This window comes from Agelaius tricolor, unplaced genomic scaffold (genome assembly GCF_023055355.1).
Source record: "Agelaius tricolor isolate 1412-34295 unplaced genomic scaffold, bAgeTri1.0.p SCAF_8, whole genome shotgun sequence".
Lineage (NCBI taxonomy): Eukaryota > Metazoa > Chordata > Aves > Passeriformes > Icteridae > Agelaius > Agelaius tricolor.
The window spans coordinates 20,972,866-21,044,055 of NW_027269268.1; the positions used below are offsets into that span (position 1 = coordinate 20,972,866).

The window sequence follows — 71,190 nt, forward strand, 5'->3', positions numbered from 1 at the left end:
CCTGGGAAAATGTTTTTATTTTAGACATAGGATTCAATCTCTTGATAGAATATTTTAGAACCGTTTGTATTTGTTTGCTGTCTTATCAGTCGATGGTACTTTGGCTTTCGGGCATCCACAACTCACATGCGCTGCTGCCTGGAGCGCTGTAACCCAAGGCTGTGATCACATCTTAAATTCGTCTGCACTTCTCTCACATCGTCCGCTTTGGAGTCACAAGGGGCCCGTCTTGCCTCTTCCCCCGAGCTTGCAGGGCTGAGGAGCGGGGAGCGCCGGGGTGAGGGATGCGGGATGGACCGAGGGATGCGCTTGCTCGGGAGCGTGGGCTGAGGGGGAAAGGCTTCAGCCGTGGAGAGGAGCCCGGTCCTTCCAGCCGGGCGCGCTGCCGGTAGCACCGCCGTCCTGCTCCTATAGAAATAGCTGCTGTGAGTGCGGCGACAGCGTGCGGGCAGGGATGGCTGGATGTGCCGATGGAGCAGCTCAGCCGGAGCTGGCTTAGACCCAGTGCCCCCGGAGGCGCCACTGCGCATCTCCGTTCGCCGCGGCGGCGGCACCGGCGCTGCGTCGCGGGTCGCTCTCCTCCCGCACGGGCTTTTCGGTGGCACGGGCCGGGCAGGGGGATCGAGGCCCCGCTGCCCCGCGGCCGGGCCGCTCCCGGGGCCGCCGCCACCGTCACCGTCACCTGCCGCGGCCCCGCCCGGGCGCGCCTGCGCTGCCCCGCCCCGCGCTCCGGCGGCGCGGCCGGGCCGGGCGCGATGGGAGGAAGCGGCGGCGGCGGCGGCACCGGACCGGGCTGCGCCGCGTGCTCCCGCGGGCACCGAGGTGAGCGGGGCGCGGGGACCCCCGGGCCGGGCGGGGGCTCCGCTGTGCCGGGAGGCGCGGCCGGGCAGTGCGGGGGTGTCGCCGCCATCCTGCGGGGGTCCTTCGCTGCCTCCCCGAGGCGTAGGAGGGGGGAGCGCTCACGGGGAGAAGATGGACTCGCCTTCCCGCGGGACCCCGGGCCCGGCCGGCCCCTGGCACGGCGGGAGGGCCGCTGCCGCCGCTCCGCTCGCACGGCGCTGTCCCGGGCGCTGTCCCCGGCGCTGTCCCGGCTTTCTCCGGCGGGGCGAGCGCTGCCCCCGCCACGTCCTGCGGGGACAGTGGGGTCGGGGCGCTACCACCGGGCCAGGGCGCGTTTCGGGCGGCGGGGTCCGGCGGAGCTGGAGGGCAGCGGGAGCGGTGTTATCCCGGGTGCAGCCGAGCCGCCAGCGCCCTCCGCGGTGCCCCGTGGCCTGCGGCGTCTGTGGAAGGGAATTACGGAGTAAGGATCTGTCGCGGCCCCTCGGGTGGTCCCGGGGGCATGGCCCCCACAGGGCACCGCAGCCTGGCACCTGGTCCGGGCGGAGAACACAGCGGTGCGGCTGGGGCTCCTCCCGTGGGAGCCTTTTTCTGCAGCACCTGGGAGCCCGAACAGAAAATAGCCGGGGTCGAGCCCCCCGGACAAGCCCCGTCAGGTCCCGGCCCGGCCCGGCCCGGCCCGTCCGGCTGGCAGGGACGCGGTGCCGCACAGCGCTTTTGTGGGATGCACTGAGCCGGGAAGTGCAGAGTCGCTGAATAGCGTGAGCTGCGTGTTCCTTGTTACCAGCAGATTTTGGCTGGATCAGGGGATGGTTATTGGCGTTTGCAGCTCCTCTGTCTGCAGTCAGAAACTAGTTGCTCCCTTTGCCTTTTGTAGGGTTGTTCTTGAGACACAGACACCCAAATGCTGTGGTTGGGCTCGGCGTTGTTCTCATGAGAACTTGGAGGGCGCCTGATACAGTAACGTGGGCAGGGGAGAGCATAAGGTGTGAGATAAAGAAAATCAGTCGTATCTTGCAGTATGAATTATGAAATGCACTTCAGTGCGTTGTGCACCTCACCTGTTAATTTGTGTATGCAAACACAATCTGTGTCTGTCTTAGTGGCAACTGCCTTTTTTGCAAGAAACAAATTACTTTAGAGTGCTTTTCTTACCTGGGGAGAAAGTTGTCTCCACCCTCTAACTTTTAAAATTACATTTCCAAGTTAGATTAGCTTGGCTAAAACAATGAATGAGACAAAGAAATAAAATATTTCTTTTATGCCAAATATGGACACAATTAAAACGTGCAGTAAAGATGTTACTTTAGAGCTTTGGTGCTTCTCCGGCTGTTTTGGATAACAAACATGCAACAATGAGGTATAATTGCAACATCTTAAACGTTTGTTCTTTGGTTCATTTTTTTTCCCTTTAATCCTTTGAAAAGTGTGGAGAGGCTCCTTAGGAGTTAAAATTTTGCTTGGCTTCTATTACGCATCCTGGTCTCAGCGTGTCTTGGTAATCTGTAGCTCACAGTTGGAACGGCTGCCTTGTTCCCCACCTCCTCTTGCTGTACTTCCTGCTCAGAGGCACCTGCTGATACCAGCAGGCAGCCCAGAACCTGTCCTGGCTGCCAGCTTCTCTCCTCTCCCACCCACGGTGGTGGTGGGAGCCTCTGCTGGGAAGAGCTTTGAGCTGCTCCTCCGAAGAGGCAGCATGAGAAGGGAATTTTGACCAGTCTCCTGGTATCTGGTAACTCGAGACTGCCATCCTCTCGCAAGCAGGTGACCTCTCTCACCTGGATCGTGCTTATCTGTCAGAAAACAAAGCTGAATGCCAGCCTTTATGCTGTGCCTTTCCTTTTGTGCCTTCCTTCCAAATGCTGATTCCTCCCCTTTCCTGGTTCTGGCTGTTACCTCATCTAAAGCAGTACGGGGCTCATTGGATTGAAAACAGTTTTTCCTGTTCTATCTATCTTTACATCTAGGTTGGGATGTTTTCTTCCCCGTGCCTTCTCCCCTCCTTTCACTAGGAGTGTCTCTTGTCTAGCGCAGGAGCGCTCAGGTCTGAGATCAGTCATTTTCCACTCCTGTGTGTTAGTGCTGGGACTCTGATGATTCATCTCCTACAACTCTGTTCCATTAGGATTTGATCCTGTTTTTCCTAAAGCACATGGATTTATTGAAAGTCTCAAAATGAGGTTCTTGACTGTTGCCTGGGGCATGGTCGGTCAGTCTGTCTGTGTCTGTTTTTAAACTTTTTTTGGTGAATGTGTGGGAACCCAAGTTAGAAAATAATAATGTTGAATACTGCTTTGTATGATGGTGGAAAACTAGCTAATACATTTTTCATTTTTAAATAAGTAGTAGGGAGGAAAAGTGTTTTTCCTATTTCTTTAGTATTTCTTTAAATTAATGCAACACTTAATTGCTTTGAGTGGTTAATCTCCTTCCACCACCTTGCACCTGCTTTTTTATGCCTCTCTGCTTCTATGATCATGAATTTGGGAGGAGAGGCGTGAACATGCAGAGCCCTGTAATAGCAGCTGGGTATTAATGCTGACTTAAATTTGAAACACTCTATCCTGATCCACTTTCTTTGTAGCTTCTCTCCTTTTTACCATGCCATTAAAATATTTTTCATCACGCCTGTGATTTAAACCTCATACAGGCTTTTTATATATGTTTTCTATTCTTGTAAACGCACGGACAATGTAAGGTATGGGAACGGAAAATCTGAAGCAGGAGAGAGGAGCTCATTGCTACCTGAGCACGGTTTTGAGAAGAAAAGGTACAGTGGATGATTTTGTGTTGTTTTCCATTGATTTCGGTGAAGCTGTGAGTGTCTGAGTCCTTGCAGACCAAGAGAGAATTTACCCTAAGGCTTTTTTCTGTGACTTGGGTCTGTTTGTTCTTGTACGGCCTAGTGATGGATCTCTGGCAAAAATAGTGAAGTTTTTTCATCACTATTATACAATGTCAAATTGATCTGGGTTGCTATTAGCTCCGTGTGAACCCTGCTGAGGAGGCATACCACTAAGTCAGTGCCAAATTTCTGATTTGATGTTGTTCTTGTGCCAGGGCATTACTTGAGCTTTTTCTGGTGAGGTTTCCTGAGACTGAGTTTTCCTCAGGGGCCTGTTTGTCTCCTATCTAAGTTTGCATTGTGTGCCATCTTTGAATTTTCAGGTTTTTTTCTTGTAAATTCCCAAATTTTTTTTTTTTTTGAGATAGCTTCCAAATTTCCATAAAATCATGAGATTCCTCATTGGTATGTATTTGAAACACTTTAGTTTTTCTCTGAGACTTATGAATTAAATCTGTTTCAATAGATTGAATTTGTTAAAAGTGTGGGGTTTGTGGAACTCGTGCTTTTACCTGAAGGTTTGCTGCTAATAACAGCATTTTTATTTAGACGCTAACAGTATAAAAAAAGTGCTAAAACCCACTGTGATTCCTGTTGTTTTATGAGATAATCCAGAGGTTAAAACTTCCCAAAGTATTTAAAGCTTTGCATATGTGCAATGCTTAGGATGTGTAGGGTCCTGTTCCACCTACCAGCTTCTCTGTCCTTTCTCTCTCTCTGTTATTGAACTGGCACTGTTAACCTGGATGCTGAAGTAAATTATCAAGGACAGCTTGATCAAACTGTGGTCTTTCTTCTCTGTGTGTATTTTGGGAGATAGTGCAGCCAAACCAATAATACTTTTAAGTTCATGCTCAGCGAACACAGAGACTTAAGGGACTGTACACTATTTTTGCCCTTATTTACGTTTATGTGAAAAATAAAAAGGCAAAAAAAGTAGTACACTAGGCTAGACTGTTTAAATTATCAGCAAATTTTTAGCTATTTTTATGCAGTTTGGGTTTGAACCATGGTTTAGAAGATTCAAACAGGGTCTGTTTGATGCAGTCAGTACCATAGTTAGTACTGTGTGCAGTCAGCTTTAAAAGCATACCTGAAATTAACAGTGGAATAATATTTTTTTAATAATTTGACATAACTATATTCTTTTACAAAATTGCACTGAATGGAGATTAATAGGTAGTTTTGATACCCACTGTGGGTGATTTAGAGGTATTCTTGTGTTTAAATATGTTCTTGAAATCTAGGCACCTGAAGCTGTTTGAAATCTTGGTGTGGATAAACATTAAACTACTGTCCCATGAAAGGCTTTTGAGTCACTAAATTTCCCTTCTGGATTGAAAACTTGATAGCTGTTGTGCCTTTGGTGTCTTTTCAGCGCGAGGGACAGTGTCCAGTGTCTGTGATCTGAGTGTCCCTGTTGTCCTTTGTCGCAGGTTGCGGAGATGGTGCAGTCCCCTCTTGTGCTGCCGCTGCTGGCAGATAGGGTTTGAGAGGGCGTGATCCCCGCGGCTGCTGCGCCAACTGTTCCATGCTCCAAACCCATCCAAGGAAGTAACACTCTCCCCTTCGGGGAGGCTGTAAAATGCATGTTATGAATTGTCTCTCCTTGGTCAATGATAAAGAAAATGGGGCAATTCCAGTTGCGACGGGATTAATGAGTGAGGATACGACGACGGCGCCTCAACTTTCTCAGCCTGCAGCATCGTCGCCCCCCGCGCCATGTCCCCTCACAGGGGCTCCCCCAGCCCCTCCGCTCCCCCCGGGAATGCCACCCCCTCCACCACCCCCTCCTCCACTGCCTGGCCCCAGCATACCCCTGCCTCCACAGCTGGTCAATGGGCACGACAGCCATGGCAAAAAAAAACGAATGCGGAGTTTTTTCTGGAAAACCATCCCTGAGGAACAAGTCCGTGGTAAAAACAATATCTGGACAATTGCTGCACGACCACAGTATCAAATTGATACGAAGACAATTGAGGAACTTTTTGGGCAGCAGGAGGAAGCCAAACCCCAGGACTCCCGAAGCCGATCTTTAAAATCTTCGTTTAAAGAGACTAAAGAGGAGGTAAGAATTAAAGTAAAACCTCTTTTTTTACATAATGCTGTAGGAGTGGATGTGAATTCTGCCTCGCCTTTTTCTCTTTCTCTGTCATGTTTCATCCTTACGGCAAATTTGTCTTGATTCAAAGGAGAGGGGAATGATGGGAAACATAAACTCTTTGTTCTTAGTGGCACATATTTGTTTTTCAAAGAGCTAACTGTGTTTTATTATTTTTACTTGCTAAGTGCTGTGATTTGATCACCTGTTAAAATAAATATGAATAAGCAGAGGGAGCTGAAAGCATCTGTATTTACTCATGTTGGATAGCCCTTGAGTTTCCAGTGTGGAACACAATTGTATTGTCTCTTCAACTCCTGCTCTGTGTCTGTGATGCAGGCAAGATGTTGCACATGCAAACATGTACCAGGCAGGGGAGAAGAGGGTCCTGTTTGCAAGGGTTAATGCTGTATTTGCCCACAGTATCCTGGAGACATCAGGAAGGGAAGTGCCAGTATGGCAGCAAGGATACAGAACATAATATAGTGATTAAGGGTATTTGTTATTTGATAAATTTAAAGTTTCCACTTTCGTAAACATGACTTTTCTGCTAAGAAAAACTTTACTTCATCCTCCCTGCTTTTTCTGGACATGAAGATAACCTTCCAGGAAAGTCCCAAGATTGCTGCTGATTTCTGTTCAGGTGGCGAGTACTCTCAGGTTCAGACACTCTCCAGGGAAGTGATAAGTAGCTTTTCTAGTTCTTAAATCCTCATTTATAGACAGCCTCTTTGTGAAGCCTGAATTGAATTGTCTCAAGTGATCTTTCTCTAAAGTAATTGGAGGGCTGAAATGCAGATTTAATCACTAGTGTGTGTCTACATACATGTTGGCTTGTAAACAAAATACAGAGGGCATGCTGTTAAGAGATGTAACAATGCATCAATTTTTAGTGAGAAAATAGGGACATGAAGTTGCTGATATCTTGCAGGATTCAGGAGATGTCAAAATAAGATCAGAAGGGACAAGATGAGAAACCAATGCACTGATAGTATGCATGTTGTACATAGTGAAATTTAAGGTTTAAGATGGCATGTGTATCGTAGGCTCTGAAACCTGATGTTGGGAGGTAGTAATTGGGGCCATCATCAGAGGTAGTCATTAACATGTTCAGGCTATGTTCATCTTTGAATCAGGAGTGTAGTGAGTGCACTTCCTGTGCTGAGAACAGACGTACAGAGTTCTGGCCTCCTGCATTTCCTCAGAGGCTCCCCCTTTCAGGACTGCTGTGTGATAAAGATCTAGTTCTAGTAAATATTACAATAAGTTTCATAAACTGAATGTGGCCCATAGTGTGCAGTAGGTAGGTCAGAGAAAACCCCAGTGTGCTCTAGAACTCGTGCAGTGGTAGAGATTAAAATCAGAGACCTGCCAAACAAGGGATTCTCCAAGATACAATGCCTTGGAAACAAAACCCTGCCTTGCTGAAAGTTATGGTTTTCCTGCATCTGTCTGGAGCTGATATGGTGGTGCAGTGCATTGGCACTGCTTGATGCCTGTGCACCCTGGCTCAGGGCTCCCATGGTGACTCTGCACGTGGCAGGTGGTGAGGCAGCAGGACTGGCTCTGAGTGATGCCACTTAAGTGACAAAATGTTCCACTGGCTCGCTAAGCTTTGTCAGGCATGCTGCAGCAGTGTGTCAGTGGTGAGCAATTTCTCATGTGCTAATGGACTTTGCAGTCCTATCTGCTTAGCAAGGAGGGAAGGAGATAATCCTGAGGAGCCGTGTGTTACTGGAAATACAGATGGGCAGCAGCTCACATGCCTCATCTGCTGCAGGCCTGGTTCAGCAGGGGCTGGGGATGGGAGCACAGGCCTGGTTTGTGACTCCATGGATTGTCAGCCGCCTTTGATTCTTTCAGCATGGATGGCTATCCTCAGCTCACTCTGGTAAAACCAACAGAGGCTGACAGGAGCTGGGATGTGAGGAATCTGTGTGACCTGGTGGAGAGTGTGCTGGTGTGGGGCTGAAGGAGCTCTAGTTCTGCTTTTGGCTGTTTCATAAACCGGCAGGGCCAGGTGGACCAGACATTTTGAGTTTCAGTACCTCTGTTCCTTTTGTGTATGACACAGTTGATTTTAGTGCTTTATGGTCCAGCAAAGAAAAATGTTCTTAGAAGTTTACATAGTGGAATTAGCCTAGTTGGCATCATATATCAGCAATGAATTTTCAAGACAACTTCAAGTGCATAAACTCAACTTTTACTTAGATCCAAATCTGAAAAAAGCAGCATGTGTCCGAAGTGCTGTACAGAAGGGCAAGGCAGGAGAGTGCTCTGTTGTCCCTATGGCCTCCCTTTTGGTGCAAGGTGTAGCTTCAGTGGAAGGGGTGAAGAGTTACTCTTCAGCCAGTGTTGAGGGCACTGCCCTACAGACTGTGGAGGAGATTTGGGGTTTCATACCTTTGCCAGAGATCACTGTTGATTATGAAATTATGAGCAATTTTGGTAAGAGTTCTATGCATGTAGGAGCTTACAACACTGCATGTCCTTTGAATTCCTCACTCCACAGAGAATTCATATGTAACGTCATCATTATAACAGAAGTCCCTTCTGAGGCTTGAGTCAAACTCCTACAGCAAATGCTTTCCTTTTTGTAAACAAGCCCTCACCAAACCCTTAGGAGATTAATTAAAATGTTTCCTTGACTAAAGGCTTAATTTGCCCTATGGTTCCATGTAATTTGAGGCTCTGAAAAATAGGGGGTGCAAGGTTAAGTTTACACGCCAATTTACTTTCCCCATCCTTCAGTGGTGTCCCAGTGTGGCACAGCAGGCACTCAGCCAGGCTGTAGTTAGCCTGGCAGCAGAGTGGGCAGAACAGCTTCTTGTCAGCCAGAGGAACTGCTCTTGCTTTCTCCTTCCAACCGTGCCTCTGCTCCTGTCTCTCACCTCACCCCACCTGTCCGCTGCCTCTGGACAGATATTGGATCATGTAATACACATATTACACCCTCTGTAAACGTATTTAAGTAAACAGCTCAGCAGAGTGCTGTGGGGCTCTTAGTTTGTTTTCTACTGGAGCAGTTTCTGCTCTTTGTGTGAGGTTTAATGACTTTGAGGAAGGATGCAGTGAATTCCAGAACCTGTGCAAAGGGACCATGGGAGGAGGAGAGAGAAGGAAGATGGAAGGAGTGAACAGGATGTCTCTTGCCCCCTCTCCTAGATGCGCCTTATCTGTTTTCCCTGTGCTGGCTCTGATGCTTGTTCCACCTTCTTGAGAGCTGATTCAACCTGTTAATCCAGAGAAGAGCTATCAGCAAGAACCAAATGAGATGAGTACCAGTGCCTGCCTAAGGGAAAAAGCAGGCTAGGAACGTGACATGCAAGGATGACACAGAGTGGGGCAGCCCTTTAGTAAGCTGCTAGGTTCACTCTGCTGCATCGTGACTGCGGGCATGGAGTGATGGTTGCTATGTTGTAATGTGAAGTGGAGGCTGAAGCAGGATGTTATTTATATGCTTCCTAACCTTCAGCACCCAGCCTGAGCCACCAGGCTGTTCCATGCTTGCTGTAATTTGTAAACTCTGTCCCACCATGTGAAATCCCATTATTCTTGGGCAAAGAAAACCTACAAAGTTTTGTTTTACTGATCTGTTATAAATCCACTTAGTTGTGTTTCTCTTCCTCATTGATGATTTCATGTCAAGAAACTCCTGTTGCATCTCTCCAGTCACTACAAAGTCAGTTTTGATGTGGGTCTTTTTGTGTCTCCAAGAACACTCCTCTGAATCTTTCGTATTGATTGCGAATTCGTGTTGGGATTACTCTTACCATCCACACAACTTCACCATGGTACTCAGGCTAATTTTCCCCTTCTCATAGCGCCTTGATAACTGTGGTGAATTAACATTTGTCAAATTGAGACCTGTGTGATCTGTGCCTGCTGCAGCGTTTGGAAATATGCTGGGTTGAATACTCTGATGATGAGAAGTGGAATAATGAGTGAATTGCTGTCCTTGGTTTAGAGATTGCACTGTTTATAAAGTAGTTGTGGGAAGTGATGGCAAGTGACTTGTGATGTTTTACATGGGCTTGCAAAGTACAGGTATGGAGGTGGTGGAAAGTATCTGAGAGAGTTGTAGTATTTCCAGTTTCAGAGAGTAGAGGATGAGAATGGAGAAAGCTCTCCTGAATTTATCTAAAGTAAATCATAATAAACCATATGAGAGGTGGTTTTTTTGCTATGGAGAATCCCAGTGGGACTAGGAATGCCTGTTCCCAGTTCTCAATTATAGTCCAGTGTAACTTTTTGAGTCAAGAAGTCCAGGGGTATTACTGGTGGACAGCGCTTCAAAACCTCTTTGGGTGGCAAACAGAGACCTGAAACGTGCTGTGCCGGCAGCAGCGTTGATGGCGTGTGTGAGCAGAAGACAGGAGCAGACTGAGCAGAATTTAGAAAAAGCTGTGGTAATGTTCAAAGGGTAAAAAGCAACAGCAGACAGTGCTCTGCGTGAACAAATTTAAATGAAATCTCGGTGGAGAAGAGTAGACATTGTGAACAGATGTTCAGGCTGAGGTTATGAATCTAATATGCAACTGAATGTGGGATGGAAGGTAGTGTATTTGTGTGCAAGGAGTAGGAACTTGTATTTATGGAGTATCTGCCAGGTTCCCTTTTCTCCTCCTTGTGCTCTCATCTGGAAACTCCTTGAAGGTAGTTATGCAATGACAGCAGTTTCAAACACTTCTGATAAGCTTGAAGTAGACACCAAGCAAAGAGTGACCACAAAGTGAGACTTGTTCTGATTGTGTGGTTAAACAAGAAATCAGAGAAAAAATAGAGTACAGCCATATACAGAGCAAGAAGTGTATGTAAAATCCCGGTACTTAACAACAGCTGTGACATTTTTTTGTTGTGCTGATAAGACAAATGCAGCTGTATATGTTCCCCTTTGTTATTTTTCTTCGAGGGAAGATATTAAAAAAAATTATGTAATTTGTTTGAGGTTGTACTGTAAATCTGAGTTGTGCCATGGAAAACAAAGGTTTACTCATCTGATGATCAGTCTCCTTGTAACAGTTACTGACTGTGATTTAAAAAATGTACACAAGATTAACTCTGAACATGCTTAAAAACCCCAAACAAACCAAAAGCCAAATAATGGTAAAGCTTATAGGCTTAAACTAGTAAGTACAGAGAAACCAGAGAACTGGGGGTGACCGGAGCAATTGGAGACTGGAGCTGCAGTTAGAGAGGTCAGTGAGAGGTCTCTGCAGTAAAACATTTGAAAAAGATTAGATACTGCAGGGGGAGAGATATTTGAACCTGTCCTGTGTTAAGGGGCTTTTCCTTAATGATCTGTTGGGGGCCTCTCAACTCTTAAGATAACAGGAGAATAAACCACAATCTGCCCCCTTATCTCTGCCTATGCTGAAACTGAAGGGTTTCAGACTACCAATCATCTAATTAAAACTAATATGCTGATATTTCCTGTGTTTTCTAGTCTTCACTGTTTTCAGGAGAGAGGAAATTCCAGAATTTCAGAAAACTTTTCAATATGAGTCACTATTTTCAGCAGACGAAGAGGCTGTCTCCTGGGTGTATGTTGAGGATAGCCCATTAATCATCCCTATATTTTCACTGTCACCAGCTGACTGCAGGCTAATTCAATTTCGTGATAATGCCAATGTTGCATTTATATATCTACTTCTAATCTGAGCACTGTCACAAAGGTCAAAATGCCTTTCCAGTTGTCAAAACCACAAACACATGCGAGTCCCACAGTAGTCTTCAACATCTATGGGTACTGAGCTCTTTTATTGTAGCCGTCAGGTGGAACTGTTCAGGTGAAACAATCCTCTAGTCCTTGTAAATCTCATGACTTCTATAGCTGCTATCACCAAAATAGCTGTGGTAAAATTTTAACCTTAAGGACACAATTTGCTAAAACAGGCCAAACCTCTCAGGTTTAAACTTGTGTGCTGTTACAGGAAGAAAAATAAAAGAGGCACTTTGATTTTAAAATTTTTTACAAAATTAAGGGGAAATATTGTGGGGTGGGTTTGGGTTTTTTCCTGTCTGCCTAATCTTCAGAATTATGTATGTAAGATGATACAGCAAACCAACTTTGAAGTACAAAGCTGGGAGAGCTTATTTTATTATGGATTTCTGTTTGCTTGTGGGTAAGCAAACAGATTTGAGCATTTCGTGTTTCAGGGCTTGATTCAAGATCGACTTACTTATTTTCCCCTGAGTCAATGTGGCTGTTAGTTGGCATGAATTAAATCAGTAATGCACCTGATCTCTGCTTAGAAATCACATTTCTGCTTTTCTGCTTAGAAATCCCATCCTCACATTTGTCACAAAACCTCTGAATTTACATGGGTTTTGAAGTGTGGTGTTCACTACCCTTGGGGCCTTCAAATGCAATATAGTGTATTACCTGATAAGCAACATTTTGCAGATGCAGGGTTATGAAATAAGCAGGAAGAATGTTTTTACTTTGTAATGAAATAGAAATATTGATTCTTTCCTTCATTAAATGTCGCTATGGAATTTTTTGCTTCACTTGGAGAAAGGTGATGCGAGTGTGCTATATATTTCCCTGGTAAAAACTAGTTTTGTAGTATATGAGCTTTGTTGATAAGAAGTGACTCTGTATTTATTTGGTCTGGGATTTGGTGCAAACAGTTATCTGTAGCAATTTAAGAAATGATATCTGCATTATATGCTATTTTCTTAGGTATTGTTAGATTAATCTCTTGTTTTCTCTCTCAGGTTTCCATTTTGGATGCAAAACGAAGTATGAACATTGGGATATTTCTCAAACAATTCAAAAAGTAAGATTCTTTGTAGTTCTCATAAAATATATACATTGTGCTCCGTGCTTGTGGAGTTTGCAGTTTTATGCAGTTTTCTCAAAAGTAATTTGGCATAATTTGTTTTCTAATATGTTCAGTTGTGAGTTTATGACTTAGCATCAGAGTTTGCTGATATTAAGCAGTTGAGGTGAGTTTTCAGGTATGGTTAAGGGAAGCCCTTTTACCTCATGTAGCAGTGCTTGTGAGCTGACTTTTGCTGGCTTCCTCTCTTTGTAAACAATTAGAAAGGGGCAATTGCAGCAATGTTTTCAAGCTGTTCCATTGGTGTCTGTATTCACTGATAACGTTGCCCTTCGGTAAAGGCATCACTGAAAATGGTGTCAGAGCAGTGCTGCTGTGGACACCGATGCATCCACAGCTTCTTTATAAATCTGTTGAGTAGCCCAGGCGTGGTTTTTTCAATCTGTCTAACTGTTCACCCTGCAAGTGTTAGAAATACGTGTGCTCAATTGTTTTTTCAAGGTCTGCCGAATCCATCATTGAAGATATTTATCATGGAAGAAGTCAGCCCTATGGTTCTGAACTGCTACATGAATTTCTTAAATTATTACCAGAAGCAGAGGAGGTAAATCATGGTTTTATGTGGAGCTTATTTTTTGTAGAGTTCTGCTGACTGGGATTCCAACATGAAGTTCTGTAAAAGAGGAATCTCAACACCTTCCTGAGGCTAGGGAAGAGGGAACAGGGAACCACTGAGTGCAAATGTTTAATCTTCGTTTGACTTGTGGTATTGAGGTCACAGTATAGTCATTCCCTTCAAGTAATTTCACCTGCTTTTAAGGAGTTGATAAGACATGTTTTGTTTTTATGATGTCCCTTTTGTCCCATAAACAACAAGACCTGGAGCCTTCCTGTGTGCAGATAACTGCTCTAGGGAGTTAGAAAATTCAGAATTGAAGTGTATTCTAAGCAAACAAATTTCACTCCTTTGGCACCTGCCTCATGCCTTCCCATTGCAGTGCCTGTGAGTTGAATATTGGTAGCCCTGTGCTACTTAGTGCCTTTTTGCCTTCTGGTTCACTGCCTGCTTGGTTCATCTGGGTCTGTTTCCCGCCTGGTTACTGGTTTTCAATAGGGCAGAAAGGCAGCTCCAACATTCAGCACCCATGGGACTTGCTACCATGGCTTAGTGCTCAAAGGAGACGTGTTAGAAGGCACAGAATTGCCAGCAGTGCCTTCTCAATGTTCCTGTGATCACCATATGACCAACATCCAAGCACAGCCTTCTCCCCTCCTATCCCAAACTTCAGGTCTATTCACATGATTAAAGAGGTGAAGCTTCATCAACTGACCTGGGAGCCCTGCTTAATGATGTACAGTTCCTTGCCTGCTCACTGTTGGCACTGACCCATTTGTGTGTACTTGAGAGAAATGTAAACCACAAACCTGACAAAATTAGCATTAGAATTGCTTGGGTGCTTCACATCAAAGTGAGTGGCTGAAACTTGGGAAATTGCTAAGTTAAGGTCCATGTATAGCTCAACCTCAGCTCACATGCTTTACCACTTCAAGGTCATACTGCCAATGCACTTTGTTTCCTCTGTGCAGCAGCAAATCTCAGATCCAGTCATGAGTAGAACGTGTTACAGTCTTTTGCTCTCAAATTTATGACCCTAAATTGAGCTGCTTTTGCAGACAATCTTGTAAAAATTGTGTTATGTTAGTATACTTGATTAACATATCTCTTAGATTTGGGAGGATATCAACAAGTTGAAATGTAATCAATCAAAAAAAAATAGGTGACAGTAGTTCTGGGACCTCAAAACCATTCCCTCTTCCCTCTTTGTTTGCATTTTAGTACATATTCCATTATATAAACAGAATTTATCTCCTTCTTCTGAAAGTCAGACAGAGGAGAACAGTGGAGTACTAATTTGAAAAAGAGTGACTCCTTGTTAACTTTGTGTATAGTCAGAAAATTAGACTGCAAGAAAAGTACTTTTTCATCTTTTCCTCTTTCTGGCTTAGATATTGGTTGTTATTTTATGACAAGTAGAAAATCTTTCAGCTAGTGTAGTGTATGTGATGTAAATGTTGTCATTCAGCTAGAATTGTTTAAGTTGTTTATCAGTTTTGTATCAGTTTATAAGTTGTTTATCAATTTTGTCTGCAATGGTCAACTAGATGCATTAGCTATCCAATAGGTACTGCTAAGAGTGAAAAAATGTGTTTATTTATTTGACAACAGATTTGACAACAGGTCTGTCACTCAGGTTAGTGGGGCCAGAGGATTTAAGAAGTACTTTTAAGGAATCACTTGAGAAATTAATAGAAGATATTCTATGATACAGGAGGGTATTAGAAATAAAGGGGCATTAGACATGAGATTTGTTGCTATTCCCAAGGGAAGGCTGGGAAGAGGCTGCTTTCCAGTGTGCAGGTGTTTGTATGTATTTAATTAATTGCATGTATCAGAAACATGAAAGACTCTCTTTGTTACTCTTCTCATAATTGTTGAACTGTTTTGGATTTTTCCCTTTGAGAGCTGGATGGGTGGTGGCAGGCAAGACAGGGATGTAAGGGCCTGATGCTTCCACTGGTATGGAAAAATCTTTCCATGCTTTCATGTCATCATGCATGGTGTGGTCTAAGAATAAATGGGTCCAGTAACTCATTTACTACAGTAGTTTCTAAAATTTTAGTGTAGACAGTTAAAAATTTTGTTCTTTTTAGGAGCCGCAGAGCTTTTTGGGTTTTTTTCACCATTTTTTCTCTAAATGTATGTTCATTGTTCTCCTGCTATATCCTCTTACTTTTTCTTAGTTTATTGTCTGCATCCTAGACTGAATACCTCTCTCCTAGAATAGTGATTCACCATTTGCTAAGGGAAAGGCATCAGGAGCTTACAGCCCCACATACAAATAATCCAGAACCACTAGAGATACCAGGTGAAGTGGTGTTATTTGTTCTGTGTTCCCTCTTCTGTTTAATACTCCCTAATTCCTTCTTTGTCATATCACATGAGATAGCTTTAGCAAGCTGTCATCACATAGGCCTGTCCTTGCACAATGTTGCACCCATCCTCAGCAAGGATTCCCTGGGATTGCCCTTTCCATACTTCCTGTTCTCCTAAGGACCTGCTTTGTTGTTGTAAGAGTTGAGAATTGCTCTGAGCAGGTCCTTGAGCACTCGGGTCCTGAAAGCAGCTATTCAGTTACCAGAGCAGACTGTCTTGCTGCAACCATGGGTGGGCTTCTGCACTTCCTCTTTGTGTGCTCTTCCAGCAGCTCAGGTATTTGCTGACACATTTCCCTCTATGCACAGGTTTCTTGCAAGCTGCAGTGAGGACCAAGTGCCTTCTGTAGGCTCTGCACCAGTAACTGTGCTTTGAGATGCTTTCTGCTTTTTCTTTTCTATTTTACCATAAATCCTTAGTCTGTAAAAGTGAAAGGAGGGAGGGGAGTGCCTTTCCTCCTCATAGCTGTAGAAAGGGAAACTCTGGACTATTTTGTTTCTTCTTTTTTACCAAGAAGTTAAAGTTTACAGTTTACCTGGTGTGAATAAGCACCAGCTTTGTACTCCAATTGTATCTTATCTAGAAGTGTTGTGATATCCAGTCACACTACCTGAATGTGCTCCATGTCTCTTGTTTGACTTTTGTGACATATTTCAGATCGTTTCAGTTCATTGTATCTCAAGCACCTGATGGTATTCCAGCTCTTTGACAATGGAGGCTAGGTCCTTGGGCTAGCAAATACATTTAACTTAGGTTGTCTTGAAAATTATTCTATTTGCGCTGTTGTAATGTGGCAGCTCTATTTGCATGCAGAAATAGGTGTCAGTACTACTAATTTCTCGCTGTTTTCTACAAAAAATTCCAACAGCTATCAAAGTTGTGGAGATTTTCACATGTAAATGGCAAATACAGGCTCCTTACTGAATATTTTTCTCAAACTATCAAGACTATTAACTAATAAGACTATTATTGAAATATTGGCACTGCTGTGAAGTATTTCCTACAACTTAAAATGTTTGGGTATTTTCAAATGTTTAATTTGAAAAACTTGACAAATATTTGAAGCTGGCCATGATGGAGCTTGCTGCAAGGCTCCACTCAATGTTTTGTCCAGGGCTGTCGGGGTGTGTGCCCTGGCCACTATACAGTGGTTAGAGAAAAGGCCAAGCAAATTTATAAAAATTCTCAATACATTAACAACTAGGATAAGATCACTGATTTTGTTTAAGCCTTCTTAGAAGTCCTGCTGTTTGTACCATACTGTGCTAAGCAGTTTTGTAAGGAGAAAGAAACACCTATTTGGAATCTCCTTTGCTTCATCCCTTTTTTCAGTTCCTTGTTTTTCCAGGGAGCCTTGACTGAAGCGGTGGTCCTCTCTGCTGTATCTCTTCTGAGAAGTTTCCTAGTTGTTTCTGAATGATACCCTGTTGAAATGGCTGACAGGTTTTATTTACTGGCATCCTGACTAGAGCAGAGAAGAAGCTTTTAGCTGCTTTTATGTGCATGTTATTGCAGTCTTCAACAGGCCCAGACTGGCAAACATTGAGAGAGTCCAGTGTTTAACGAGCTAGAATAGCCAGAATTTGTACTTTAAATACATACAGAAGAGAGCATATCACGCAGGTAATCAGCTCACCCACACACATGCACTCCCAGGTTATCAACACAGTGGCTCAACTTCCTCCATAATGTCTCAAGCCTGTCCTTTGCTCGTGTACTCTGATTTCAAATCCCAGCCATCTGTCACCTGCTTTATTGGAACTGCTTCTGTCAGCTCTGCCCTTTTCAAACCATGCCTGTAGTTAAATGCCCCCTCCTTTCCTCAGCCAGTCCTTCACAGGGTTGACCATCCTTCAGAGCATACATCTCCTTTTCCTTTTTTGCCCTTTATGGTTACCTGCAGGTTTTTCTCCCTTTCTTTTTATCATTTGCTGGTAGTGGTTTCCCACTGCCCTGGCTTGTGCCACATTGTGCCTCATTGCACAAGAAAATGTTTATTCCTCTTCTTCAAAGGTCCTCCATAACGACAAGATCCTGCAAGGTTTTATGCCATAAAATAAAATCCCACTAGAAGTGCTGCTGGCAGCTTAAAAATTAGCAAGAACTTGAACACAGTAGCTTTTGTGTCTGCCAGGTGCAATGGCATACTTGCAATGGGCATCTCTGCTGCAATTGTTCACAAATCGAATCAAAGATCAGGCTTTCTATGTTTCATAACTGTTCTTAAAATTAAGCAAATTATATATGTGAGAACCTTGTGTATCTAAAATCAGATTGAGTGTGCATGGGCATGCATGGACAGTGCAAATGCATATTCCATATACAAATATAATGAAAAATTAAATTAGTAGCTCGGCACCCAATTTGAGTAATGCAGAACTGAGCATACAATGTAATTATGCTCTCTTGCAAATACACATTACACTGACATATTTCAGTACATGGCTGCCTACTCTTGTGGAAAAGTTTTGTTGTGCTTCAAGAAAGGAGGTCAAGGCCAGAACTGATAGGGTTATTGATTATGATTTTATAGTAAGCTACATTTTTAGCTCTCTTGTGTTCTGAAGCCACCTACTATATCTGCTAACATGATTAATAGTGAACATGGTTGTCAATCCCCATGGTTTCTTTGCAGCTCCTGGCTGCAGTCGGTATTTGAATTTGACCCCCACTTCTGCGAGCCATCAGAGAATCTCAGTTTTCTTCCAGAATACTTGGACAACCTGGCAGCAGAGAGTAGAGGCAGTTTCATGGGATTTTGAATAGTCACCCATGGAATGCGTAATGACAGACATCCAAAATGTGTTCCAGTAATTTTTTAGCTTTTGTGTTCAGAAGTTGTTTTTTTTAGTTTATTGGTAGTGTTGATAAAGTCAAATAACTTTTTATTTTCCTTCATGGTGAGAATTATTTTTAAATTATGAAAATATTAATAAAAAAGGGAACACAGAATAATTGCTGTCCTATCTTTACCTTAGCTATTTCCCAGACTATTTACTATTTTAAGGCCAAGTTAACAGATGGTTTAGTCTTCTATGTGAAAAACTTCAGACGTGTATGGAGAACCAGGCTGTGTTTGCTGAATTCCAGCGTGAAAAGGACCTTACAACTCTGTTGTGTTCCTGTTTTGTCTGCTTGTGGAATAGGTCACTGTTCTCCATCATCCTTGGGTTTTGGGCTTCTTGGGTGAGCTGCCTTGATGCTTCTTACAAAGGTAGCTTGGGATATCTAAGGAGAAGACAGTGGGGGTTAAGGTGGTCGGTGCAGGCTGGGAAAAGTGGGGTGATGAGCACACCTTTGTTTCAAGTCTGATTTCACAGACTTTCTTCTGGGCTGAGCATTGCCCAAAGCTTTTTGCGTGGTGACATTCACACCCCATGCTACCCTTCAGAAGGCAGCCTTGTCAATGTCTTCTGTTGTGCATGTTTTGGAATGTTCCTCCTCTGAATTAATTCTGGGATTTAGTACTCACTCATATGACTCCAGGCGTTTTTCCTGGTAGGATAGAAGAGGATTTCATCTGGCGCATGTAAAACTAAAATTCCACATAGAAAACATTGATTTCTACTTACTGTTTAAAGTATATTTAAATATAGTACTGGTAGCATGAATAAGTTAATATTCCTGTCTCAGGATCGTTTGTTGTACACTTTTTGTGCATTTAAGTCTTCAAATTGCATCTTCCTAGAATTAACCTGTGGCTTATATGATCTGATTTTGGTGAGGTGGCGTGGGTTTTTTTGGTGGGCTGCTTTTCTGTCTTTCCTCCCTCTCTCCCATATCTGAATGCCTGTATCCTTTTCAGGCAAACACTGATATTTGCAAGATACTAAAATGAGGTTGGAGAATTTGCAGATTTTTAAGGTTGCAGTCCACTAATTTTGGGAAGCTAGGTTAAAGAACACCTTTAAAGACAGAGATAGTATACTATCTCTCACTCCCCACTTAATGATGGAGAAAAAGTGTTTATTTTGGGTTTGTTTCTTGATCATTTAACACCTTAGAATTATCAGGAATGTCAAGTCTGGTCTTTCCTGTTTTTTTGTTGACAGACTTCTTGAATTACTCAGTAAATTAGGAGTTTTCTCAGGCCTAAAAAAATTGGGTATGCTGTTTATCTTTAGAAGGGGAGCTGTTGTCTGAGTGTCTTGAGTTAAATGGGGGGTGGTGTTAGGAAATGAAGCTAGATATCCTGAATAAAAATTGCTCTCTGATTAGAGGTCTCATCCTTAGTCATAAGTTTTTATTAGGTTTTTTCCTTGTTCATTTGTTTCTTGATGTGGTTTTCAATTTGAAAAGAAATTATTTTCCATTCTGTGTTTAACTTGTATTTTTATCTTTCTTAATGTGTTCTCAACATTTCTGTTTTTTCTGGTGTGAAAAAATGGGAATAAAGCAGAAAACAACTGCTCAAAGAATCATTTCCTTCAGTTAGTTCAGAACCCTGATTTAGCATAGTATATTTGTCTTCCACTACAAATCAGCTACTTTCTAACTGTCAAAGCCGAAAAGTAACTGAAGTGAATAATTTGTAGGCTGATTCTTTAACAAAACCTGTGGATATCTTGCTAAATCACAGCAGTGGGGTAACTGTTGATGCCCTGATGTAGTGTTCTTCTCTCCAATAGCTTAATATGCTTTCTAAAACTAAAGACCATCTGTGTAAGTGTGGTTGTGAATGGGCTTTAAGTGTGGTGTTACACAAAGGAAGGATGATGGGCTGGTGTATAAATCACTGGAAACATGCAGCTGCTGCTGCTGGGTGAGAACTTGTTGGTTGAATAAAGAAATAGTGTAACTGAGAGTGAGCTCTGCTTTTGAACACAGTTGCTCTGTTGGAAGATGTGGAAGAAATTCCAGTTACGCTTAAACATATGTGCATGTATTTTTCAGTTCTTCTATATAAACAAATAGTGAGTATGTGGGTGGATCAGTGGCATCAGATCATGCAAATATATGGATTTTGGTGGAGCTGGGAAGGAAGATTGTCAAAATTAATGCAGTGGTGTTTCCTTTGCATGTAAATGGTGTCCTCAGAGTACTGACAACAAATTACTTAAAATGCAAGATTGCATTTACGTTTAAAATATTTCATATTAATTAAAAAAATACAAACTCAAGATCATGAAGTTTACCCCTTAAGAGCATTTTAGGGGAAATGGTTGAAGCAAGTGTCTTGAAAAATCCCTGTAACTGAAAGTTTAGTTGTGTTGTGCCAATAAGATCTAGGCAGTCCTGTGCTGAATATTCTGAACACAGTTATGCTATGCCCAAGTGTACATCACAGTTGTTAAAGAGTTGAGGGTCATTTTTCAGATCATCATTAGTATCCTAAACGTAGTGATGAAAGCAATCATTGATCAGAAATCAAAATCAGCAATCAGGGCCATCAGCAGGGTTTCTGCTGCTGAACTGTGTAGCTAGTTTTCTGGGAGAAGAGTGAGGCTATTTTTTAAAATTTTTTTTGGTTGGGGTGTGTGCAAATTACAGGATCTTGGGACAGTGAAGCCATTCAGTCACTGGATGGATTTTCCAATGCCTTCATTTAAATTTACTGCTTTTCAAGGTGTTGCCCTCCAAAGTCAGGTTAATCTTGATCTTTCATTAAATTCTTTGCTAGTGTTTTTTTCTCTTTTCTAGGTAAAGAAATTAAAAGCCTTTGATGGAGATGTATCAAAACTGTCTCAAGCTGATTTCTTCATGTACTTACTAATCCAGGTGCCAAAGTAAGGAGATGGTTGGTTTGTTCTGTTTGTGATAAGTGTTCTTTTTTGGCTGTCAGTTCTAAACCTGTTCGTGTACTCCAGCTATGCTCTTAGGATTGAAGCCATGGTGTTGGAGAGGGAGTTCTCACCCTCCTGTGCTTCTCTACAGGATGACATGAAAATTATAAGACGGGCAACAAAAGGTAATTAAATATGTTGGGACATGCCTAATACTCTTGTTTTTGTTAGCATGTTAATTAGTCTGCATTACGAAGACCAGAGCTTGAATTTCAGGTACCTTAGCTATTAAAAGGAGGCTAACTCCCCTCTGACAAATGCCATCAGGGTGTGCCTGGTGGATCTTTGCTTCCAAAATCAAAAATCTGGAGACTTTGGGTGCACTAGCAGCAAATTCATGTTCAAAGCCTAAAAGTAATGTATCTTAAACTGACAGAAGCAAAAGTGTCTATGACCAAATTAGGATGTCATCTTTTGAGTGCAGTTTGCTCATTCCTGCACTGCTCTCCCTCTGATGGAATGTGGTTGTTACACCTCTCTGCTTATTCTTTCAGAGATCCATAGAAAAAAATGACTATTTTCTAAATTTCTCTATAGGCTACTTCCTTTTGAGGTGGCAATATTGATAGGTTAAAATCTTTGTTGTAAAGAATACCTTTGCTATTCCTTGATTTTCTGTTTGTATTCTCTGTTTCTCTGCATACCTGTTCTACTCTTTACATTTCTCAAGTTTTGAACTGCTGCAGGTGCCTGTTTGTTGGGTAATGTAGGGTCTTCTACTCTGCAGGAAAATAGTTGATTTCCTGGTTCCAGTTAAACATTAATGCTGACCCTTTACATTATCTTGAGTTCTTCTTTGTCCTGTTCCTCAATATGAAATTCGTATTTCATGTTGGAAATTTTTTGACAGGCTACTAGATCACTGCTTAGACTGCTTGTAGTGGGTATAAAATAGTGCACTAATTAAAATATTCAATTATGAGCCCTGGTGATTAGAATAGTCCTTTCAAGTGGAAGCAAAGGGAAAAAAAGCATTTTCCCACCAGTGGGGATTGAACTTCTCATTGACTCAGGAAAGTGTGCAGTACTTAGGATTAGGTCTGAGTTTGGCCTTTTATTAGCATCTCTTTTAAATCATTGTTCTTTGTGTTTTGAGCAGCAGACATATGTGAGGGAATATGTTATGTATAAAAGTAGCCACACCTTAACGTCCTTCGTGTCCTTCACCCAAGACATATGTAAAGTGATGAATTAATGCCCTCCAGAGAGGAGCCACTTTGGTCTCCAGCTCCTGCATCAGGCCAGTCACACAAATCACTGACTGGGCCTTCCCTGTGTTCAGTCCACTTTGTCATGTGCTCTTCTCCTTTTGGTCTTTTCACTCCAGGGTTTGTTGATAGCCTCAAGTTGTTTAGGAACTATGTCTCCTTTTCTATTGCTGTCTCCTAGGTTTCTTTCCTGTAATTAAATGGAGAGAATATTTACTTCAATTTTAATGCTGATAATCACTAAGGGTTAGGATGGTCTAAACAGCCTGGTGGATTCTCACCTAGCCTGCAGATGGATGGATGTCACAGTGACACGGGGCGGGCTCCTACTGTGTGAAGTCTTTAGGAGTTGCCTTCTCCTCTTGGCCTTGTGAAATTTGCTGTTTTCTTATTTATTCTCTCCTCTCTCTTCATCCTTGTGTCCTCACCTTGGATCTATCTTGTTAGATCAAATGTTATTTAACTATTTCTATGTTTTTAGGTTGCCAGTATTGAAATACAAATGTGTAAGGGCTATGGGCTTCCAGAATAATTCATTACTGTATTGTGTTGTGCAGCTGAATGCAGGATAAATTACAAAATGTGGACTTGGAACCAAACTAGTTTTTCAAAGTATTTACACTACAATCAAAAGGATTCCACCTTTTATTTTCTTCATTGATATAACATATAGTACCTCACATTACAACCAGCTCATAGTGATTTTCTTGCCATATGGATAATTGCAAATTTGGAGTTGCTTGGTTCGCTGTGCCGCATTTATTAACTCTTTACAGTTTTGAATTTCCACATCTTATTTCTAAGGCAATCCCTCTGGTGCACATATATTGTTTTTTGCACATACACTGTTTTTTGCTGGTATATGGCTGGGTGAAAGGGTGTTTGAATTTACACAGAACACTACTGTGCATTTTGCAAAGAAATAAACATACATACATATAAACCAGGCTTGTGTGATGGGAAAACTTTAAAAGGCTGTTTTATTCCATGTGACTCCATGTCACACTGAATACAACTTTGTGCTAAATCATCTTTGATATGACAAGTAAAACAAATGCTGCTCTAAGTTGGTGATCATACAGAAATAAAATGATGATTCATAATGGGAGTGGGATAAGCAAGGAAAATTTAAACATTGTCTGTTATCTTTTCAGGCCTTACGGCCAAGTCTCCTAAAAAAAGAGTTGTTGTTCAAAAGCCCAAACCTGGCAGATGGCAAATGGATCCTGCAGGGCACAGAGCACTTGCCTCACACTGGAATAATTAGTAGGTGGTGAGGATACTTAACCACTTGCATGAGACATTTTGCACATTGCAGAATTAGCCCCCAAATGTTTCCTTAGCTGCTGGAGGTTGCCTTGGAAATACTACACTTGCTAAGTTAAAGTCTGAAAATACACTTGAGGTTTGTCAGTTGTGCTTGTGAATTGGAATTAAATAGTGCCATTATCTTTCCCATGACCGCTTCAGTTTATTGGAGTTTCTTGTCAAATTTAAAAAAAAAGCTGGAGATGAAGAGGAGCTTGCTAACTGACTATATTTCTAAACAAACAATTGTTAGACAGCAATTTCCTTGTTCCTTACAGAGTTAATGACTTGTGAGGAGCTGCATTCCATATTGCACTTGGTCCTTCAGGCTGGGAATATTATGAATGCGGTAAGTGACATCCCAAAGGGAGATGGCTGGTGGGCTGTACTTCCTCGTTAGTGCTGCAGTGCTCTGATGTCATGCCTCAACTTCTCATTTGCTCTTCTGCAAATTGTTTCTTTTTAGGGAGGCTATGCTGGCAATGCTGTTGGATTCAAACTGTCATCGCTGCTCAAGCTGGCAGACACGAAAGCAAACAAACCTGGGATGAGTCTGCTGCATTTTGTTGCTCTGGTATAGAAAATGTATTTTGCTGGTATAAGCAACTTCTACAAATACAGGTTCATTAATTGATACACAATATAAGGGGCCATGTGCCTCCAAAAAGCAACTGTCTCACAGCTTTGATTTAATCTTCACCTTTCTTCTCCTGCCATGAAATTCACCAAAAATTACCTCTAACTTGGTCATCCTATCGGGAACCCCACAGAAAGGTTAAGTTTTTATATCATGTAGAAACTTGCTTTCATCAAACTTCTTCACTGTAGATTTTCTCTTATTGTCCCAAATTCTTACACTGTGGAAGTGATTTCTTTTGATCAAAATTCTCTCAATCTTCCCATTGAATCTTTTGAACAGCCTTCTTGGCAGTTTTTTCTTCCTCCCTTAATGACTGATGTGTGTTTTTTAAAGCTGCTGCAGACATTTTCAAGCTATTTTTCCTTCCTTTCAAACTTTTTGATTTTAAAAGGGAGAGAATTTAAATGCATCTATTTGACTTTGGTTATCTGTGTACAAACTGGCTTAAGAGATTTAATAGGGTATAAATTGATGTTTGTGCAGGAAGCATTGTATCTGCTCAAGCAATGGCATCAGTAGATTGTTCTTTCCCTGACATTCCTTATTAATACATCTGGCTTGTGTTCACTGGCAGAAGCAGCTATTATTTTACGCTGCAAAATGGAAGCTGTTGTTTAAAATCTCCAGTTCTGATCCCTGCCTTTCTTTAAGGGATGTCCTCCACTCAGTTGTGTTAGGATTGAATGGGAAGAAAAACAATGCAGGAGAGAAACCTTTAAGTGCCCTCCCAGAAGCTTTAGAACTGCCAGACTTAGGGATTTTGGCATGGTGCTGGAATGTTAATGGATTGTGTGTGTTTTGGTTTTGTTCTGTTTGTTTCAGGAAGCCCAAAAGAAAGATGCTGCTCTTCTCAACTTTTCAGAAAAAATTAGGAGTGTTCATGATGCCGCCAGGTGAGTTAAAAGAAAACTGAAAACTTACGGTTGGAGTGAAATTGGAATTTTCTCATTTGCGAAGCAATGAGGCTTATTCAGGAAAGTCTTGGCACAAAAACAGATCTTTACAAATGTTTACTGTAGCTTTGAGGTCTTCATTTCCATTTACTAGCAGAAGTATGCCTGCAATGTGCCTTCAGGTATGAGGTTTTTTTATTATATGATCTCCATAGGTTTTTGGTAATTCTGTCTGTGTCAAATATATGCGCCTTTTCATTACTTTCAAGGGATTGAGCTAAAAGCATGATACTATTTTTCCTTAATCCAATTTCCATCAATTTCTGAGCAGGCTGCAATACTTTTCCAAATCTGGTATCAGGGGCAGGTGCTGGCCCTGGCTTCACTTAGATGCTTTTTGAGGTTTCATTGATTGGAAAATCTGAAGGGTTTGTGGCTCTGCATTTTTTCAGCTTAAAGTCTGAAGCTGCGTAATTTTAAACTGCAGCTGATTCGTACCTCAGTAACTGTGCTTACTTCAGTGAGACAGTGTGATCTAAATCTGAAACCTGGAAGCTAGCAATGCTGAAGTTCTGTTCCCAGTTTTGCTACTTCCTTACTCTTGAGCTTAGGGCAATCTATTTACATTCTTTTCCCAGCTGCAAAATCCAGTTTCTTAGATCTGATGGAGGGTTAAGTAATGTCTGCTAAAGACTGAAATCTTCTGAGGAAAGGAGTGGCCATGGAGTTAATCAGAAAATTTTTGAGGGACCACCTGTGTGGCTCTCTGCCATCCAACCCACACACCTTTTTGGCAGTTTGCCATGTGGCCTGCTGGGGAATGTAGCTTTCCTCAGCATCCAAGCCCCCTGGCAAACAGGAGAGAAACAGGCAGAGTCCCAAATTTGGTGATATTTATTTTCTAACCACTTTGTTCTTTGATCACCTTTGTTAACACTGAAAATCTTCTGTTGTAACTCATGCTGAAGTCTATTCAGGGAGTGCACTTTGTACATGAAAATGAAACAAAATTAAATATGTACCTCACCACTGGGCATGAGGAAGGTCTTTAGAGAGAATTGTCATGTACAAGTTGCTCATAAATCCACCCAGTTAGAGCATGTTAAAACAACTACCATTATGTTGTTTATTTTTTGTGTCTTTCCTTCTTTACTTGTAGGCCATCCTCTTCCTCCTTCACAGGCAGAAAAATGTAGCCTGTATTTTCTACTGCTTTTCTTAGTTGCAAAACCACCATGTTTTCCCAAAACAGGGAACTATTATATATATTACTATTATATATATAATTATTGCATATATAACTCTAATATGATATTAATTTGTGTGTGTACTGACAAACTTAGAGATGTGTCACCATCTGCTGCCATGTGCACTTCAGTCAGGCTGCCACAGGTTCTTCAGCTTTAGTGTTTGAAATTCATGCTGCTGGTGAGACAACCTTAGGAGGAGCATGTGTACAGTTGTTAGTTCATATCACTTGGCTACCTATACTGCTTCCATTCCTAAGCAAAGTTTAGTTATTTTGTGAAGGAAATGCCATAGGTTTAGAAGCATTTACCCTCAAAGTGACTGGGAGGTTTAAGTGGGAGCTCCTGTTATATGGAAAGTGGGTCTCCCAGGACAACACTTAGATTACACCAGATCAGATTCCTGTGAGCTTCAGTTTCTGTGTTCCCTTTTCACAGCAGCAGCTTCACTGCTGGTGTTTAGTAGAAGGATGAAATATTGTAACTGCAGGGTTGAGACTGTGTGGGTTGCATTGCTGTGGCTGCTTAGAAGAGTGTGATGTGCAATTTCATTATGCCAGATGCTACTGCCAAAATCAGTAGTCCTGGCTGATGGTCTCTTGTGGCCCCCTTTTTGTGGTAGCTCCTGCACTCAAACAGGCATGTAGTCAGTTGGACCAAGCAAAGGATCCATCTGGAACAAATTGGCTTTTTCCTTTTCCTAGGTTAATTTTCAGTTCACAGAGATGGCTGGCCATCTTGAAAATGAGTGCTAGGCACCAGGAGAGAACAGGAACACCTGGACAGAGACAGGGCAGCAGTAACCTTTTTAAGGTTAGGCGGGTAGGACTGGCTGGAGTTAATCATGAAACCACACCCCATGGGAATCTTTTCAGATTGCAAATAAGAAGAAATGTGCTTATCTCTCTCCTAATTTTCAGTGTCTACTCTGGAAAGATTTCCTGAACAGGCAGGTCTTGTTTGATAGCCTGTTTGCACCTCATGTAAAGCATCCACTTTTGCAGTTGTGGCTAACCTGTGGGCCACTCCTTCTCTCTTGATAAACGTTCTCTGTACATGCTATTTTTAGGTTATCCATTGATAGTGTAGAAGCAGAGCTGCACTCACTGTCTGTCAAGACAAGATCTGTTAAAGACAGCATCCGACGAGACCCAAAACTCTTTCACCAGATGGAAAACTTTCTCCAGGTTTGTAGGATATCTGTGTTAATGTGTTACTGTTGCCTGAATACAGCAGCATTCCTCAGCTGAATGTAATTTGTGTGGACCTGTCAATAAACAGAAGCACTGTTCTAATATGCCTAGCCTGTCAGTTTGTACAAAGGTGTTCCAGCCTCCTGCTGTTTGTCAAGTAAGATTGTTGGAAGGGCTGTGTTTTTACAGGGAGGGATATTGAGTGTACATTGCCCAAGGCTTGTTAGGCAAGCGTGTTTAGTGCGTGCGAAGTCACTGATGAAGATCAGTAGTTAAAATACAAGACAGTTTGGAGTGGTCTCTGGTTTTGTACTTTGCAGCTGCCCAAAATATAATGTCTGCATGTTAGGTTATTCTGGAGCACATCAGTTTTAGCTGAGGGTGTGCTGAGGGACGAATCTTGATGGCTAGGTGACTGAAGAGATATTGCTGGAAGCTGGAAGGTTAAGGGACTCTTTTCTCTACTAATTTACCCTTAACACAGAGTCTCTCTTACTCAGAGCCATACCATTATGCCGTGTGGGTTCTCCTTTTTTTTTTTATTTTATTGAGTACTGCAGTGACTTTACAGGCCTGGATGTATATAGCACTTACCTTGGAAGCAGAGTTCTTGGTATTTTCTGAGTATGTGGTGATGCCCCAAGAGATACATATTATACTTCAATTAAATGATTTTTTTCTGTTTCACACTACAGCTAATTATTAAAAGTAAGAAGGCAGGTGTTGATCTGGAACTTAACCCACCCTGATTTTCAACTTGCAAATGTAGTTAATAGTCCCTGTAGTTTTTCAGGAGATGAAAAGCTGATGAAGAAAGGGGCAGGTTAAGATTGAAATACCTGTCCTCATTCACTCTGAATTGTTGGCTTTTATCCATTGCACCCAGACTCTTTAATGTTATGTTTTAACATGTTTGGGATTTTAAAAAATTTAATAGGTGGTTTTATGTAACACTACAACCTTGTTTAGGCCGCATTCCAAAAGAAATGTTGGGGAAAAAATAATTTACAAATGCATACCTTGCATAAACACTTCCGGATTTTGTTTCTAAATTACAGGTGATAACCAAGCTGATCTAAAAGTCAGCTTTGATTATTTCACCCTTGTGAATAAACTCCTGAAATATGTGGGAGGAACTATTTTTTGATGTATGCTTTTATCAGTTGTCCAGTTTATCTTCAGGTTTTATTGTGGACTTATTTGTCCCCTCTTTTTTCTTTTTTTTCTTAAGACTAGCAAGTCATATTTATTCCTATCCTAGTGGTAAAATTTTCCAAGTAATTCCTGAAAGGAGGTTTGGATTAAGTGGTCACCAGTGCCTCCAGCTGCATTTTCCCACCCCAGTGCTACATTATGAAAAATGAAAAATATTTAGGAGATTATGAGTTAGAGAAGAGATTTGTCTGAAAAATTAACTTTTCTTCTCAGGTTACTTTGAGCTACAGGTGGTGTCAGATGGGGGATTGTGCAAGAATAGAAGTGGATAGCTGGTGATGCAGACAGAGGAGACAGGGCACCTAATCAAAGTGTTTTAAGGAGTTCTGCTGCTCAAAGTCTAATCACAGCCTTATTCTCTTCCTCCTGAATCTTCTTCCACTAAACTAGTCTCATCCTGTCTGTATTGCTCTGTACTTATGATTCAAAGTGCTACTTCAGGGGAACATTTTTGGGATGTGTTAAAATACATGTATTTTCAGTGGTTCCTTGCCTTTCAAGTATGAAAACCTTTTTTCTTGTAGTCTATGGTCACCTTAGGAAGGAATTGATTTTGTGGTGTATATCCATGAATCAGTTCATGTGTGTTTTTGGAAAAGTGGGGAGGAGGAATTAATCCTTCATGCTTAGTTGAAGGTTGAAAGGGGAAATGGGAAAATAAGGAATGAGGAGCTTTTAAGGAGCTCCCAGGACGTCTGTCAATGTTTTAGTACAGTCTTTGATTTTACTCATCTAAAACTTAAAGCAGTAAGTTTGTTCAAGGGCTTTTGAGCTTTTTCCTGGTTTCCATCCTAGTCACGAGAATGTACTTTTTGATTGATCCATTTTTCCTGACCTTCTTTACTCAGTTTGCTGAAATGGCATGTGTCCTTTTGTTAGTACGAGATCTCCATCAAAATTTTAATTTCCTGGGCTCTGTAACAGCTTCTAGCTTGGAACATGAATTTCATAAGTTCCTAATATATGCATGACCTGTTCTGACTTTAATTTTTCTGTCTGGTTCATGTGTGTATGGTTTTTGCTGCAGTTTGCTGTAAGGCATCTGAAGGAGCTTGAACACCAGAAACGAGAACTGCAAAAGGAGGGAAATGCTCTCATTGACTTTTTCTGTGAAGACAAAGAAACTATGAAGTTGGATGAGTGTTTCCAGATATTTAGGGACTTCTGCATAAGATTCAACACATCTGTTAAGGTAAGAGTGCTGAATGGGATTCTCACACTTCTGAAATGGATATTGGCTCACATGAATTAAGTTGGTTTCTCTGCTTAAGGGGCATTTTGCATCTCGTAGTATTTGATCTGTTTGCTCAAATGACTACAGAAAACTGCACTCCTGGAAGCATTCCTTGCCAGAAGCCAGGTGGGAATGGCCATTGTGAGCAGCCCTGCTGCTCGGCATCTCCTGTTTCAGGTGGGCGAGACCACTGGGATGATTGTTAGGGTTGTTCATTGACCTGCTTGTAAGTGGGCACCTCCCTTCTGTTTTGGTGAGGAGGCTGGTGGCTACTAAGCTGAGCTGTGAAACAGATTGCACAGATTTCCTGACCATGGGTCACTGTTCAGGTGTTGGCCTGGTAGTGTTGGATAGTTGGAAAGGCTTTGAGGTGTGCCCTGCCATTCCTTGGATGTACCTGCCTGAATCCACACTAGCTCAGGCTCTCCACTGCCTTCCTCTACGTGGCTAGAGGCACTTCACCAAATAAAGTAAGGGCTGTGTATTCTACTTTGTCCTTTCAAAGGACTTTTGTGGGTGAAAACTTGAAACAGGCCTATGGCAGCAAGATACCTTATCCCCAGTGTGACATTCATTCGCTGAGTACCCTGAATTGGTCCTAAATAATTCAGGAAACGTACTAAGATGGAGGAGCAGTATTGGTGTTGGTTAGTTTTCGTTCAGCAAAGTCTGTCTATTGTTACAGATATTTCTTAGGTCTTTATAAATAGAATTAATGAGCTGGATGAGTGCCCTTTTGCAATCTGTCTTTGGCAGCACTTTGGATAAAAGCTTTGGTTCAGAAAGAAAAGAACAGTGTTGATTCGGAGCGAGCTGACAGGATGTTCAGCTAATGTGCCTGTTGTACCATTAGTTTGCCTAACCTTTACCACCCAAGACAGCACATGGTTACAGGAGGGTGCACATTGCACAAATGTCTAAAACCAAATGGTGATAGCTGTTGCAGTCAGTTTAGCAAGAGAGGACTTCATCCAGGTATGTTCAAATATTGGGGATTGAAGATTTCATTCATAGTCACATATTACAAGCGGTGGATGGATAGCTATTACTTTTGAGGTCCCCTCATTGTAATAAGCACATACACTCTAAATAATGACAAATTAGACTCTCGCTTGCAAATTTGAGAAGATTTGCTTGCTAACTGTGGATTGACCATTGTTCCTACAACATTACCAGAACAATTTAGAGTAAAAATGGCAGTTCTGACAAAAGAATGTGATGTGTTGACAGCACGTCCAACAGTCTAAAAAATTGGCTTGTACCACCATGGCCATGTGCACATATTTCAAATATTTAAACTTTTTGCAATTTTTTGGCATGTCTAACTATGTGCTTAAAATACGTTCTTCATCTGAGTAAAATCTCCTAAAGATATTCTGGGTGAGGTTAAAATATTCTTTTTCTAATATGGTATTAGTATCTGCCACTATTTTTAACAATTTCTCTTGACAATGGCATATTTAAAGTTGACCTTTAGCATTTGGCAAGAATTCATTCTGTAATTCCATACCTGTGAAGGAAAGCTTCCTGCCAAACATTTTTCCTGAAATGTGAGTTTTTTCTTTTTCCTTTCTTAGATGTTCAGGTTTCTTAGGTCTCTAATGCATCCTATCTTTCAGAGCCCAGCATAGTCTCAAATCCACTTTAAGAGGTGTAGATTAATCCATTCATCCCAAAGCATTAGGCTTTTGTTTACTGAAAGCTTTCAGGTGACTTTTCCTAGTGGTGCAGCTCTTCTGTTGTCACAACAATGGGAAGATTGAACTACACAAAGCGTTAGACAAATAAAGGTGTGATTTTTTAAACAGTGTGTCATTGATTAGACCAGATTTAACAACATGCTGGAAAATCATGTAACTTTTGAATCCTCTGTCAAGACTAGCCTCTTCTTCCTTTCTTTTGCTACAGCTGTACTGGCTGCAGCAAGCCAAGTTCTTCATTTCAGAAAGTAACCCAGAAAGTTCAACCAAAGGTGCAGTTAAAATAAATCTGAAGCCTAGAGGTAACAGTTAAAATGCTGATATTCACAGTAAATCACTGCTAATTATTTTAGTAAAAAAGTGTTTACTGTGTTGTCTTTCAAATTCAAACTACCTCTTCTATGGCTTCCTGAACCAAAATCCCTCAGTTTAACTGCCAAAATCTCCTTCCTACCGTGGGCAATCTCTGTACTACAGTTGGCAGTTTTTGAAACCAACAGTGATTATGAGATCCAAAATTGAAGTGAGACATTGACTGATGGTCCTTGAGTGGTGTCAGTTGATGTCTAACTATTGTGAGGCATTGTGTTAACTTTTCTATTTGCTTTCATATGCAATTAAGCAATGCCTTTTCACAAAATTTTCAGTCTGTAATGGTAGAGGAAAGTATCACTGTGCAGAAGTTGGACTTGCTGAGGAACAGTTGCAGTTGTAGAAAGGTAGGTTGGAAAAACCGCATTGGCTGTGTGCTGGTCTGACAAGTTTGTCTTAAAATACAAATGTTAAGATTAGATAGAGGTTTACTCACTTGGTAAGACTGCCACCTTTAAACTTAGTGAGGACTTGGTGCTCTCCATCTTACATCTGGAACTCTTTGGCTCGAGCAAAGAGTGCTTGGGCACTGGAACAGGCTGCCCAGGGAAGAGGTCACAGCGCCGAGCCTGACAGAATTCAAGTGTTTGGACGATGCTCTCAGGCACATGGTGTGACTCTTGGGGATGGTCCTGTCCAGGGCCAGGGGTTGAATTCAGTGATCCCTGTGTGTCCCTTCCAACTCGGCATGTTCTGTAATTCTAAGATGTGACATCTGCTTGGGTTTGATGGGTCAATTTGTTGGTCTTTGCAAGGTCTGGTGCTTTTTTTTGAGTATGCTGACCAGATGGATGTGTCATCCCATTGGTTATGCAGGGAGCTGCTCTCCATAGGGTTAATGGTTGCAGGCTGTGGTTGCCAAGGTGATTTCATGTGTGTGTATGTATTGGAGGTTGGGAGTGGGTGACAGCAGTAGGAGCTAACTTCCATGGGAAGAAATAAAGGGAGAGAGGAAGGAGTGTGCCTTGTTCTTATGCATAGGACACTGTCCTCTGAGACACATATTTGTGATTTTCCTCCTTCAGGAGAATAGGGAACGAGAGATCCAGGAGCTCCATAGTCTGCAAAGGCGAAAGGAGCTGGAGGAGAAGCGTCGATCCTGGGCAGCTGGAGAGCTTGGGAGCTTTGGGCGGAGCAGCAGTGAAAATGATGTAGAGATGTTGGCTAAAAACGGACTTGGAGAATTTCTCCCCTTCTTGCAGCAGAGGCCTCAGAGCCCTTTGTACAGAAACACAAATTCCAGACGCTCTCGACTTTCTTTGGGGATAACTGCAGACAGGGAGTTGCAGAGTTTCCTGGAAATCTCCAAAGATGAGGATCCAAACAAGTTTAACAGCCTTCCCCGTGCAAACACCCGGCAAGCAAAACCTAACGTAGCCTGGACGGAATCCAAGGAAACAAGAGATCTCAACTTAAATACCTTGCACTTACACCAGCAGTCTGAAATGGAAGTGAAAAGTGGTGGCCCTGTGCAGGTGCCTCCAGCTCAGCCCAGCCACTTCAGTGGCTCAGCCAGTCCTGGTGCCCATTTCTCACAGAGGAGCACCGACTACAGCTTGCACACTTCCAACGTGTCCTGCGAGGAGTCCACAGACATAAATGCTCTGGCCCTTGCAATTGAGGAGCGTGAACTTGTTAAAGGGTTACGAAAGTTTGATATCCAAGGAGCAAAGCCTGCAGAAGATGCACCTTTAATATATTTAGAGGATGCTGGTGGGACAGACCTGGAGACTCTGGATGATCTGAGCTTCCGTTCCCTGAGCACTGCCGATGATGAGCTGCCTCCAGCTGGCAGGAGTTCCAGAGAGGCCCGTGACCATCAAGCCAAGACAGTGGGTTGCAAGACTGAAGCTTTAGAGCCCAGCAGCAGCAGCCCTATGTCTATGGATACAAGTGTTTCAGGAAGTAGGGAAGATGGGCCAGTGTGCTACATGTCAGATACCACGACTGATTGTTCTTTGACATTGGACTCTGAAGAGGGAAACGATTTTAAATCGGCAGACAATGAAATAAGAAGTGAGGCTGGCAAAGCATGCTCTTCTGGCAATGATGCTCAACACAAGGCTAGATCTTTCTTCTCAAACCTGAATTCCACCTCTGACAAGGACCTGTCTCTTCACACTTCTGCCAATGATAAGGATGATGCTGATAGCAAGCATACCCTTCCTAAAGAAAAACCCATAAAAAATAAAGATCCAGTAGGACCAAAGACAAACTCTCTAAAAGATCGATCTCCAAGCTCCACAAAACCCAGTGGCACTCGCCCTAACCACACAGCTCCTTCCAGACCTGTCAGAACTTTAAATGCCTCTGAGAATGAAAGCATGAGGAAAGTAGTGCCTATTTCTCGGTCGAACAGGGCACCCAGCACCGTGAAGAAGCCAGAAGCCAAGCCAGCCCTTCGTGAAAGCAGCACCGTGGAGAGTCGGCTGTCTCACCGCAGCTCTGTCCGAGGCACAACAGACACGCTGCCAAGAAGTCCCTACAGGCACAGCATGTCAGTAGAAGAGCCAAGGTTACGAAGGGGCACTGTCACCTCAAGCAGTGCTCATTTCGAGAGGGACAGAGTCGCTCTCAAGAAGCCAATCTCTAAACCCATTAGGAGTAATGTCAAATCAAAGACAGATGAAACAAAGATGTGTCGCTCCAGTGTAAAACCCCAGACCCCTGCAGATGACACCAAGGTTGCCACAGTCAGTATTCCCAAAGCACCACCTGCTATCCCGAACTTTGCAAGGAATACAGTGGCCTCTTCTTCAAAGCGTGCAAAAGTGGATCTATCCACCTCATCCAGACCTCCACCCATCACAAGGTCTGTGTCCCAGAGGCTGCCTAAAGGGAAGCCAGCAGCGACCTCTGATGATCCAAATCCAAAGGAGAACAGCATGAGTACTTTAAAGAGAGCAAATAGTGCTAGAGTGGTTGGAAGAAGCATCCTGCAGGGTGAAGCTGTCAGCACCAAAGCAGAGCCTGCACCAAAGGAACAGGGAACAGTGGAAAAGGCATCTCTTAAACTGAAGGATGCAAACCGAACCACAATTGGTAAAATCCTGAAGCCATTATTGAAATAAGGGAGAGGCTTTTTAATCTTGGAATGTGAACACTTGTCCAAGCACTGGATGTCTGTGTAGTGAAATTCCTTAAAACACTAACCTTGCCAATACATGGCATCGTGTGCTTATTGAAGTACGGCACACTGTTGGAAAAGGGCAAGTAGCTGTGTTCTGGTCTAAATCCTTTTTTATGAATTTGAATGTATTTAAAGCTACTGTGATGGAATGTGAGCAGAAGAGCAAATCTTCACATTTGTGATAAAAAGTTACCAAAAGCCAAAAAGTTTTAAGAAGTTTTAACTATGAGATGAAACACTTTGTGACAGAAAACATGGATTAAGGCCAGTTTTTTTTGTGTATATAAGATTCTTCCTAGGACTCAAGCCTTTGTGCTTGTTGTTTTCTTATTTGATGTCAAAATGAATCCTGTGGAACAGTACTGAAATGAACTTAGGTGATTGTACTTTCCATTGCTTTCAATTCCTTGGATTCGGGAGCTCTTTTTGCCTGTTGCAAAGTCCATTGCTGGCAATTGGACAGACTGGTAACTGCTGGCCAAAAAATTGTAAAACAAGACCTTTGCTGTTTATGGCTGTCTTTAACCTCCCTGAAGAATTTATAGCATGTTTTATGAATGTGTATGTGTGTCTGGGGAAGGCTTTCTGCTGGGCAGGAGGCTTGTTCTCCAAGAATGTGGCAGCATTGTCTTGCATGCACAAGTGGATATGGCTGGTGCTGCATTGGATAGCACAGCTGGAGGCTGTGCCTGTTGGAAGGGCCATTGGCATGACGACTACTCCTGACTTGTTTTGATCACAAGCAAACTTGCCAGCTTTTGGTCATACTGAAGTGCCATATATTTATGATACATATCAGGATGTTTGCAGTTCAGCTCTTGAAGGCTGCAATGTAGTGCCGAGCACTTTCTTACCATTCCATGTTTCCACTGGTTTGTATACTACCAAACTACTTGAATGTTGCAATGGCTCTGATTGAGCCATTCGTTTCCCTGCCTCCTCCTCCTCCTCCTCCTCCTCTACTCCTTCTCCTTGTCAACAAGAATATTTAGCATGAAACACAGAGCTTACGCATGACAATGTTTTTGTAGAGTTCTTTGGTTGCTTCAAATGTGGGTTTTTTATGTTTAAAGACTCTAAAGGAATTAAACTAGCATTTGATAAGCTTTTTGCAAAGTAAAAACCACCCCTTTTTACTTGCAGATACAAATTTTAACTTCTCTCAGGCTAAGATACAGAGAATGAGGGAAAATTCATTCAGCATGCTGCGCATCTTCCCAATAGAAATGTATTTAGGTGGAGAAAGTGCTGTTCTCCTAAGCATTATTTAAAGAATTGCCTTTTATTCACTTACGAATTAAGCCTCATTTAAGAATAAAATAAAAAACAAAAGGGAAATCTCTTTGGACAAGTGGCACTGACATGCTAGTGCTAGATCTGTTTGTCTGCTCTATCCCTCTGTGCTGGGAGAGTGTAATTCAGTGAGAATGAGCTCACATGCTTCTCATGGGCTGGTATCAGGGACAGCTAGCTTTGAGGTTTGAATCTGGCAAGGGGCCTTTGGCTCCTCCCACATACTAGCCAGTCTTGATGCAGACATCATACCCAAACACCATAAAGTATTGCACAGGGCCTCTTGTTTGAGTCTGTCCCACAGGGAGAATTTATAGAGCCCACTTTTCTGCAAGGGCAAATGTTTTGCTTTTTGGATAAGCTTTTTGGACACTGCCTGCATTGTGGGTTAGATACAAAAGCATCTCCCTTTATATTTGTATCTGTATGGATGTATGCACATCTGCAAGAGCAGATGATTGACAGTTTTCCTTTTTTTTAAAGAAAGCAACAAATTTTATTGGTAGCAAGCTTGAAAAATAATTTAAATGTGTTTGGAACATGTAAATAAATTTCTATAAATCTGTGTAAAAGAAAACCAACTGTATTTAATGGAACATTTATACATTTCTGAGTAACTCGGTAGTTTAATAAAGTTCCCATTTACTGGGTATGGTGTTTGTACTTTCTCCTTCCTATTACACTCTTGGCTTTGGTCCTGGAGATCTCAAGCAGCTGAGTCTGGGTGGGTGACTGTGGGAAGGACTCTACAGCAGAAATTGTGGTGTTTGAAATCCTGGGTTTGTTTTTATATTGAGACATGCAGTTGAACTGCAGTTTCTGGACATTTCTGGGCTGGGACTTTCTGCACAGGTTTGGGTATAACATGGAAGGCATTAGAGGTGGATGCAGCACTTTGTGTACATGCTGTATGTTGTGGCCAAGACAAGTGTTCATGGCACTGACAAGTCTGGATCTGTCGCTATCTTCATGCCTTTGAGCTTAGCACACTTTATTGAGAAATTCTGGTCTACAACTCCCAGGACTGTGGAAATACAGAACAGCCTGTTTTGCAGGAGCATGTGGTGACTTTTGCACTGCAATTGTGAATTTTTCAGTTTTGTCCCATTCTCCCATTATTTTTCCTTCTTTATTGCATACTAAAGAACATCTATTCAGCAGAAAAAAAGTGAAATCCAGCCAGCCTCCTTATCCTCAGGGAACACTTCTCTGCTATGGAAATCATTTCTGGACTGGAATTGCTGCTTTTTGCAAACTTGTTTAGCCCCTGACTTTTCTAGTTTGGTGAGTGTCTCTCCCCATTTGGAGTGGCAAGCACCTGCTGTCTGCCAGTGCTGAGTGACAGCTGCTGGTGGAATCTACGTGGGAAAGCCCTTCACCATCAAAAGGTGTGTCTCAAAAGTTTGTTTTTTTAAACTTCATTTTTATGTCAAAAGGGTTTATAATTACCAATTCATTATTTAAACTACCAGGTGTCAGAGGCAGCGATGCCCTGTAGGTTAAATTTCCCATGCCATACAATTTTCCCAAAGGCTAGCAGGGCACAGCACTCGCTTTCACAAAAGAACTCAGACCTTGTTTCCTGCTTGGTTCTGCTGAGTGGCTGATGCTTCTGGCTGTGATCTGGGTCCATCAATCTCCTCTGGTCACTACTGAGGTGGCAGTGGAGTGGGGGAGCCCAGGGGACCATGAGGGTAATCTGGAGCTGTGGAGCTGGTGAAGATTGAGAGATAGAGGGAAGCTGTGGGAGTAAGAGGTGCTGATTCATACTTGGAGGAATTTAATATTCACATCTCATGTGGGAACTGCATACAAATGAGGGGCTCGGTGGATCCCTCATTACAACAGCTCATTAAATTATCAAGAAAGACAGAAAGGGTTCCCATCACACCTCCCACAGTGTACAAGCCTGGACTATGTCATTCAAAATAACCCTGCAGTATCTTTCTAATCTTAGTGTCCGTCTGTGTGGATGGATGCAGACAGCCACACGCTGGCTCCTGCCTAACCCTTCCCGAGCCAGCTCCGTGCTGGAGGTGTTCCCTGGGTGCTGACCCCGAGCTCCCAGCCCGGGGCTGTCACTGCACATCCTCCCAGCCCGGGGCTGTCCCTGCACATCCTCCCAGCCCGGGGCTGTCAGTCACTGCACATCCTCCCAGCCCGGTGCCTCCGGCTCGGCCAGCCCTGCCCAGAGCCCCGGCTGCCCACCCCCGGCAAGGCCTGCCTGCTGCTGCCTGTGAGAACGTAATCCCTGTGAGAGAGGCCCAGCTAAACACTGCTCCTTTCAGATTTGCCTGCACAATGTTTTCCATTAACTTGATCCATGCTGTTTACATCCTCCTGCTGCTAGTGCCAGAGATAACTGCCTTGGGAACAGCTCCCTACAGGTATTGTTAACAGCTGCTGGAAACAAAGGAGTTTGTTCTAGCCACGTCACTATCTAAATAGCCAAAAATACGTTACTTTTTTATTACTTGCAAGCTGATATTAAAAACTCTGTTGTGTTCCCCTGGTTGAAAGATGCATTCTGGAAATCTTGTATGCTGTTACAGCTGACAGCTGAAGAAGTGTCTGCGCAAGCCTAAAAGAAAGTGACACTGAGGCAAAGGACATTGCTGCAAGGTGTGTGATTGACACCATCAACATCAAATACTTCCACTCAGAGAAAATTGTTTCAAGCCAGTGGTTGTTCCTTGCCATATAATTGGTTTCCATGCCTTTTCAGCCTGAAGGCTGAGGTTGCAGGATAGGCATTGGTTGCCTCAGCTGGCAACTTGCTCTGATTTAAAAAAAAGAAAACAAAAATCCTCAATCTGCAGCTGCGGATGTCCTGACTTTCAGCATGGAAGCACTGGAGATACGAGCTGGTTGACTTTAGTGCTGTTGTTCAGGGTGAGGTTGGCAGTGGCTGAGAAAATGCTCAGCGAGGGTTTGCCTTGTGTGCATGGAGGGGAGAGAGTTACACAGTTTCTGAGACCATTCACACCATCTGAAGCAGACAGACTCCCTTTGAACAGAGATGTGCCTCTGCTGCTTTTGATCAGGTTTGAACAATAGCTCCTTGTTTGTCCTATTCTATCCTTACTTGTTGCGAAGAGGAGTGGAAAAAAAGCCAGAAACTTTGATGCCTCCTCCTGGGTCAACTGGAGCAAAGATACAAACTCTACCTACTTTGGTTTTTGTCTTTTTTTAGACAATAGGACTTTGACTCATAGAGAGAGCTGTTGGCTTCAAATAACTCTCTGCTGCACAGGGGCAGATACTTTCAGTAGCTGCAGTGATCCAGTGGCAAAATGAGCATAAAAACAAGAACTCTGTTTATCTCCAGAGTACATCCCAGTGATTGTTTCCTCTTCTCTGAAAACAAACCCTAGCAACTGAATCCAGACAATCTTCATTTGGGTACCCAAGAGGAGCTGGCTAGAAAATACTTGATTCCACTTCTAAATAATTGTTTACAATTCATTTTATTTCCCTTTATTTTTCAATTTCTTTGTCATTAGAAGTAAAAAGGTGACCTTCAAGAGAGAGCAGTAAAGCAGGGCTGAGGGATACAAAGCTACTATCACCTTCACTTCTCTGGTGCTTGCTCCTCATGGTCCTTTTCTGTAGGTTTGGGGAAACAGATTAATTGACTCTCTATGTGCACTTTTGGTAGTTTCTTCAAAAGAGTAAGATTTTACATCTTTCAGGTGGGCTAGCACAAGCTGTGGGAAGGAACTAAATATATATCTGAGGTGGATATGTACTCAGTTGGTGTTAGGAATTACTGAAGCCCAGTAACTGGTGTGCTTTGTAGGGAAAAGTGCACAAGGAAGAAAGTGACAACAATAAATAGGCACAAGTGGAGACAAATGTTCAGAACCCTTACAGATCCCTTTCTGTCTGCTGTTTCTGGCAACTCTAGGTTTAAGCCACAGTCTCCAAGAGAAACCAGGACTTCCCTGTGCCTGATTCCACTGAATTGCTGCAGAAAGCAATTGCCTGAGAAACTGCTGGAGTCACTTGAGTTCTGGGGCTGAAAATAGGACACGTTGCTCACTTCATGTTTTGGTTTCTGGTGTTTCTCACGCAGCATTTTAAACTGATTCAGACGTATTCCCTATGCAAATCTTTAATCCCTGTTGTTAGGAAGAAAAATGGGTGTAAATGTGGTTTTGATTTTTTCCCCACCCTTTTACAGCTGTATTTACCCCTATATGTCCCATGACTGCTTCCTCCCACTTCTGTTTCCCCTGTTATAATCTTCCATCTTCCTCTTAAATTTTCCATCATCATTAATAACTCATCTCTCTCTTAATTTTATTTTCACGTGGCAGGCTTTCTGTACTCTTCCATTTCCTTCATCCTGCTTTCTCTGTTTCTTCATTCCAGTGGCTGTTTTGCTCCATCCCTTTCTTCTTTCTGCCAATGTGAGTCCTTCTCAAATGTCTGTCTGCAAAATCTGCAAACTGAGACCTTTTGCTGCCAGCTTCCAGTAAGGTGTGGGAATAGAGGAGCAAATGAACTCAGGCTTTTAAGGCTTGCATGTCTGTATTTTGCAGCTTTGCCTTGTTGCTGCAAGTGAGTCGCTGGGGGAGGCCATTACTGAGAAGAGCATCTTTGCCTCTGTTCCGTGCGAACATCGCTCACCCCGTACACCGAGCAGCTCGTGAGGGAGCTGAGAATCTGAGCACATGGGGTGATTTTGCAGAGGTGGGTGAGGAAAGTCTGTTCAAATAAAGGTGTGACTAATTTAGCTCTGCGGTGTCTGAAAAGCCCTAATGAAAGACTGTCGACGACAGCTTCAAAAGCCATTTGGTGAAGTGATTTCCAACCCCACCCATAGTCTTGGTACCAGAAGCAAATACAGTTGTGCCGTCAGTTTGGTGCTGCTTCCCTGTGCACCAGAGCAAAATAATTGTATTATTGTTTCTTAAATTTGCACATAGCTTTTCATGGTATGGACTGAGGCTCCAGGATATTTTGGGTTCCCTGATAGGGTAAGGACAACAACCTTTTCATAAGAGCACATGAAAGGCCAAAGATAGCTCTTGAAGAACATATACTCAATTTCACTTCTGCTGAAAGTAAGTAATCACTCCAGGAAAGGGAGAGCACTTGGAACACATACATAGTATATTCATACCATAAGCACTGCTTATTGCTGCAAGTACTTGGTGCTCACATGTGTTCTTTCTAAAAAGAACAGAATCCTGTTTAAGACAGTCTTTCCTCCCAGGAGGTTATAGCCTAAGCAATTTAAAAATTGAGCTGAGAAGGCATTTGCAGAGGTCACCCAGCCCAGCCTCCTGCTCCAAGAAGAGCTAACTTCACACATAGGTCACTTTGCTGAGGGCCACAGGGCGTTGTTCTTTGCACAAAGTAGTTCTTAGAGGGAGGAATAGGATTTTGCTACTGAAATAAGGGTTCTGAAGATGGAAAAACCCTAAGGAAAATGCTGGTCTTCTGTAGGCTATGGCTTGAAAGCTGGGAATATGTTGCAATTTTTAATGCTAGCCAGTCTGAGGTGGCTGATGGTGATGTGAAGTCAGTAAAGCAAGTAAAAGACAGGAGCTTGGCAAGAAATGTGAGAGAAAACTCAAAAGCAGCAGACAATCTACTGAATGCAAGAAAGAAAGAAGTTTGTGGCTTAAGGGACACCAGAGGTAAAAAAGGAACACTGGAAATTGCAAAGGCTTGTGGGAACAGTGGACATTTGCAGTTTGGATGAAGAAAGAGCAGGAGAGGTGAGAGATGCTCACTAGCCAGGCTGAGGATTGGTCCAGCAGTGTTAACCTGAGCACAGATGAATGTGGACAGTTGCTGGCAGCTCCAAAATCAATCTGTGAGAAACTGAGGAATGACCCTTGTGAGCTCAGCAGCTCAAGCTGTCCGGGCAGAAGTTTGCTTACCCTCTTCTTAAAGGAATTAAGGACCAAATAGAATAGTAAGTTACAGTAAGTGTACCCAGTGACTAACTTGTGTCCTGCAGGATGGGATGCCTCTTTATGCATGCACTGTTAAGCAGCAAGTCTTCTGACAAACATGATGCTTCTGATGCTTGTTTTTTCTTGCATTGTGGCTTTATGAAGGAAACCAGCACCCTCACATTTATTGTAAAGCTGCTGTGGTCACCCCAAGTAGTACAAATATTCATATGGAGTGTGCAAAACAGCAGCTAACCAGGAAGCCTAGAAATCTAGGAAGTATTTTTGCATTGCTGCAAAGTACTGCCCGAGTTACAGTGAGGGATTTGATGCAATCTGTTGCCAGAGACTTGAAACTCAACTGGATGGAGCATGGGCTGGATCATCTAGCAGCTCCTGCTTTTAGTGGCCTCTGCAAAATATGAGACTGGTTCATACCCATGTGGAGATGGTCCCAGATCAGAATTCATGCTCTGAAGGATCTCATATTGAGTTAGGCAGCAAATGAGATGGCAGTAGGGAGAAGATGAATTGCACAAGCCAAATCTTAACCCCTGCCTTTTCTGTGTGTACCTTGCAGTATGAATGTAACCAATTTTCACTGACTACTTGGATCTACTAAATAATATCAGACCCTGCAAGACAATTTACAGATGAGTTGTCAACTGAAGAGGCACAGAGGCACAGATGGCAGAGAGGTTGTGGGTGGGGTGTTAGCAAGGGGAGCTCTTTAAGTTGTGAGGAATATCCCTGAAATCTCGGCCTGTTCCTCGTCTGTGCAACAAGCAGAGGAGCAAGGCCCCTGGGCACAGCCCTGTGGCCATGGTGTCCCAGAGGTTGTGGTGTCCCCAACCCTGCACAAAGACAGTGTCTCAAATAATGGGAAATGTGGCATAAGCAACCCATGGGAGAAGGGCATATGGAAATACAGCAGGAGACATTTTCTAATCGTAGAGGCAACCAACAATATTAAAAAAAAAAACATAAAGCAGAGATTTGCAAGAATGTGTGACTTAAAAATTCAGCATGAATTGACAGTGGGGTCCATGACTAATCACAGAGGTCCATTGTATGATCAAGTTTAAATTCTTGTTTAATGAAAGTACTTCTCTGAATGTCTCATTGAAAGTACAGTAAATATCTCTGAATAAAATGTCCAGCCTTAATATACAACATTTTAAATGACAGAGAAATCACCCCAACCTTTGGTAAATAGTTTGAACACATAATCACGCTCTCTGTTTAAAACTGTCACAGGATTTCTAGCACAAATTAATCGGGGTGGAGTGTCTAATTGCTGGTAACTGGATCTGTTACAATGTTGTGTGCCAAACTGGCAAGCTCTTATTATCATATTTCTGCTTGATTAAGCCTTTGCAGGAAAGGAGTTGTGATTTTCCCCACTGAGGGTCCACAGTGGCTCTGGGGCCAGCCGGTGCTCCAGGAACAGTGTGGGTGTGGAAACACTTGGGAGATGGAGCCCCAAAGTGCTTCTGCTGCCAAGCTGGGATGGGGGAAGCTTGTTCTCAGCAGGCTGTGGTGGCTTTTGGCACTGGGGGCATTGTTGCTGGCTCTTGGCCTTGGGCTGGTCCCCCTGAGCTCCATGGAGTCAGAGGCTGCCATGGGATAGCGGCTCTGGCTGGCAGGGTGCTGTGGCCTCAGGGAGACCCACAGGAACAATTTAGGAACCTGTTTAGCAGAGTTCAGTTTGACAGCAAAGTTAAGTGGAAGCTCTGGGAGGTTGGATCTGTGTTTCCTGAAGTGGTTTCCCAAAACCACTCTAGGTAACCCAAGCTCAGTCTCTGTTACACTACAAATGTGCCTAACAAAAGGGACTTGTTTCAGAAATACATGATAGCTGTGTTTAAAAGGTTATTTAACCAGGCATCCACTATGTGGCCAGTTAGAGTCCTCACACTTCTGGAAATCACCAGGGCTGTCTTTGGCTGGCCTTGTTGTACTTGCTGTTCCTTTCTCTCTGATGGGGACAATGTGGATGCTGCTAAACCCTATGGCTTTTCCCCTCTGTTGTCTTCTGCAGCTGGCCTGCAGCTCTTTGGCCTGATCCTCCTGTCCCTAAGTGAGGAATATGTATTTTTCAGTAAACCTCTCTCCCTTCCCCTTGGGACTGTGTTGAACATTCTCTAATTAAGGAGACAGTGATAACATCTAATGACTCATTTACTGACATCCTTTAAAAAGGGAACTCTGTCCCTTCTTCTCCTGCGTTTCTTTCCCTCCTTCCCTTCTGCTAAAGCTGATGAGAAACCCTGAGCTATCCTACAGATTAAATGGCAGCTATGCCACTTGCTTCTCAACTGACCGTTTTTTGACTGTTTACTATTTTCTTTATTTTAAGGGTGCATTTAAGAAGAGAGGACTCTTTTTCCCCTTTCTTTTCCTTTTCCCCCAGCCTTTTTACTTTTTTTTTGAGCAGACCTGAGCTGTGCTGCTCCCTGATCACTCCTGTTCCCCGTGCTATGGAAATGAAACGTCTCTCAGTTGAGCACAACACGTTTGCTGCAGTGCCTCAAGGTGTCTATAAAACAGGTGGCCTCATCTTGGGTCTCTCTCCTTTATTGATGTTATTGCAGAGTCCTGTGCTATGGCAACCACAGGAGTTGCACCCTCTGGAGCTGGTTGGGGCGGAGGGACGAAGGACTCGGTGCCTGTGTTAGGGACCAGCCCTGCTGCGGCCGGCGCCCTGCCAGCGCGGGTGTTTATCCAGCACTGCCGTGACTCACAGGTGCCATGCTCCACCAAAGCCACCTCCAGCAGCCTCACGATGAATCACTGCAGCCTGAGAGGACTTGCAGCAATTCCTGGGCCACCAGAAGCATGATCTCATTGCCTGCTGAGTGGAATAAGGATAAAGTCACGTGGAACTCTGCTCCCAGAGCCAGGAACATGGCATCCCAGCAAAGAGCTTTCAGGTGACCTAATTGGGCATGTGATTCGGTGTTACAGGACCAAACAGGGCAAAGTTCCTTCTCACTGGGAAGGAAGGAAGGAAGGAAGGTACTGCAATATACAAAGAATTCATTTGAGGTGACTTTCATAACGAAACTTGTAAGGCAGGAAGGAATGATATGGCACAGGGTCTACAAAGGACTTGGCTTTAAGCAATTCTCTTTGCCTTGACTGGTTTTGTCTCCTTTTTTGATTCTCCAAGTGGTATTGCCTATTCCAAGTGATCACTTGGAATGTGATCACTTGGAAAGTGAAGTCTGATGATGTAATCTTTGCACACTGTGTCCAGCCCATGGAGCTGAGTTACTGTGACATTGGTTCAATCTCACTTGCCAAACCCAGCTGAAGGATTTAGTCAAGCTTTTCTCTAGCTGAAATAAATTGCTTTTGCCTCTTCTAAAAAATTAATTTGTGGCAACTTTCATTCCAATTGGATTTATTGTTATTTCTTAGAAATTGCTGATTTCTGAGAAGGAATCAAGTGGTCTTTTCTGATTTCAAATATAAAAGATAATAACCCTTTACTCCTCCTTGCAAAGGGAGGGGATTTGCAAATCTTTAAATGCTATGAAAAGTGCTAGTTATTTTAAATGCATGGACTTCTAAAATCAAAACCAATGCAGAAAATTGGTAAGCTTTTTAAAATCATCTTGAAATTGTAAAAGGCTGATAATTTTATAAAAATTTAAAATCAACTCTTTTTTTTGGTTAAGAAAGGTTGGGGGTTGGATTTGATGAAGATGGAATTTGCATCTTTGACAATGAGGCAGCTCGAAGCTGCTTCTTGCCTCTATTGCTGTCAGCTGGAGTTCAGATTTCAGGAGAAATTAGAGGAAATTTATTCCCAGAGACCCCTGGGGTTTCAAGGTGCCACATCTGCTGGCTCCAAAGCATGCGTGGGAAGCCAGTGGGCTGCAGCAAGGAGCAGTCAGCAGGGCTCAGCTCCTGCACATATTTGCTCCTTGAACTGTGAGTGTTGGCCCTCATCCCTCTTCCTGGGCAAGGCATGCCCACGTGTTGGTGCTAATTGGATAGTGCTGACAATCCCCAAAGTAATATTTTGGCAGCTGCTTTCCATTCCTTGACTCTGTTAGGTGTATGTTGGTGGCTAACCACATGTAACAGCTTGGGTTAGATAATGAAATCATTGGGGTAAGCACTGATAGCACTGAAGAAAATGATCCCAGAAGGGACTCCCTCGGTGTCGACCATCGAACAGCACCACCCAGCTCACTTCCATTAATTTTCCCTTCCCCAGGCCTGATGTTGTCTTGTGTCACAGAAAAGCCTTGTGAAAATCTCAGCTGAGGATAAATGTGGTGGTTCTCAGCAGCAGGTGGGTCCAACGGTATCAAGCACCACAGCTGAAATACTTGTGAAAATTGGCCTGCTGTGTTTTCCTCTTCTGATCAGCTTCTGGTTTCAACACTTGTTGACCTCACAGCAGCCTGATTGCTTAGCTGGTTAAAGGGATGAGCTGCTACACAAGAACAAAGAAGCCTGGGGGATGCACTGCATGACCTGGGAAGCTCTCTAATGATTTTGTAGGCAAGATGAAAGCTGTCAGGTAAAAGGGTCTTTACCTTTCCCAGGAGAGCTACTTTGCTGGGGAAGGGTGCAACTGAGCATGGCCCAAGCCAGAGCTGGAGCACCAAGGGCGTGATTTGCACAGCCTCTGAGAATACCAGCTCTCTGTTCTGGCTTGCAGGGTTTTAAGGAAGTGAGCTGCAATTGTGATGACATCAGGAAGCTAACATCAAATTCAGGCTTGGTGAACTCTGAACGTGCCTGCTCCATGGAGGTGCATGTGGAGCCTTTTGAAAGGAATTTCCTTAGCTGCTGTGCTCGCTCTTTTGAGTCATAACTGCAGTGTGTGTGGTGCTGCCCAAGTGCAGCAAGTGACACGAGGCTCACACTTTGGAAGAGGTGTCTCAACAGCTTTCCCTGCAGCACGTTGGGTAATCTTGAAAATGCTGATATTTTTCTTTAAAATGTCAGAGTGTGTGTGCATGAGAAGGGGTGTGGGGTAGTTGCTGCTTTCCAGATCTCACTCCTTTTGGGACTGGAAGGGCGACACTGGCAGCTGCTTCCCCAAGGTGGTCCCTGCTCTCTGAAAGCTTTAGAGGTGAGAAGGTGGGCAGAGGAGCTAAAATTTTTGAACTGTGGCTATAAATGGAAGGAGGGATGGTTTGAGATGTTCTCCACTGAAGTGGCTGAAAAGCCAAAGTGTTTGGAAATGTTCTGAGCACAGAGGAAACAAATTGTTTATGATCCTGCAGCTCTCTCAGGCCTGCTTTATGCACAAATATGGCCAAAAATGATTTTTGAAGAGCTACACAGGGCTGGGGAAAGACCAAGAAGCAATATCTCTTGGTTGGTTGCCTGGATTGCTGGAGGGGAAAAGGAGCCCCAGAGCCTCATGCCAGGAAGCAAATCCCTTGGGGAGAGGACACTCCAGGGTGAGTATAGGCAGACAGAGGTGAAGCACACTGCCCTGATATTCAGCAGTGAGCAAGCCAAGGCCACAGTCCTCCAGGTGTAGGAGGCAGTGTAGCTCCCACCTCTGCCTTCTATCCTCCCCACAGAGGAGCACATGGGTGAGCACAGTGGGGGCCTTGGACCTCCAGGAAACTTATTCCCAGTGGCCCCAAATCAATCCTCGTGCTCTGCTCTGCAAGCTGGATGCAGGCACCTTGTTTTCATGGATGAGAAAACTCAGTGTGCCTCAAATATTTCTTTTGTCCCCTGTCTTTTATCAGTTTATTCATCATAATAGGATTATGCTTGTGTTCCTCTTGGCCGGGTCCCAGAGGTGCCCTGTATCCGCTAGGAACAGACAGCAGCCACAGCCAAGTTGTCTTGTCTCAGGATGGCCAGCTGGGGCTGTGTGAATGGCACACCCTGCAGTTAACTGTGTCACTGCAGGACTCCTCACTGCCAGATGATGTCTTAATTGCTTGAGATTGCAGCATAGCCCAGATTGGGAACTGAGGGTTTCCTTTTGGGATGCGCCTGGGTCTAATTAGTGAAATGTACCATGAGGTGTCCAGAATACGAGGCAGATGTCTACACAAACTACTTTATCTAAAGGCACTTTGGATGAAGGAAATGTGTGTGGATATGGTATGTAATAGAAAATACACTCAAGACTCCCTCCTTTCTTTAGACTGTTTTACATCACAAACCCATGCTGCTTTTCTGGCAGTTTTTGAGAGGTAGAATCCTGATGCTTCCTAGTGAAGAATCTGGCTCTACTGCCACATGTTGGAAAAAAAGCTTTGCTATTTAATGTTTTTTTAAAGAGAGAAAGAAGGAGGAACATGGTGGGAAGAGCATAGCGGATGAGGTGAGAGAGACAAGTGAAGCCAAAGGCATCAACAGGTAGTGACCAAGAGGTGTGAAATGTCAGCAGGTAGGAGCAGGTGCCCAGTATGATTCCTTGAAGAAGAAGCTGCTCCAGGAGCAGTCAGGTTGAGGCATGCACCATGTAAATGGTGAGTCGTTCATCATTACTCAGGGGAGCAAGACAAATGAGAAATCAATTGAACATCAAACCATTGTTTCTGATTGCCTGTGTCAAAAAGAAATGATTCATTGAGTGCTTTAATTGATTCATACACACGGCTAGGATCTCCAGTCTTGATTTACAGATCTTTTCACCAGTCAGGCTGGAAAGGCTTGCTCCCACTCACCTTATTTGTGCAACAAACATCCTTTTCTCTTGGCCAACCCACTTACAAACTTTTTTCTCTCTCTGTTTACTTTGCCTTTAAGAGGCTAGTGATTCCTCTCACTTATATGGTGCTTTTTAATTCTTTTTTTAATTATTAGAGGAGCCTGGAAGGGATGGGGATGGCTGTGCATAAACCACTGGGCTCTGTGCCCAGCAGAGCAAGCAGATGACCCCATCTTCAGAGAGCTGCAGTCTACAATATACCATGGATTTATAGTGTCCACTGCCAAATAAGTGGGAAAGAGAACATTTGGTAACTTAAAAGCCTTTTGTAACTCCTTGTGAGATATACTGTGGAGTACTTTGTGTCTGGCAATCTGTATGCCCTCTGTAGACAGCAGCAGCTGCTTGCAGGGGCTGAGGAGGCTGTGGCCTGTCCCTGCTGCTGTCGCTGTTTTCCACATGCCTGAGGAGGAGGTGTTGGAGATCTGCCTCTGCTTTGCCACAGCAGCTCCATAAGTCTTCAAAACAGAAGGGAAACAGGGGGGTGTTTGCTGTAGGTGAGGGGAAGGAATGGTGGGGAAGAGGTATCCTGGCTTGTGTAACCAGGGGGTGGTGCCATGGTGGGGAGAGGTGTCAGGACAGCTGCAGGGACAGGGAGGTGCTACCTAGCTGGTTCAGGAGAGCAGGTCTCTGGCAGCCCTGACTGGAGGGGGCACAAGTGGAGAAAGGAGGGGAAAAGAAATTTGACAGTTATCTCAGAGTTTATCAGGCAGCTAAGGCAAAGGCAGCTTCCCAATAGCCCTGTGTGCCCCCAGCCATGCAAAGGCAAATGCCCTGTCTGGCCCTTCACCACCCCAGCCTTGTCGTGGCTGGATTCTGTTGGGTTGCATGGCTCTGCCTACTGTGTGCCCTGAGGTCAGGCTGTGGGGAAGCAGAGTTATCTGGGAAGAGCCTTCTCCACCCAAAAATAATGCCACCAAGCTCCTTGACTCATGGTGACCACAACTGAGATGGCTACCAATAAAGTGGGCAAGAGAAAACCAACAAGGAGAGAAAAAACCCCAAACAGTGGCAATCACTTGCAATTTTTTGCAAATTGAAAATTTGCAAAAGTTAGGACTCTATTTTCACCAAATAAAAGACTCCTAACTTAGCTGCCCAGGGGCTGATTAAGAATGGAACCCGACAAGTTGCTCACAGGAGTTGCTATGAGATGAACTGGATTTATCTGTCTGAGAAACAGTGCTTTTCACCAGATTGTTTTTCAGTTCATTAACACTTTTTTAAACACTTTTTAAAAAAACACTTTAAAAAAAATGGTGAACACTTTTTTCACTCAGCTCTTTGCTCTAGTGCTGGGGCTGGCAGGGAGAGAGAGACAGCAGCACAGGAGCTGGGAGCTGCAGGGTGGGCAGGAGCTGCTTTTTTTCTGTTGCTGCACTCCACACCACGGCTATGGGGCTTTGGCTGGCAGACCTGCATCAGCCTGGTGACAAGGGTCTCCAGCTCTGGACCCACAGGTTTCCTCTCTGATTTGATCAAATGTCTTGGCTAGATCTGTTTGGCAGTGGAACAGCTACAGTGCTGCTACATGTGTTTGTAGGGTTTTGGGTGATATGTTTTTTTTGCATTGAAATGGAAAGAGTTCATGTCCTGTATCTGCTCAAGGGAGCCCACACAAGTGAGAATAAATCTAGAAACAGCTCCTGATCTGTGCCCAAGCTGTCTCTGGTGCTTGGAGGCCTGAGTCTCCCACGGCCCAACAGTGTAGCATGAGTGGGTTATTTGCCTTTGTGTTCCAGACAGAAAAACCTGGTTTCTGCAATATTTTTGAATTTTGAAAGCCTATAAGGGAAGGATCTGAGTCCTTTGCCCTGTCCAGAGAAGCTGAGCAGGGAGGCACTGGTGGCACAGCCCCTGTGTTGACTGTCAGGCTGCAGGAGCTGAGGTGATGGTGAGCTCTGCTGAAGCTGGCTCTAGTTGTTCCACTCTTTGATGTGTAACTTCCTTCTTTCAGCAATGATTCAGTGAAGACAACATGGGTTGGGTATGGTGAGGGAGGGCAGGATTAAAGAGTGGGAACTTTGGCATTGAAATAGGGTGTTTTGGGGAGGTAGGTAGCTTGGAAGTACAGAAAATGCAGCTTATGGTGAAAAGAAAGGAAAAAAGAAAGATGCTAAGAATGTTGCTGGGCTAATAACCATTGTGATCATATAGCCACAGACAGACTAACACCTGGAAGGATGCTGGTGTGCTTGTGCTGCCTGTTACTTCTTTTCTTGTTACTGGTTAAAAGAGAGCAATGTAAAACAAATCTGGGGAGGATTCAGTGTTCCCCTTCCATAAACCATACATTTGCAGGGAAGTGTCTCTGTAAGCCTTGCTTCAGTCTTGGTACTGCAAAGAGGTTGCAGGAACTAATTATTCATGATTTTATCTTGCTACCTGAAATACATAAATAGCCTAAAGGTTCCTCTGATGGACTTCTTCCAGCTCTTTGATGTGCCAAAGATAATTTCTGTACATACTCCCTCAACCTGTCCCCACTCCCTACCTAAAGTTTAATGTTTCTACTTGTTATGTTTACCTGTCTGTACTAGACTGTAAGGTCTCCCAGGCAGGGACCTTGCTGTCTTTACCTTGAAGGAGCTGTAACTTCAACAGCTATAAAATGTGATATAAATTGTTAAAGCAATGTCAACTAACACAACTCTTTGGCCTTTTCTGCACTAGGCAACTTTTCCACAGGGCTGCCAGCTGTTCCTGACACCAGACTGGTGTGATTTGTGCCAGCAGCACCAGCAGCCCATCCCCAAGAGGAAGCCACCATCCTGAAAACACACAGTGTCCTGAAGTCTCTTACACCAAGTGGGCTGATGTAGCCTGTGCCCACTTGAGTCAGGCTCCTTATGAGGTATCAGCAGTGACAAGGCTTTTTGGAAAGCCTCCACCTGAGAGAAATCATCCATGCCCCCATGGGTTTAAAAACTATCTCCCGGAACTTCTAAAAACTCGAAAAAACCCTCCCAGTGCTCTGGATTTAAGTTCCCTTATGTGAGAGTGCACCAGTGAAAGCAAACAGATGCATCCCTGCCTACAGGAGGTAAGGCAAGAATCAGGCAGAGCCCAGCAACACACACTGCCCTGCCCCAGCTCCTGCATGGCCCTGGTCCATCCCTGGAACCCCCATCACAGTGTTTCTGGGAGCCTGCCCCTTGCTCTCAAAGTCCACAGAGCACTTGCAGATGGGTCTCTCTCACCTTCCTCTCTTTGGAGGTGGTTTCTTTGAGCAGCCTGGGATGTGTCAGGGAGAGACCTTGTTTTTATAACCTCCTGTTATGGCTGGAGGTGATGCCTCTGTGGTGACAGCTGGGAAGCAGGCTTTGATCTGGTGCATCAATGCCTCCTCTGGGAATTCAAGCCTCTGAGCCTTACTTGCCCAGGGCAATCATTAGGAGGATTTCCCCTAAATAAAGAGCCATCAAGCCTTATCAGCTGTCTTGCTCTGCCTGTGTCACTGCTCTTTGAAGACAGCATCTGCCACAGAGAGGTCAGCCAGAGCAATCTCTGGGTAAGAGTCCGGTGTGCACACCAAAGCAGTACAAAACTGGAGGGACATATCCTGGCATTAGTTCAGCCCCACGGCATCGCAGCAGGTCAGGGACTAGAAGCCATTAGGCCAGGAGCCCAAGTCCCTATTAACTCCCTGCCAAGAACATGGCCTTTCAGGCCTCCCTTTAGTTTGCAGTTGATGTGGGCAGGATGCCAGCAGCAGGGTCTCACCAGCATCAGGTTTATGCCACTCACCCAGGAAAAGACTGCACAGGGCCTACTGAGCCCTGGCAAGGGGGAAAGCTGGGCTGAGGCTGCTGGCAAGCGGATGTTCAGTCCTACAAGGGGTCCCTGGCAGCCACTAATAACAGCCTGAGGCCAGGCTGTCTTGCTGCAGTGGTGGGAAAAAAGCAGGGCTTGCTTTTGGGTTTTGCAGCCCTCATCTCTGTAGCATCCTACAAATGATGAGGGGCTGGTGGAGCAGCATGGTCAGGATTAGGGATGGGAAATTGAGACATCCAAGTTCTGCTTCTGGCTTTACTGCATGCCCTTACTTTGCCTAACTGTGAAAATGTTCATAATGCCTTCATGTTTTTCATGCCAGTTTGGCTTCTGAAAGATTGACCGTGACATTTGGAGGTAAACTGCAGGGATAAAAGGCTGTTGCCCATACAGGTTGTTTTTCTTCTCTAGAGAAGCTTATTTCCAAAGACAAGGGAGTGGTGATGTTAAAGGCCCTGTAAACTGGTTCATGTGGGGAGCTGCAGACCCTGCGCCCAGCCTGGCTCAGAGCTGGCTATACATGAGACCTCAGAAGTGCCTGTAGTTTTGGTACTTCTTTCACACATCTGCTCCTGCAGACTGCTCAAGGCTCTTCCATATTTCTTTCAATCAGAGCTATTCTTTAACTGACCCAAGACTGCTATTCACTGATGAATTGGGTGCTGTTCACTGCAGCTTGAAATACTATTTTGCTACTTGTAATGCTTCCCATTCATTTGCTGTGGTGATTGGATTCATAACAGCAGAGATGCAGCTTTCATTGATACTTGATGCAGCAGCTATACCCTCAGCAAAGGCTTTTTTGTACATAGGCTCCAAACCTTTCAACCACGCTATCACAGAAAGCTATAATGTCCCTTTTCTGCAGTGCCCCGAGCCACCTGCAGCCCCTGAAAGAAGACATTGTTTCCCCAATTACCAAACAACATGGGCAGTGTCTGTGCTGGTCGCAAGGGAGGGCTCTGGGTAATCTCTTTTTGCCCTGCCCCAATCCCTCACCCTCCACATGCCCCCATCCTGTTTGAGGCTGAATTTCAGCCCCCACTGCTGTCTAAAACTAAATGGAAGAAAGTTTGCAGGGTGAGTTATTTCAGTTGCTAAATGAACCTCCTGATACTATTCTCACAGGTGGGGCTGGTGATCCCACTAGGAGGGATTCCTGGATGCTGGGGCTTTGCATGATCAGAGACAGTTTTCTTCTTGCCTCAAAGTGACCACTGGGGAAGTAGGGGTGTTCTTCTTTTTCTTTTCTATTCTCCAAAAAAAGCACTCATGTGGGGAGAAGATGCTGCACTACCTTTTGCTCAGAGAAAAGGAGTCTGACAGCTTAGCACTCTTCAGAGACAGGAAAATTACTCTGTCTAGTAACTATTCTAAAGAGATGAAGTAACAGGGTGCAATCAAAATCCCCTGTTTAAAAGAAGAGCTGTCTCACTGCTGTTAAGCCAACGATTTAATTGTTTCTCTCATCTTTTGCAGAATAACTTCAGAGAAGGAATGGTGGAAATGTCTGTAAATGCTTTTTGATAAAGGAAAGGAAGATTCGGACTCTATTCCATGTTGGCAACCAGAGGGAAGAAATCTCTGCCTCAGCAGATAAGTGGTGGTTTATTATGGGCATATCCTTGACTATTTCAGTGAGTGGAAAAAGGAGTTGTCACCTGTAGCTCAGCGCTGTCAAGTGCCACCCAGCAGCAACACAGTTGCCGTTGGCAGGGTGTGATACCAGCCCTTGTTTGTTTTGGATAAACAGAGTTATGTTTTGAAAGGAATAGCAACGCTGTTTAAGAAAAACAGACTACTTAAAGAAAAATGGATTATACACTGAGCAAGTAAAATGCCGAGATGGCAAAGAATCTCTGAGCTGGCCCACTGCAGCCCCCTAGGAGTTGTAGTGCCTGGAGAAGTGGTTGGTGGGTTGTTATCCCAAGAGATGCAAAGAAGTGTGCAGAGTGCTTTGAATCATAGCTTTTTCTCTGCCCTACACTTTGTCTTTCTTCCTTGTGGCTGTCTTGGAGGGGATAGAACACTGGAATCACCTCTGCATCTCAGGAGCAAGAGGAAGTCATCTTAAGTGTCGGGCTCTTGTAAACATTCCCCCTCTCCTTTCAAAACCTGTGCCTATATTTGGGCCTTGTCCAGTTTCCAACAACTGCTGACACAAAGTGCAAGCCTGCTCTGCCTGTGGTGTGCAGGGCTTGGGGAGAGGGGATCTGGGGAACTGGGGATCCAACAGCATTGTCCTCAGGAAGGGCTCCTGCAGGCAGGCAGGGGCAAGGCCATCCTGGGACTCCCAGACACAGTTCCTACTAAAGCCCTGCAAAAAAATACCTGGCACAAGAATAGCTTGCTGGGATTCCCCTTCCTGCTATTTCCCTCGAGGCCTTAGCCACTTGTTTATCTTGTGGGAGAAGTCCACAGCTACAGTTAGCTTTGCATATTTGATCCTGTCTGAGGTAATTTCTTCATCCTATCTGCAATATTTCTATTGCAAGCGCCTATAAACATTTCATTGAGGTGACACAATTGCTCAATGAACATATTACCTCTATTGTCCCTGTGATCGCAAATACAAATGTTGTGGCAGTCACCTCTTGTTTGCAGACTTAGTGACAGAGGCACCCAGAAGCAAATGCCAGAGCTGGCCATGGCTGATACTTTGGAGCTGATCTCTGCAGAAGCCCTGGAAGCCAGGCATGGTGCTACCACCTTTCCACCAAACACAGGGTTAGTGATGAATGCCTCCAGGACATCTGTCGAGAGGGCTGCAGTCAGTTTTGAAGCACAACCCACAGCAGCAAATGTGATTTTTTTAAAGGATGCAGGGCACAGCGCCTTTGGTTCCTACTGAGCAACCTCGGGATTGTGGGCGTGTGGCACTCTTGAAAATCAGGCTGTACTTGAATGGGAAAAGGCAGAGAGATGTGTGACAGGAATGATCAGAGATGCACAATGCTATCTGTATGAAAAGAGACTGAATGTCAGATTTAGCCTAGAAAAGGGAGGACTGAGGGCTGTGACAGGTCTGCAATGTGACGAACAGCAGGAGGAATTGCTGCAGTCACTTGTAAGGCAAGAACCAAGGGATGCTAAATGAAATCATCAAGCAGATATTCTTTTAAGGCATGGAGAAGGAAGTCTTTTTTCACTCAACCATAATTAATTGGTGGAACTCGTTGCCATAGGATGCTTCAGGTGCTGAAACTATACATTGGTTCAAAAAGCAATTAGGCAAATTAATGGGAAAGCAGGCTATGGAGGCCTGTTAGAGCTGCTGCTGCTGCAGATGCTGCCTGTGGCCTGGGAAGTCCCTGGGCTGCCTAGTGCTGGGATTTGGAGAGTTGCATCAGGCTCACTGCACTCTTCCCTGATTAACCCTATGGGCCAGAGCTGCAGAACAGCTCTAGTGTGTCTTCTTTTCCCAGGGAACACCATGCCAGACTGGAAATACTCCCTCTGTAAGGATTTTTCTCAAATGTAAAAATCAAAGCACTTCTGAATATCACAGTGGGATACTGGGAGGGAGGGAGGGAGGGAGGGAGGGAGGAGAGCTTGGCTGCTCGCAATTATCTGAAATGCATTACTGTGGGAGCTGTGTCTTTGCCTTTGTCCCCCTCCCTGACTTTCATGCTGGCAGCAGTATTTCCTTACCAAGCCAGCAGTGTGGGTACCGACACAGAAGATGCTGTGAGGGGAGCAGGACACAGAGGGAAGATGGGGTCAACTTAGCTGCTGTAGCTGCACATTTAGCTTCACTTCCATACACCTGGACACATTGTCCTTCACTCCAGCACACTCTGGTTAATTGTGGCATGTGAGATGCTACTAGATGCAGGTGTAACATGAAGATATTGCAAGGAAACAGCTCCCACATATATACAGATGGAGAAAGAGTTGTAGTCTGCAGACTGTGATTAAAGATCAGTGCATTTACACTTTAAATGCTTCAGTACCCAGTCAGTTTAGATAGCTTAACCTCTGAGAATTAGCTTAATCAGACAGAAATAGAAGCTGCACAAAGAAAGCTCTATAAAACCTCAGGGCTCTAGATACAGGAGCCCCAACCTTGACTTAATTTTTGTTTAATGCAGTTGTTTGCCAGGCACTTTTCAGACAAGCATAAGAGGAATTGGAAAGAGATTTCATGTGCGAAGATATGTAAAACAAGACTTGTGATTTGTTTATTACATGAAAGAACACAGAGCTTAGGATAAAAGGGTATAAAATAAATGCCATGGGAACCCAAACAGCTGCACTTTTTTCTTGGCATAGAGAGAAGTAAAACACAGATTGTGTCAGGTTGCCTCATCTGAACCTGCCTGCTTGGGTTAAGTGATGCTAACATTGCCCTAGGTCTGCCCTACCCAAAAGTCTCTGCTGCTTTGCAAGGAGGTTTGGGGTGGGCTCTTGTATGAAGCCATCCAGACCCTCTGTGCTGCATGGAGAACATAGGAGACCTGATGGGGTGTTTGCTGTAGCTGCAGGAGGGCTCCCTCAGGGGCTAAGGCTTGGCATCATAAGGACACCTACCACCCTGACAAGGGGACAGTCAATGGATGTGATCTACAGAGAATAAATCTGGAGTGACTCCAAGGCTGTTTATTGCAAACCAAAAGTTATCTTTGGAAACCGGTCTTGAAAAACAACAGAGGTGACAGCAGTGCTTACCTGTGGCACAGCATTCCTGGCCTTCCATGAAAATTTGTGAGCTCTACTGTACAATCTTGTCCCTTACTCCTGGTTATCCTATCTTAATCACTTGGAAAAACTGTATTCACCCAGGAGAAATGTACTGGCCCCAAGGCGTGTGCGCGTGGGATTATTTACCTGCGCTCCGGAAGGGCAGAGCTGCTCGGCACAGGGATGGGCAGTGTGCCCTGCAGGGAAACCCTGCACAGGCTGTGAGGAGCTGTGCTCAGCCTTTCCCCCACCAGACTGCAGGCACTTCTTTCACAGAACTGAGAGAAGCTTGTAAGGAAGAAACTGCAAGGTGCAGAGGCAGCTTCTATGCCCTTCATTAATCTCTTGGATGGTTTGGTGTTTTTTTGGTTTAAACTCTCCATCCATTTAACATCATACTTCTTCCTTTGTTGCTTCTTTCCTTTGTTTATTCTCTTTTCTCTCACTTTTCTCTACTGATGCCTGAGAAATACCACAGAAAGGTTCATTTTAGACACTATTCACCCTTGTCCTTGCTTGCCCACCCCAAGTGCACTCAGCTAGGCTCTCCCTCCTTTCACTTTGCCTGTTTCCTACTTTGAGACTGGCCCCAGGGTTTGTCTCTGCAAACAAGCCAGACATCGAGATGGTGGGAGCTCGTTGAGATGCAGCAAGACATCATTGCCCCCTGCCCTCTCCCCAAAGCTCTGCTTTAAGGCCTGAAGCGAAGGTGAAAACCTCTGCAGTGTCAATCCTCAGCTGGATGGCATAAGGTAGTGAGGAGGGAGAGGCTAATCTATTCAGGTCATTAAGACGTGGGCAGAACTCAGTCTGTCCTAATGCTCTCCTTTGAAATCCTATATGTATATAATTCATCTTGTGCTCCAGTGGATCCTGCCTGAAACTGGTATTGCAATTCTGTTTCCATGCATCTGCTTTTGTATTCAGTACTTTGAGGTAGTTTACATAAATGGGTGGCTTTAATTTGCATTCCCATTGTAAGTGCCTTGCAGCTGTGTGGGGTTAGGCTCCCTCCACCCGATTTTTGGCGGGGGCAGAGTTACTGAAGGCATAAGGAGTCCTGTGTGAGGTACCAGCAGGCATGTGCTCTGTGGCAGAGGATAGGGCAGCTCTGCAGTGTCACCTACCCTGCTCTCACAGCCCTCCTGGCTGCTCAGAGCAGTCTGTGCCACCCTGACCACACAGAGTGTGGCCACAAAGGCTGTGACAGTCTGTGTCAGCCTATGCGGGACAGCGAGAGCTGACTGGGATAGCTTTAAAGCTTACTGGCTTTATTTGTACAAGGGTTTGTTTGGTTTCCTTTATGAGTGATTTTGAATTGTTCCTAGAACATGCTTTCCAGGCTAATTGAGTTGCCATTAGTCGTGACCATACATGCAGCCAGTTGTTGGTATCCCTGTCCTGTTCCACACCAGCATGGAAATTGTGGCAGGGCGTGGGACTTCCTGCACCAGTGTTTTGCTTTGCAGCATATACCACAGCCCCACTCCAATCTTGATTTGGGGTCTTTGGATGTGACCACAACAGATACCTTGTGCTGAGACAGGCAGGCCTCTTGTAGACATGAGTATTTCTGCTGTTGAGAGGCACCAGCTTTGTTTTGGCAAAGCAAATGAGGCTTTCACGTGTAAAAGCAGGGCAGCAAGAGGCTTCCCTGACAGTTGTTGTCCTTTCATTGTTACCCAGCGAAAGGGTCCTTGGAAAAAGACACCATCCTGCTACCTGCAGGGCATCTCACACTGCTCTTACCAGCTTTAATTTTAGCAGCTTGGCATAACTGGGTGTGTGTGTCATTCGTGTCTCCCTTTGCTGTCTGTCTCTGAAGGCTTTACTGGAGCTTGTGGCCTGGAGCCTGCATGTACAGCAGATGAACACAAGGAAATGACTGAGATTTATGTTAATTCATCGTTCTCCAGCACTCAGAGCCATTGCATTGGTCTGAGGTCAAAGCTGAAGCTTTTTCTGTAAACAATAACTAACAGATGCTGTACTTAAAACCAATCTCTTGTCTGTCCTAGGAGGACACACAACTCCTTGGTAATTGCAGGAACTGGTTTTGAGGATGATAAAGCAGAGTAGAAGAGGCAGGGATGAAAAAACCCACCGTGTTTAGTGCTAAACCTGTGGTGAACAGTGTCATTGGTGATATACAGGCAGAGAAAAAACACCTCACATCTTTCAACAACATCTTTCCTGGCTGGATGTTTCCTGGCCAAAGAATTGATTTTGGAGTTTGGCAGACAAAGAGAAAAACTGAGACAAAACCTGTTGTTTCTGACAGACCTAAAAAGTCATTCTGTCTCCAGATTGTTCAACTCTCCTCAGTGTCACCTGTAAGCTCAGCAGCAGAGTCAAAGCAAAGCTTTGCCATTTCATCCTGCTGAGCCTTCTCATGTGCCAGCAGTTTTCAGCCAAATTTTCCTGTCTCCCAGCCAGGGAGCAGTGCTTTGCCCAGCTGAACTCTGGTGTCCAAGAGGACTGGCATGGCAGCACACTGGCATACAGCTACCCCTGTGCCTGGCTGGGCTCACAGTTTTGGCCAGTGACTACCATGGGGCAGAGACTGCTTTTACATCTCCCTGTCCCAGCTGCCTGTGTATAGGCAGTGGTTATAGGGTCACTGTGCCCCAGTTATCCCCATCAGTGGGTGGACTCAGAGATGCTACCTGAGCCCAGGCATCAGTTTGGACCAGTGCAAACCTGTCAGAGGACAAGGGATTTTGTTAGTTTTTTTTCTCCTCACATCAGCTAGTGGGCAAGTTCAGCCTGTTCATTTGCCCAATTCCATAACTAACTGGAAGGTGCTGTGAACTATGGCCATATGACAGGATTTGGTGGTGTTAACAGTCTTCCCCCAGCTGAAAGAGGCCCTCTTCCTTCTGCTCCTAGCAAAAACCACTGCCTTTCAGAGAAAAAAGTACCTTCCATTCAGTTTACTCTATCATCAGTAAGGTTTGTACTCAGCTGTGCTGTGCTGTGAGGGGCTCTGGGTGGAAACAGACACACTAGGTTCCCTTGCACCTCTCCCTGCATGCTGTGACTCACCATGTCTCCTCTTTCATTCTCTATCAGGGATGCAAGATCCTTGAACAGCAAAACTAATTAATTATTTTTTATGCAACATCTCAGGGTAAGGTGCTAATCAATCCTCTCCTCATGGAGAGGATTGCCTTTGAAACGAAAGGTGATCTGAAACTTGCAGTTAGAAACCCTCCAACTGGTCTCTGCCATGTCCCTAGGACAGATGCCAACCTCCCCCACTCCCTTTTTATTTCTCTTTCCCCCTTCTTCCATTTCTTGCATGGAGCTCCTTAGCTGCACCACACTGTATGAACTTGTAGTAGGATTAATGTGACTTGAAGCCTGAGGCTCTGTTCAGCTTGGATTTATGTCAGTAACATGGGGTCCATGGTACTGGAAAGCAAGCAGGCCAGCAGTGGCTGAAAGTGCTTGTTGCCACCTCTGCAGCCAGGATGTGCAGGATAGGAGCTGGGGATGCTCTGCTGAGACATCACATGGCTCTGCCTCTGGGTCAGTGCCATGCTGCCACCATCCCCTTGTGCATCCCCATGTGAGGATGAAGGGGTGTCTTCTCCATATGCACCATAAGCCATGGTTGGACTGGGCTTTTGGGTAGTGAACTTCCATGTGCTAGCTGCTCCAAGGCCCCATAAAACTGGGGAGTTCAGGAGCCAGAGAGGACCCCCAAAAGTGCAAGGTGACCATGTGTTTCTTACAGGGCAGAAGCAAATCTTGCAAACCCTCTCAGGCCACAGCTGTGCTTGGGGCAGGCTTTGGCATGCTTGGCCCTGTCACCCGCCTGCTCTTGCAGAGTCACCAGGGCTGTCCAGCCAGGGTGCAGGGGCTCAGGGCCATCTGTGTCCAGCTCCCCCAGCACCACAGGTGTGCTGGGCTGGGCTTGCACAGGTACCTGAGTTTTCTCTCTCCAAAAGGTGCTGCGGCAGAACTGGAAGTCCTGACCGGAGGCCGGTGTGCAAGCGTGCTGGGTGGCTGATGAGCCTTGGCAGGTCTGGAGGGAAGCCTCCTTGGTGGCACAGGGAATGGTGTAATGTCCCAGGAACCTGGGAAAGGGAGCACCTCTGAACAGCCAAAGAGTCTTTAATGTGACAGTGAAACACCACAGCTCCCATTTGTGTGTCAGCAAAGCACAGCTGAAGTCAAAGGATGAATTACCTTTGACTAAGGATGCCATCTAAGTTTGCCTAAAGCCCAATAAGGTACGGGAAAAAAAGTTTATTTTTACAGCTTCCCAACATCAAATTTCAACTACAGCAGATCCTGATTTGCTTTCTGAAATTAAATATCAAATTAGCTTTGAAATTATTAAAAAGCTATTTCTGTTCATTACAGTGGGGCAATATATAGCTAGACTCTTCAAATTTATTAATCTCATCACAGGCACATTTTTTCTATCAGGCTATGATGCTACAGCTTTAGTCCTGTGTGCTCTTTGAGTTTTTCTGTAAAGCATCAGGTGCTCACATCACACTTCAGTGCCTGCATGTAGCAAGGCTCACTCATACCTCTGTTTAGTAATAATGCAGCTACCAAATGTCACCTGTCACAGGCAGCTAAGCAATGTGACATTGGTGACTCACCCCACGTTCCTGGGAACACCTTGGCCAGGGACACACTTTTGTGAGCGTACCACACCCTTTCCTGCAGGTTTTAACACACCTTGACTGCAAAGCACCTTAGCATGTGCTCTTCCAACGCTTAGCTGTTTGGCTACCATTGGAGAAACCTACTGCTGTACGACCCACTCTGCATAATGTAAGGTTAAAACATCTCAGTGGTGTCTGCCTGCAGACATTTGCCACCTAAAGAGCTGGGATGCAGAGAGCATTCATTTTAGAGTAATCTTAAACTGAAGTTATGGCACACGTGGAATAATGAAAATAAGAGATGATACACTCTATCTTTGCAGTTAGATGCACTTGATTAGGTAAAGGCAAAAATAGGCTTATTTTGGATAATACAATTAGACTTGGACAGAAACACTACACTTGCAGATTCATCCCGTGGTTTACTATAATTTTTTTTTCTCACATGGCCATGTAATTTTCATAAGTGTATTTCAAAGTTCTAAGATTTGGTTCTGTTTTCATATTGGTTTCTCTGGTTTATATTGGGCCCAGTATAATGCAGATTTAGCTTATCCCTATTCCCATTTTAACACACAACCTAAATGACGTTTAATGTAACAAGCTGTGGTTGTGTTTGCATTCTGCTCCTAGCTCACTACAGTCCATTATATTTGTCAACAGATAAAATGAAAATTTAGCCTGGCAATCTGCATCCTAAATTTTTTTTAGATGTTGCAATTACCCAATTTGCTAATATATATATATTTTTTTTTTTTCACCTTTTCCTCCTTTTGTTTCCACATTCATTTATCTCCTCTGTTTATAACATCTTAAAAATTACAAAGCAGATTTCCCACCACCACAATTGTTTAGTTATGGTAGCATTGATGAGTAAAGTAGTTTACAAAATAAATGGGATGGTTTTAACATCTTTACAGTGGGATAACCCTTCCACTGTGGAGAGCAGGGCAGACTTAAGCCTGCCTGCCTCCAAAGAGATGGAGACAGAGTACAGCAGCCAATGCCCTGTGTAAACAAGACCTGGCAGTGCCACATCTTTCAAGTGGGCTGTCCCAGGGCGGCGTATTTCCACTGAGCCAGTTTTCAGCCTCTCAGCACCACTCCCCATGCAAGATGGGTGTGACAGGTGCTTTGCTATCCGGTCTGCTTGCATTTTGATTGTTCCCCTGAAATTTTTGCTCCATCCAGACCATGAGGATAGGGTTTTATTTTACAATTGCTTTTCCTAGGGAATCCCTCCAAGGACAACAGGCAGTTTTGTGTCCTGTTTGTTGCCACCAGATCATCTGAAAGTCTGGAAAGGCAACCATAGGGAAAGCAGAGACACTTTCCCCCAGTCTCCCAGGCTCTCAGGAGACTGTTGATGAGCAGAAGGGTTTTCACTAAATGGGCAGAGGCTGCCAATCTCCCTGCTCCCTAGTTAACCAGAATAAATTATGACAGAGACTGCTTTTCCACCCCATAAACTGTGGGCCATGCAGAAGCCCCTCCTTTCATTTCCCAAACTCATTTTTGGCTGCCAAATCTACCCAGACTGACATCATCCTCTGCTAAGGGTGAATCAGCGTGGTTGGGGAGTATGGTTTTGCAATCTCTTAATGACAATTCGCCGCAGCTTGTCCCTGTATCAACTGTCCAGGGAAACAACATTAGTGCCCAGTAAGCAAGAAACAAGTTGCAACTTGAGACTTAGGCAATGCAGCCGCGCACATGGCCTGGGAGGAATTTTGTTTCTCAGCTCCATCTAGTGGCACCGGCTTCGGAAGGACGGCGGTGGCCGTGGGAGGGGACACGGCCGTGGGGACGGTGGGTGTCCGTCGGGTGTGTTTAATCAGAGCTCTTCTCCCTTTGGGTGGATGCATGCATAAGCGTGCGTATCACTGTGAATCTCTATCATAATACATACACCAAAGGGTGGAAGAGTTGAAATGATGCAGAACCACCAAAATTAGGGTCAAAGCTGCTCTGTGTAGTCCCTTGTTTTCCTGTCGCTCTTCTGCTTTCTTTAGGGGATGTTTTGCTCAGTTACTGCATCCTGTCTCAGTCAGAAGATGAGCTCTGGGACCACCACTGGGTGTGCCTGCGTGTCACTTCATGAGACAGGTCCTGAGTCCTGAGCTAAACTGCTCCCTTGAAATGCAGTATATAATATTCTAAAAGGAGTGGTGAGGTATGACAGCAACTACAGCAAGCATGATCCAAAGTAGCAGTGTGGGTCTCGAATCTGTTGGGGAATGTTCGGGCTGGGTCTCAGCTTCAGCCCCAGAAAGAGCCTGGCCAAGCAAGACTGAATGGAGTCACAAAATGCCATTTATTACTGGCAAGGGATCAACTAGGCTTCAGGGAACCTTGGAAAGTCAATCCAGCTTCAGGAGCCAGAATGAACAAGATTCATGTCAATCTGTTGGCAGGTTGTAACACTTTTTCTTTTCATATTTCCCATGGCAACTTAATGTAAGAGAACCAGAAAGTGAGAGTGACTCAATGCAGTGGAGAAGGGGTAATGCCAAAATCAGCAGGATTGTGAAAAGCCTATTTGCATTTTTCCCCAGGGATGCTTGTTTTTAATATAGAGAGGTGCTAAAACTTAAGGTATTTGCTTATAATGACATGGGTTTTCTTAATGACATCCTCAAATAGGAATTTCTTGGACATACTACTCCATTTGGAGATCGGAGTGAATAGCAGGGATTCACACTCTGCTGACTAGAGGCGCGTTTGGAGTGGCTTCCTGAGTCCTCAAGATCAACAAATCCATATGAAAGCAATGCTCAGCTTTTACACGCTGCAGAACCTTTCAACTTCAAAGTGCTTTGCGCACATTAACTCATCTGAGATGCGTTCTGTCATGAAACTGTTATGCCTTTGTTTTTTTGTACCACACTATTATTATATATATTAACCTGGTGCCTAGAGGCCCAACTGAGCTCAGGGCTCTGCTCTTCATAGACAGAATAAGAAAACAGCTTCTCTGTGTATGAGCTCATGATCTAAAAGAGTAGCAATGGATGGGAAAGGAGAGAGAAGCACTGGGAAGTGAAGTACTCCTTGTGTCGCTCAGCCAGCAGCTCGCGGGCCACAAGCTTTACGAGTTTGAGGCCAGCACGCAATCCGTTGGCTTCCGTGCTTCCTGTTAATTCCAAAGTTGGCAAGAAGGCCTGACAGCCATTTTACCTCCAGATCTGAACAGGCTTTTACAGCCAAAATTGTGTACAACACCCTCTCAACTAGTCTTTTGCTTGGGTCCTTTCCTTCTTGTCCCTTAACCCAAACCAAGCCTTATTCTTACTGAAATCACTCTTTACACACCACATATAACTGCCTCGTGCCCCAGTTAAAGTGTCCACTGTTTGTGACCTCAGCTGGATAACTAACACGTCTAACTTACAGGGTTGTGTATGCATAGATGCATGCTGAAGTGGAGACAATGTCAAGTCTGACATTTCTCAGCTAGAGGTTACTATTGTACCTGCCCTGCAGTGTCTTGACAGTTTGGTCACAGAACAAATGTATAGGTTTGTGAAATCTGAAATGCTGCTAGAAGAGCTTTTCTAGCAGCTCAGATCGTTCATTTGTTCAATACTTTGAAACTATGAAAGAAGAGAAAAATAGTAAATATCATTACTAACAGTACTTATCTTAAAGAATTTGCCCATGCCAGTGAGGAGCAGTCCCATGAATCCAAAGTAAATTCAGAAATGTGCACATAAAGTGCTAGAAGGCTGTGCAACCTGGGGCATCTCTGGGGGAAAGAAAAAAGGAAAAAAAAGAAAAGAAAATCCAAGGAAGCTGCAAATACAAATAAATGGTTGCATGCAATATGTTGCAAATAATGCCTCAGGAGTCAATAGGTACAAGAGTGTGTGTCCAGATGTTGAGTATTTAACTGCATGTAGGTTTGCAGACTTGATGCCAGGACCCTCGAAACACAGGGACCATTAACTTCCCAAGAATAATTATGTGGGAAATCAGCCCTGAGGATCAGGTGGGTCCTAAGAATTTACTACGGACTGAAGACCTTCCTGTGGGATTTGACAGCGGCTACAAGCTCTGTAGCAGATCTCTGGAAGATGGCTTTAGGGCAGTATGGAAAGGCTGGCTTTTCAAACTACCTAGGTAGACACTTTCCTCCTAGAATAATTTCCAGTGTGCTTTAGAGTATCATCTTCACATCCCTTTGACAGCTATTTCATTCAGCTTGTATTTAATCCTCCTCTCTCCTGCCCTGCACAAGGAGATATACTTGTATAAGTCTTTCTGGGGCAGAGGCTTGTTCTGCTTTTATGTGCCTAACATAATAAGGCCCCACCTTGAGGGGCCCTAGGCACTGTCCTAATAAATAAGCTGAATTAATTGCATGTTTGTCTCTTTTAACCATGTGGGAGGAATAATGCTAGTGGACCTTTATCTTCTGTTGTTGGTTTTCCAAAGTTTGCTTTGGATGTTCATGACAATTCAGGCATGTGCCATGGAACTTGCCCATGCAATCTGTCTTGGTAAGGAGCTTCATTCCTGTGGCTTTTTTGGGACTTGACATCAATTTATAAAGTAATATTCCACACTGGTAACTCAAGTTCTTGTGACAGCTCTCTGCCCTTCTGACCAATTTCACACTGGCTTGATAATGGCAGTCAGGAACGGACAAACAGCAAACACACAAATTATCTAAATTGTGGAACAGCAAATAAATAAATACTTGTAAAGATTTTGCTTCATCTTCACTTTGCCTTTATGTAATTTATCACCTTTCAACATATTGCCTGCACTTTTTAATTACTGCAACCCTTCCACCATTTCTGTAATTTAAAAAAAGCCAATTATATGACAGCCTTGATTGCCTAATAGTTGTAGTAAAATGTACACATGTGTAAGTAAGGATAATTGTTCTTTCTTGTTTGTTTTGGTACTATTCGCCTTTCAGATATCTAGGTTATATAATTGTTCTCTTTGGCTTGAGATCAAGTTTTCAAATCAACGATGGCTCTGTGCTAGTGCACTGGGGAGTTGACACATGGCTAATCCACCTGACAGGCTCTGGCTCCTCATTCCTTAAAAGCATGTGGATGGAGGATTTTGATGTGAGAATGGCACTGTCAGTCATGTATTAAGTGAAATCAAGGTCCCAATCTCCATCTCTAAACCAGCACTAGGAATAACAAGTTCAGTGCTGGAATGCAGAGCTACTACTCTTGCACATGGGTTTGCAGATATGTAGGGTATCTCAGCTTCCTCTGCATGGTGGGGGTATTATTACATGCTTAGCAACTCTGAGAGTCAGACACGTATAAACCCAAACCCATCTTTGTTTTCCCTAAAGTAATCATAATTAAAAACCACCTTTTTGAGCCCTTCTCTTATGGATGTAGGACATAGGATATTTTGTCCTACCTCCAGAGACATCCTACAAATGAGGTTTCCATGACTCAATTTATGACTTACTCTTGCTTAATGTGTATTGAGAGAGTATCCAGCAGATCTTCCATCAGACTGCAACACTGAAGTGGCAACCGAATAAACAAGAGATGACAAGGTGGGTGGGCAATACTTTTTAAGGGGTGTAAAACTGAGACAAAATATTAGCTGAAATGTACACTTTTCTCAAATGTATCTCAAGACAACATTTAACTGTAAGGATGTGACTAGGTTGTGCCCTCAAGTATTTGCAGGAATGCAGGTTCAGGTCCACCCACACAGCCCACCAAGCAAGGTTTCATGTGGGTACAAGGTATGTGTGCCCATTAACAGCAATTTGCAAGGGAGAGACCTGATAAACAGCTCCTTTGCCAGTTGTTGTTGGGTCATTGACAACGTGAGCCAATAGAAAAATAGCTTTTCAAAAAATGTTCCTTAGATACCACGGCAGGTGTTGTCCCTTCAGATGGATGAGGGCAGGCTGCTCCGGAGCAGGTAATTGCGTTTCCATCTTCAGAAGGAAGATGCTTGTAGAGTTCAAAAGGCAAGTGTTAAACAGAAATGCTAAGAAAAAAATGTTATTTTCAGGATTTAGAGAGAGGATTCTAAAAAGCCAAAAGCTTTGTGAAGGCCTGAGGAAAACGATGCAATTAGATTATCAGATCACTTTGCAAGTAACCAAAAACCCCCTGTAATAAAAATTACAGGATGTACAAAACAAAGCAACTGTGAAACACTGAGATGCTGTCTTTCCTGAGAATAATGATCAGTTCATTGCTATCAAAACAAGACATAAACAAAACTATGCCAAAGTGACATTGTAGCATAAGATGATGGAAGTATATAGAGGTAGAGAGAGATAAGGGGAGGAAGGAAGGGTTTGGCTTGCAGGTGATGCAGGTGGGGAAGTGGCAGGACTTAGGATACTCCAGGAAGAGATTGAGCAAGGGCTGTGCTATTTGGGTGGGAAAGACAGAGAAGAGGAGCCACTTCAGACCAAGTTTGAAGTCTGCAGGTTAGTCATTATTAGAATTTATAGCTCAGTTTTTTCAGATGTTGAGAGAGTCAAGAGGGAGTTCATTAATCACTGAGGTAGTTCACCTACTGTAAGCAGCAGCTCTGTAATACAAAAAAACCCACACATGCTTTCATTTAACTCATTATAATATCACTTAAGTGTTTTAAAGAGGCAATGCAGCCAAGGACATCTGAAGATATCATTGCATCTTTTTGTTGCACTCTCTTCAGTGTGGTCCTACCACTAAGCTTTGGCAGCTATTCTTAGGAAAAAAAAAATCTCATTTTTAAAAATTATAGATCAAAATTGCAGCCCTAGCTCTCACAGTTGGAGGCAGAGGAGGGGCTGCCTTTGACTTTTTTGGTCAGATTTGGGTTGACCAAAAGAAAAACATTTTTCCCCAATGAATTTTTGTTCAGAATGAACAAATGAAATTTCCCCCAATGGATTTCTGACAGAGGGGAAAGCTGAGAAATCTCGTTTTTGCTGCTTTACGCTTAGCAACGTGTAAACTCTGCAGCTTGCGCCTGGCACGCCTGCCCTGGCCAGCCCTGATGGACACCTGCAGCCTCGGCGACGAGAAAGGTGACGAAACGCCAGCAGAGGCAACCGCCCCGCTAGCAGATGGCAGTGACGGAGCTCTTCAGGGAACACTTGGGAGCTTTTCCCTCCTGCTCATTAAGGGGAAAGGAGAGCCTGGCCAAGAGTTAATTAGCGAAGGGGGTGTGGCAGTCGAGCTCCATTCCAGCTGGCCCTGGGCGGCTCTGGGGATATGTTCCTGGGGTATAAACGCCCCCAAAGGGATGTGGCCGGATCTTTGGGGAGGCGCTGCTAGGGAAATGTTGTTTTACGGGGGCACCAGGCTGGCGGCCCCGAGCTCGCCCCTCACGGCCGGGCCGCCCCGGCCGCCGCTGGGTGGCGCCAGAGGCCTCGCGGCGGGAGCGCGGCCGAGGGCCGGTCCCTGCTGGCCGGCGGCCGTGCCCTGTGAATTCCCGCAAATTCCCGAATTTTACATGACAGGAAGGGAGTGCGAGGCACACGTAGGGCATGGCATAGGCAGTATAGCAGAGTGAGAGATGAGGCTGGGGTTGAGAGCCGTTTAAAGTCTGTGTTAGGGCTGTTCATCGTGTGGGTGATGAGCGTTTTCCCCGGGGTTTGGGTATCGGCTTGGAAATGAAATTCTGGCTTTCATGACGTTCATGAAAAAATGGCCATGCCCGCTCACCAACCTGCTTAAAGGTATGAGGAGTGAGGAAAGTAAAGAAACCTGAGACTTGCTGCTGGGAGAGGATGAATCTTGGTGGCCTCTTGGTGATTGATACAAGACCGGCATCTCAGCACTGTGAGCGAGACCAAGGCCATGCGACTTCTGAAGTAAACTACAGGTGAGCACCACAGGCTGAGAACTGGTGCTTTTGGCAGAATTTCAATTTTTTTCCCCCCTTAGTCTGAAGAGTCGGACTCAAGCTTCTATTCTCCATGAAGAGATCCAGTCTTGATTTGGCAACACCAAGCAAAGATGAAAAACTCCCTGGGTACATTGCTTCTTTGGTTAATCACCTTGTAGATTATGCCTTTGTCTGATTTCACAAATTAGTTTTCTTGGCTTGAACTACAGAGTTTTTCTGGTGTGTGTGTGTGTCTTTCTTTACTGTGTTAAAGATCTCTCTAATTTCATTTTCTCCTTTTGAAGGATTTATATACTGTAACTGATTAATCTCTTTAGTCTTCCCTTTGATAGCCCAAGCAGCTGGAGCCCAATAGGCCTCTCCTGCAAAGTATTTTCTTGAGCTCTCACCTTTTCTTTGTGGTGCTTTATAACTTCTCCCAAGTTCTTAATCAAAGATCTGAGAAACAAGCTCTTCTTCTACTGCTACCTTCCCCTGCAGCACAGTGTAAAACCAGGACTGTGCTGCATGCTCATTTTGCTTCTTCAGCTATGTCTGTAGTGTCTTAATTATGTCTTAAAAATTCTTTTCAAGTTCTGTGCTTTCTAGAATAGACTGTTGTCCTGCAAGGCTTATGCGTGCTATTTTAACATTTATTGTATTGCATTTGCTTGTGTGCTATGTATTATTGAACTGAACCTACTTATTATCAAGTTATTTTACTCTTTGTCAGTCTCAAGATGTTAAACATACATGTGTATGCTAGGTATGGTTTTGTTTCATAGAACAGGGAGGAAAATACATTGTTTTATGGGCTGTGTACCCAGAATGAAACCATGCAGAACCCCCACTAGAAACTGGCTCAGCTGATAATATTTCCCCAGCATCTTTGTGAG

At 44.0% G+C, this 71,190-nt stretch overlaps 1 protein-coding gene across 4 annotated transcripts; it reads left to right on the top strand.

Annotated features, from left to right (window-relative positions):
- The first annotated feature begins 259 nt into the window (after positions 1 to 259).
- FHDC1 (FH2 domain containing 1) lies at positions 260 to 37,431 on the top strand. Of its 4 annotated transcripts, none has more exons than XM_071431890.1 (12): positions 260 to 277; positions 5,119 to 5,750; positions 12,504 to 12,565; positions 13,070 to 13,172; positions 21,204 to 21,289; positions 21,371 to 21,471; positions 24,141 to 24,211; positions 24,329 to 24,436; positions 25,325 to 25,395; positions 27,712 to 27,829; positions 30,078 to 30,242; positions 33,382 to 37,431. In XM_071431890.1, the coding sequence occupies exons 2-12, from the start codon at positions 5,268 to 5,270 to the stop codon at positions 35,425 to 35,427; spliced, it is 3,414 nt and encodes a 1,137-aa protein (XP_071287991.1). In that variant the 5' UTR covers positions 260 to 277; positions 5,119 to 5,267; the 3' UTR covers positions 35,428 to 37,431. The 4 variants fall into 4 exon arrangements, with proteins under 4 accessions (XP_071287991.1, XP_071287992.1, XP_071287989.1 ...); XM_071431891.1 differs by lacking the exon at positions 260 to 277 and adding an exon at positions 411 to 425; XM_071431888.1 differs by lacking the exon at positions 260 to 277 and adding an exon at positions 589 to 822.
- Positions 37,432 to 71,190: the final 33,759 nt, after the last annotated feature.

Bases quoted from the DNA above. Each gene is read 5' to 3' on its own strand.
- FHDC1 (XM_071431890.1), top strand. From the start codon at position 5,268: ATGCATGTTATGAATTGTCTCTCCTTGGTCAATGATAAAGAAAATGGG. The intron at 25,396-27,711 runs GTGAGTTAAAAG...TGCTATTTTTAG, and splicing joins AGTGTTCATGATGCCGCCAG to GTTATCCATTGATAGTGTAG. The intron at 30,243-33,381 runs GTAAGAGTGCTG...TTCCTCCTTCAG, and splicing joins GATTCAACACATCTGTTAAG to GAGAATAGGGAACGAGAGAT.